We start from the raw sequence: 72,089 nt of genomic DNA on the forward strand, positions 1-72,089 counted from the left end.
GGTTGTTGTTTGTTGTTTGTTCTTGAAGAGGACCAAGGCATCAGGTAGGTGATGCCATGACTTGAAATTGAATTGGATTTGAGTGAGGGAGGGCTGTGAAAAGTCACCAGCCTCACTTTCTCCTCCTGAGGCGTGTGAGTCCAGTGGCAAGATATGCATCAAGACAACTGGAGATGGCTCCCACTTTTCATTGTAGTTGCCAGAGGAACGAGAAAGCAGAAATTAACCCAAATAACCCACATCTAATTTACATCTATTTGACTCAATGTGCACTCAATCTGTAATTTACTGCCAAATTTTTGTTTTGATCAGCATTCCTAAAATATGCACATAATTTGTGAATTAGTAAATGTCTCATGTTAAGTGAAAATATTACAAAGATTAACATTTATATTATGTACTTGTTTTTTAGAAAATCAGTAAGAGGAAAGATAATTTATAACACAAACCTTTTAGAAAGCTATATTCCTTATTTAACAAGACAGTAAACCTTCTGTTCTTCTCATCTTCTCAGAATATAAAATATATGGTTCTCTTTTGTATAATAGTCAGCTTCCTGAAAGCCAGGATTGAATTCATCAGTTACCTCATTACAAGTGAGGGACTGACTCAGAAATGTGTTTTCTATGTTTCTTCTTTTTGATTGGCTAGAAGAAATAAAATTCATCTCCTTAAAATTCTCAATACCAATGATTTCTCAGTTTTCAACTTTGATAACCTTTTCTCAGTCATTACCTTTCATGAGGATGCTAGCTGCTCTTAAAAAACTCTTTTAATATTTTATAGATGCCATCCTAGTTTATCCCCTGCTCCCCATTCTTATAGTTTTATTGAAATAAGTGGATCAAGTTCTGGGCTTAGAGTCTGGAAAACTCAGGCTCATATACTACCTTCGAAACATATATACATACATATATATATAATATATATGTGATAGTTCCTTCAGCTAATAAAATCACATTTCTTACAGCCTTCCTTTTTTGTTCTTTTTGCTGCTGCTTTATTCTCTAACCTGGAAGTCTAGAAATCTTATCTAGGAGAGCGTAAAGCAAGGGGTGGGTAACTTGTGGCCTTGAGACACATGTGGTCCTCTAGGTTCTCAAGTGCAGCCCTTTGGCTAAATGCAAACTTCACAAAACTAATCTTCTGGAGTTCAGTCAAAGGGCCACACTTGAGGATCTTGAAGGCTACATGTGGCCTTAAGGCTGCAGGTTCCCCAACCCTGGCTAAGCCATTAAGCTCTGAATTCTTTGGGACAACGTGTTCTCATTTCCATTTTAGCTACTTCTCCTCTACTACTGAAATTGAGCCTCCATAGCCAGACCTCCTCTTCAGCTGTTTTCCTTTGTATTTGTATCACATTTTGGAAGGGACTATATCTCTCCCTCCACCACCATCTTCCTCTACACAGGGATTCATTCCTGTAACAAAGATTTAGAGGGAAAGAAAAAGACACACAAAAAAAGACCAATCAACACATCAAATGTACCATATATATATATATATATATATATATATATATATATATATATATATATATATATATATATATATATATATATATATATATATATATAATTTTCCAAAGACCTAGTCCTCTACCTCTTTATCACATGAGTTTCTTTTTCTCTAATTCAACAAAATGCTATTTTAGGTTTTCATTATTTACTTTTTATCACTTAACAATGTCATTTACATCTCCACTTTGTAAAATGTTTAGGATAAGTTTTGCGCTTTCACTTAGCTCCTGGTATTACCATGTGGTTTGGAGCATTTTTGAAACTATTACTAATTATGCTATTTTTTCCTAACCATCTTTGTATGTCTAGCATAAATCCCTATATGAATCTAAGTTTATTATAATTTGTTAACATATTGTGGTCTTTTTTAATGTTTGAATCAATATTTATTATTGATATTATTCTCTAGTTTTATTTCTTCGCTTTTACCTTCCCTGGTTTATGTACTGACTATAATTGCTTCATAAAGAAAATTTAAAAGTGCAATTTATTTCTGAATTTTTGAGAATAATTTTTGTTGTACAAGTATTAATTGCTCTTAAAATGTTTGAAAGAATTCATAGGTAAATCAGTCTGGACCAGGCATCATTTTCATTGTTGATTCCTTTGTATCTTCTTCAATTTCATTGTCTGTGATTGGGTTGTTTAGTTCTTTATTTCATGTTCTGCTACTTAAAGTATTATATATTTTTGTAGAAAATTTTTTTTACATTCTAATTTCTGCTAGCAATACATTGTACTGATTTCCTAAAAATTCTTCTCTCTTGTGATTACACTTTATTTTTCATTTTGGTAATTTAATTTTCCAGTTTCTTTAAAAAAGTTTTATTACTTTTGTCTTTTCAAAGAACCATTTTTTAGTTTCATCATTTCTATAGTCTGTTTTTTACCTGAGCCATTTCTCTTCTAATTTTCATTATTTCCCTTTTTGTGTTTAATTTTTGTCCTTGTTGATTTTCTAGTGGTTAAATTGCATACCCAGTCCTTCACTTGCCTATTTTATTAACGTGGGTTTTCAGAGATTCAATTTTTTCCTCCGAAGACTGTTTCGTCCGCATCCCCAAATTTTTGGTATGCTATCATGACACTGTGCCTTCAAGATACTGTAGCATTCACAGTAGCCACACTGTGGTAAAACCATCTCTGAAGATAAGCTAAACCAGGTGGGTGCAGGGTAAATACTCAAAACCACTGGTAAGTTAGGAGGATATCTACCCTAAACATGTGAAGACATCCCCTAGCAAAACAATTTTTTCCAATGGCTATGCAAATGGCTAAAGTTGGTGATGTGGAGCATGTAGAGCTTGGTCAGACCTTGAAGATACAAAGGTCATGCACTGCATCCTGGACCATTGCCAGTTGTCTTGACTTGTCTTGCCACTGGACTTCAGTGACTTTGGAAGAAAGAACGAGGCTGACAATTCAGTGACTTTGTGCAGCTCTCCCTCACTTAAATCTACTTCATGTGCAAGTCAAGACATTTCCCTGTTATGTCACTGGTACTCCTCAACAGCAAAGGATGAACAATATTCTCTTTCACAGTTATTATTTCTCTAATTCATTCCTTAATCCACTCATTATTAAGGTTATGATTATTAATCCTCCATTTAGTTTTACATCTTTTGCTTGTATGCCTTGTTTTAATCATTTTTCTTTTTTCCAAACTATCCTGAGAAATAGGAATATTCTTTTATATTGTCATCCAGAAGATGCCCCAAGTCTTCGAGATCTTCTTTAACAGTTTGTTCAGGTTTATATTTTTCCTTCTGTTTGATTTCGGTTATCTTTGTCTAATTCTGGGAGTCTGAGAGAAGCAGAAAAAACATACAGTTCTTACAACTATCTAGGTCTTTTTGCAATTCTATGAACATTTTATTTATGAATTCAGATGCTAGCCCATTTGGTATGTGTCTAATATTATAGTAGTTTAAGCATAATGTAATTTCCCTTTTTATCTCTCTCAAAATTATGAATTTTAATTTTTGTTTTGTCTGGCAGGATGATTGTAACACCTGTTTTTGTTTTGGGGAAATCACCAGGTTTATAGCAAGATTTGTTCCAAACTCATTTTCTTTCCTTTACCCACTCTGCTTCTTATTCTTGAGACTTTACCATCATGCTTAAATGGGTTCCTTCTTTTCCCCACTCTCCACCCAGTTAGAGTGTAAGCTCCTTGAAGGCAGGAGCTATTTATTTTTGCTTATATTTGTAGGGGAAATTGTAAGTCCATAATAAATGCCTGTTGACAATTTGTTTTCATTTTGCAAATCTCATTTTTCAGATGTGAGTATGACATACAGCAGATTTTTGGGTTCTTATCTATTCTACTTCTCTTATTTCACTGGATTGTGATCCATTCATATTTAAAAGTATGGATTGTCAGTTTATATTTTCTTCCATTTATTTTTTGATATTTCTTTTTATCCCTTTCCTTTTTAAAGCCTTTTTAAAGTATCCTGTCTCTGTGATTCATTTTATTTGGACTCTTTGTTTATTGTCACAGGTATTCCCTTCCATTTTTCTATCATATGTGAAGTTCTCTCAATTTACTCAATTTATCTATTTTGCAGGTGGTTCATTTATGTCTACTTATATATATTTTTATTCATAAATTTCCTTTTGACTCTCCTTCCTTGCGCAGTTGAAGTTAACACTCTTTTACTGTGCATTTTTCCAAGTTTTTCACTGGTTTGTCCTTATTCTTACGTATAATTTGAAGTTTATTTTTGGATTCAGGGTCTGTTTATTTTAAATTGTGTCCCTCATGAGGGTAAAACTTCTTGGATATCAACTTTAAGCTCCCTTTTCTATCCATTTCTTAGTACCTTTGTGGGTCTTACCTCCATTCTCCCTATTTCTGTTGCTTCTTGCCCACAATACACCAATTCATCAAACTTGGTCATATGAAATTCTACAAGGTAGTCCAACTCTTGTCATGAATAATCTGTACTCTGTAGAACGGTCATATTCTTCTTTCTCTGCTGCTATTCAGTATACACTAGCTCTTGCTGGCCTTGGGTATTCACAGATCCCTTTTTCTGAAAGGAGGATGCACTCTTACGAAGTATAACCATTTTTGAGAATGTGGCTCCCTAATAAGTAAACAACTCCTAAATGAAATTCATGACTTCACACCGCCCAAGAAATTCTCATTTCTTACTAGATATATGCTTCTTTTCTACCTCATCTGAATGTTCAGTAGAATCCTTTTTTTTTTTCCAGTGGGGGCTGAGAACTCCCCTTCTACTTCTTTGATCTCAGTCCCTTGTTTTTATGTGATTCTCCCACAGCTCCAGTTCTGAAACTAATAATTACTATTTGTAGAGACTTAGTGAGGGTTCATCACCCACTCAGGTCTCTTACCTCTCATCTCCCCATCCTCAAAATTTTTGTTCCTTTTTCTCCCACTCCCCCCACCTTTTAAAAATTAACTTTATTTTTTCTGAACGTCTAGGACAATTTTTTTCTTTTTTTTGTGGCACCATAGAATTACTAAGGTTTTGCAGTATTCTAGGCCTTGTTGCTATCTCAACGCCATCTGCAAAGAGGCCCATGTGAACAACTTTTTGCCTTTAGGGAATAATGTTCATGTGTTTGGATTTTGTGCATACCATTCTTTAACACTGGAAAATATTTTTCTGGTAAGCATGTTTTCCTGTTCTATGCCTTGCTTCATGTATGGATAGTCAGTGTTTGATGTTTAAAATGAACATATTTTCATGATGTTATTGAATTCTACACCACAGTCTTCACAAATAGTTACAAAGATACCTAAAATAGTGTCTTTAAATGGGTTTTTTTCTATTGAACTATGTAGTTTTTTTTTTTCCTTTTTGACATATAAAGAGTACTCCCATCAGGATCATATATTATTCTTATCTTTCAGTCAATTATGTTGACTATAAAGATGTGGCCTACCATTGAAAATTACTTATAAAAGCCTGTTTCCACTCATATTTCATTAATACACTCAATGAATATAATAATGTTCATAAATATTTTACAACATGAGAAACTATTTCAGTTGGTAATTTCTAGTTTGTTTTCAGTCATCTGGTTATAATCCTATAATCCATGTTCTTTTTTAATCTTTCTCCCCCGACACATTTAATTATCTATAAAGAGAAGGAATTAGACTATTACATTCAGCAAACATTTATTATATGCCTACTAAGCATAAGGCACTATGTTAGGCAATGAAAATACAAAGAAAAAATATTTCCTACCCTCAAGAACCTTAAATTCTACTGGGGGATACGAAAGTCAAATAAGATAAGTTTACAGTATTTGATGATTTGAAAGGAGAGCACTGACAAACTAAAGAAACGATTAAATATCAAAAGTTCTTTGGAAAATAAAAGCTCTATTCAAATGTCCTGTTATAATAATAATTATAAACCCAAGAGACCCATAACTCTAATTTTACAAAGACTAGGTTCAGAGGTTACAAAGACTTGGATGCACTTTTTGGTTTTTATCTTCCACTCATAGTTTCTTGAAAATTAGAATCTGGTCCATGCGCACTTGTGCTCAAGTACCTCTGTGCCAGTCAGTATATAGCAGAAGAAAGATAAAATGCTAACAAAGAGCAAGGTTTGGGTTGGCTGGACCAGAAATTCAGTAGGGTCCACCAGGAGGTTCGGTCCAACAGATTGTTTTCGTCTCTCCAGGAGGTTTGATCCAAGAAGTCCCTTGCTAAGCAATTCTCAGACGATGTCCATCGTTCCTTCCATCTTCACAGTTTAGGATTCTTTACAGAAATATTTAAAAGTCACCCTAGAATGGCATGAACACCTTGTCACCTCCAGCTGGATAAGTCTGCATGGCCGACTCTCACACGTCACCGCTGTTGGGAGTGACGTCACTCTGTACACAGGTGGGGCCGCCACACCTGTGGTCTCCTCCCAGCACCCAGCCCCTTCTCTCCCCCCTCCCCCTCCCCGCAAAGTCAGGGCCGGCCGGCGGGCTCAGTCCTGCTGCTTGGCCCTCGAGGCCTCGGCGTTGGCCCGGAGAACCGCCCCGGGGGACGGGTAAGGCCGCTGCTGGAACAGGGGCCCGGCCGCCGTGGTGTCCGCGCCCGTCTTGGCCTCGTTCTTCTTGGGGAGGCCCGTGGACCACGTGCCCCGGGGGGCGTCCGAGTAGGTGCTGGGGTCCATGGGGTCCAGCTCCTCGTCCTTGCGGCCGGCCTTCCTGGCCTTGGGGTAGGGGGCCAGCTCCTCGCGGCGGTGGTGGCGCCGCTCCTTGGCCTCCTCGCGGTCGGGCTTGTCGTGGCGGTGCTCCGAGGCCTTGTCGTAGCCGCCGCGCTCCGAGGCCTTGTCGTGGCCGCCGCGCTCCGAGGCCTTGTCGTGGCCGCCGCGCTCCGAGGCCTTGTCGTAGCCGCCGCGCTCCGAGGCCTTGTCGTGGTAGCCGCACTCCATCCTCTCCTCCGCCTCCGGGCCGCCCTTGGGCCTCCTGGCCGCCTTGGTGATGACCGAGCCGGGGTCGTGCGGGCTGAGCCAGGACACGAGGTCCGTCTCCACGTTCCAGTAGTAGGGAAGGCCGCAGGTCGCGTCGAAGACTTTGTACCAGTTGGGGGGCAGGCCTTCCAGGCGGGTGGCCTCGTAGTCCACGGGGTCGTCGTCGTAGTCCTCGGCGATGATTTCCTCCTCCGGCTCGGGCTCCATAAGCTTGAGGAGGCCTCGCTTGGCCAGGCGGGACTGGAGGGCGGCGGGGAGCGGCATGGCAGCGAGTCTGGCGAGGGCCCCGGGGTGGTGGGGACGGGCGTGTGGGGGAGGCGGTGGTGGTGGTGCGGGTAATGGGAGAGGCGCGGCCCGGCAGCGGCAGGCCTCCTTCAGCCTCTTCTCCGCTCGGCTCGGGAATTAAATCAAGCCGCGCAGGTGGAGGGGCTGGCCTAGTGACGTCACTACTGTCCTTGTCCCCGCCTCCCGACTTAACGGCGCTGGACCGAAGGAGGGGCATGTGAGGCCCCGCCCCCTTTGGGGAGGGAGGGACTTCTAGGCATGCGCACTTGCTGAGAGGGGCGGGGATAATGACCTCATACGTTCTAAGCTCCAGTTACTCCCGGTTTCCTCCACGTGCTCGCACCCTATCCTAGCTATGTTAGTATTGATTTTTGACCTCATATGTTCTAAGCTCCCGTTACTCCTGGTTTCCTCCATGTGCTCACACCCCATCCTATCTATTGTATGGATTTTTGACCTTTGGGCCAACCAGAATATGATTTAACACACACAGCTGACTTCGACATAATTCCTAGATCAGTGATTGGTTTCTTTCTATGGAATATAGCCAGAGGCTGTCTGTCTCTCTTACCCCCTTTCTCTGCAGCACTAAATAAGATTTTGGTTGTTTCTGCAAAGTGCTGTATGAGGTTAATTAGCTAATCAAATGTAGTTCATTAAGCAGCAAGGCAGCACTTACTTATTCAGTGTTTCACCTTGTTGGAACAAACACTCCACTCACCTTACATGACTTGGGAGTAAAGCAGGAAATTGCAGCAGCTTTCTGAACTCGTGCAGTGACAAATTGTACAATGCTGAATAGTCGACAGCTTTTACAATTTCCACAAAACTTAAATCTACTTGAAAAGATTCATTCTCTCCTGTGCATGAGCGGGACAAGCAGCTACCAACATGGTTTAGGAACCAGAGGATCCCTGCCCAAAAGGTGCAGAAGTACTCAGCTTGACATTAATATAGTACTATGGATTATAATTAATAACATGAGTATAAATCTAAGGTTTTACCAGGCTCTTTCCCCACTCCTCTGGGTAAAGGCATTAAGAAAGGCTCGTTTAAAAATATAATGTAGGAGGTTATGCCATTAAGTCTTACTGTGTATTTTGTTTGCTGGATTATTGGGGTAACGAGAAAAAAGGAAAGTTTTGACTAGAGGTGGTGGGAATGGGACTTGGGATTGGTCAGTCAGTCAGCAAGCATATATTAAGCATTTGCTGAGTTGGAAGCTCCATGCTAGTTGGAAAGACAAGCTATAAATAGGTAGTTACCAGATATATGGTGGAAGCCAACCTAAGAGTAAATAGGACATAGGTCTGGAATGATAGGTTACTGAGTGAAATCCAACCTGATAGCTGAGATAGTATTTATGAAAGCCTTTGCCCAATGCCTGCCACATAGTAGGGCTTAATAAATGCTTTTTCCCTGCTTCTCTCTTCCCAAATGGGGAGGTAAACCATAATGGGAATCCCCGAGCAGTATAAAGGTTGAGTAACTTCAGGGCAAGGCACTCAAAACTATGAGAGAATCTCAGAGGCAAGAAAGAGTGTTATTTCTTAAAGGTAACTAAAGACTTCAAAATGCTTTGCTACAATTTCCATGATTATAAGGTTCAGGATCTTAAGGGTATATTTCTTAAGGTGTCTATGAAATATTCAGACCTTCAGTCTGTTATGAGCACACAGGATTTATAAGTCTGAAGGGACCTTGAGAGGGCTTCTAACCTCTGGATAGGTTCTAGACTAATTCATTTTAATAGATGTAAGTCAATGCTATGTTTAAAGACTTGTAGGAAGGACATTATGCAGTCTCTCCCAGCAGCCTATTTCAAAATTTAACTGTCCTTATTATGAAGAAGTGCTGTTATATTTAACCTTTTGCAGCCCTTTAGCCCATTCCTTTTTTATCTGAGAATTCTATAATAAATTTCAACACAGTGGATCCTTAGTATTTGAAGGAGATATGTTTTGAAAATTTCATGAGTAGACAGATCCATAGAATTGATAGATCAAACAACCAATAAACAAGCATTTATTAAATGCTCACTATGTGCCAGACATGAGCTAAGCTTGGGGGACATGACAAAAGTGAGAACTTCTAGTCCTTAAAAGATTATATTCTAATTGGGGAAATAAAACACACACACACATACATGCATGATATACATATATACGCATGTATATAGATACACACACATATATACATCTATATATATGTGTATATGCAAAACTAATCAATACCTTGATAGGTAATCTGGGAAAATAAGGTATTGGGGACAGAGTAGGGAGTGAATAGAAAAGGGAGAGGCTCTTTTGTGTAGGAGGCTCATGAACTTAATCTTGAAGCTAAAAGGATGAGACCTTTGAGATTTTGACTATGTTTGGAGAACTTTAAATTCCAGGATAAGGAAAAAGTTCTGAGTAGAGTAATTAAGTAAGTGGTGTGAACATTTTGATTTTGATTTCCTTTGGAAGGTGTGAACATATTCATTTATGCCTTGTTGAGATGACTGAGTAGATTTGTTAATTAATGTAAACCTGAGTAATTATAGATTCACACTTCACTGAGGAAGTCTCAACTTTGAAAATAATTGGATTGACTCAGTCTAGAACAGTGGACCTATTATCCCCTACAATGGCATCCTTCTTTTAAACTCACCAAAATGACCACCTTTGCTAATAAACCTTAAATATGTTAATAATGTAAACTGTTCTACTAGTTGACATTTATATAAACTTTAAGGTGAAGAAAGAACTTTACATAAGCCATCACTACCTTTCCCCCAAGACTCAATATCTTCCTGCTGCCTCCTGACTCTAAAGTCACTATGGTGACAATTCCTAGCCTAAAATAAGTCATTCAGAGTTGATTTGTACTTATGTAACTCATCTAGGTATTGATCTAATTATTAGATATAGTTATTTTACATTATGGTGTGAATGAGGTTTAACTTTCCCAGTGAGGCAATTGCATTTTAAAAGATAAAATTCCTGAACCAAGTGAATCTCGTTGGTGGAATCCGTGTATGTATATGGAATACGCTATTTTAGCAGGTAGACATCTGTTTCTTGCTTTTCAGAGCCATTAGTAAAGTCCTCTTTGGTGCTGCCCTACATTCACAAATCTATAGGACGGTCAATGGACACTTAGGAAATGCCTGCCACTAAACATTGTGGATACAAAGAAAGAGAAAAAGCCAGCTCCTGCCCTGTGGGAACTTACAATCTAATGAGGAAAGTCTACACACGAAAAGAATATGAAATGGATGGGAAAGGTAACTGGGGAGGGGGAAAGTCCCTTAAATGGAAGTTCTGGGAAGAGCTCTCAGCTTTCCACCTCCAGCCAAGGGGAGCCCTCCCTCCCTTACCCCCCTTCCAGCAGAAGGCTCTGAGGAGCTGTGAGTTCCAGGGATGATAGTGACAAGGTGTGAGTCTGGAGGCTGAAGGGATCTTCCTGGATGAGAAGGTGCCAGGGAACTATGAAGTCCAAAGGAGTGCAGGCACAGTCCATCCTCTTTACCTAAAACGAGGTTCAGGAAAAGCTGGATAGAATATGAGCAGCCACAGTTAGGCAGGAATGTTTGCAGCAATGAGTCATGAATGCAGAAATGGTCTTCTGTGTAATATAATTTCTTGTATTACAGAAGCAATGAGAAGCTGCTGCTAACCAGCCTGTAGCCATGAACTTTTTAAACCCAAATCTTCTGTGTATGTCTGTCAGGGGCAGAATTCAAGGTTGATTTCTTAAGTACTTTCATTTCCAAAGCTGATAATGGCTTTATACATCTTCCTTTATGTGTTATCTAACGTTCAACTCCTTTTAATTTAATGCAAATCGACACATATTTATCGACTGTCTGCTATAAGCAAGATACTCTACTAGCTAGGGAGCTTCATTTTTAAGGGAAATCTATAAATTAATGCTCCCCCTGCCAAAAAAAAAATGCAATCTGCCACTTAATGGGAATTTTATGTAAACACATAAGCTAATGAAGGATTGAAATCTAATCCCTCAGTAACCCTTGTGATTTTGGCCAAGTCATTTACCTCTATGGCCTCACTTTCCTTATTTGCAAAATGAAGGGGTTTGGCTTGATGATTACTAAGCTCCTTTACAACTCTAAATCTATGATCCTATGAAGAAGAATATGATCTTGAAGGATATGCTGTATATATTCACACCAGTTAGCCTATTCCAACTGTGTTTTAGACTAGCATGGTTCTGGAAGGGAAAATATGGGGAGTTGAGTAGAGTGCCTTTACCTATTTGTGGGCTCTAAAGTAATCACACAGAAAAGGGGACAAAGGGGCAGAAAGAGTTTACGGGCAGGTAGGTGGCTCAGTATAAAGTGCTAGAGTTGGAATCAGGAGGAACCGAGTTCACATTTTGCCTCAGATACCTACTAGTTGTGTGACACTGAGAAAGTCACTTAACTTTTCGGTGCCTCCATTTCTTAATATATAAAAATGGGACTTGCAGTAGCATCTACCTCATAGGGTATTTGTGTAATTCAAATGAGCCAACATATGTAAAGTGCTTTGAAAATCTTAAAGCTCTACATAAATGAAAGATATTATTCTCCCACTCATCGAATTGATAGAAATGCTGTAGTATACCAGATATGAACCTTAGTTTTTTGGAACACTTTTTTTTTCTACTAAGTTATCCATGTCCAAATGATGACATATTGCCTAAATGTGAAAAAATGCTTTTAAATTTACAGATTTAAGGGCTTAGATCAGAGAACTTTCATATTACCTCCCTATACCCTCAAGATACTTCTTAGTTTGGTGGGTATTTTTTTCCGGAGGAGATGATTGGAAGATTACCCTGTCATTCCTTTATCCTTTCACCATAGTCACCATTTTGAAATCAGCGATACTTTCTTTGGTATGTAAGCCATTCTGAATGTCAGAGTGATAGAGGAAATCATATTTATACTCTAACATATTTGTAACACAACTTCAATCAGGATAGTCTCAAAGGGTGAAATGCACTGGCCCAGGGACAATTCTCAATTACTTTTTACATCACAGCTGGATAATTTCAGCCTATCTCTAGCTCATCAAATGACACAGTAGGAGGCACAGTTTGAAAGGAACATAGAGAATTGTTATCCAACACCAGCTGGGTAGATTGGAAAGCATGAAAAGAAGGGAAACATTCATTGTACTTTGAATGTGTGCAAAGCATTCCAGATTGTCTGGAGAGAGGCCTTTAAAAGTCAGAGAGGTGAAAAATAGTCTATTAGAGAATGGGCCCTGTGCCACCCTTAGTAGTAACAGCACTTTAACTAGTATTGCCTCTTGTGGTCAAAGCAATAACTTTTTCTGTCCCACAATTGAACTGAATTGCTATTAAAAAACAAAACAAAACAAAACAAACTAGAGTTTTAAGTTTTTGATACATGGAATAGAAAAATCAATAGGAAGGAATTTTTTACTATCCCCATATGTATTTGAATGAAGCGTAGGAGTACCAAAAGGCCTCCATTTACTGAAATGTTTAGGGAAATGAGTGTTCTGATTAATTAAATGTCCTGATATATTCTAGTCAGCTAGATAACAATGCAGGGTTGAGTCAGGAAGATCTAAGTTCAGATTTGGCCTCAGACACTACCTAGGTGGGAGACCCTGGGTAAGACATTTAACCATGGGAAAAGGGAGATAAAAAGCACTTAACCCCCAAGTTTTGTTGTGAAGACCAAATGAGACAATTAAATAATATTTGTAAAGCATTTACCACTTAATAAATGCTTATTTCTTTCCTTTTTCTTTCTAAGGGTTAATCAAAAGATTAGGTTTGTTTTAACTTTTACTGTTGAAAAACTTTCTTTAATGTGTATGTCCACTTTCCTGCCTCAGTAAGTACCTTGCATTGGATCTAATTTATTATTTGCTGTTTCAGAGTCTTGAAAGTCCACAAAATCATCATTTCAAATGCTATTTTTCATGATACTGATATAGAAGGTATCAAAGATAGGGTTATATTGTTATTATCCCCCAAATATATTAAAGAATTCCCATTCCATACTTTCCATTCCTTTCTATTCCTTCTTATCCTTGCCTTATAGGATTTCTTGATGGCAACCTGTTGTGATTTCTCATTGTCCTAAAAGTTGAGCAAAGGAAAACAATTATAGTTGCTTGAACATGCTAATGAATCAAGATTTTACTGTAATAAAGCAAGTGTAATTACCTTAGTTAAAAATCTGATTTGCACATTTGTTCATATTTGGAAGTGGTTGAGAGAGGCAGCAAGGTGTTATGGATAGAGAACTAAGAATGAGGAAGACCTGGGTTCAAGTCTTTGGTGTAGGACACATACAGGTTGTTGGACTGAGCAAGTAAGCTAACGTCTCAGTAATCCATGTAACTCTTGAAGACTCTAGTTACACAACAAGGGCTGACCTGCATTAATAGAGTGGATGAACTTGTGAGAGATGGGGAAAAAGGAGAGGGTGGTTGAAAGAAATGGAATAATTTACATTACGATTTCCAGGGAACTATAATTATGTAAAATCATATACTTTGGCAGCAAGGAAGGAAGAAGTTAAAAAAATGGGATTTTAGGATGAAACTGAAAGAAGGAATCTTAGGAAAGCAAAACAGATAAAGGAAAACGCATAGATAAAAATATGAAGGCATTTAATGGTATGATTCTGATAAGACTTTGAATTTTCTAGGACAGTAAGGCCTATGAGGTATGAAATCATTCCTGTTCATCTCCCACTCACTGCCTTCTAGGACCCTTAAAATGATCCCTAGTCTTGACTCATGACTTAAGATTTATAGCTCTTCAGGAGCCTTCTTGTGAATCAGGGAACTATGGAATTGAGGAGGCTTGAGTTACCCCTCCCACACTCCTTTTACATCATTTGGCACTATCTGTGAGTGGGCCTGGGAGAGTCTGGATTAATTTTGTGCCCTGGTGAATTGATCTGGGTTTTAGCTGTGGTCTTTCAGTCAAGAAAGATATAAAGTAAACAGGCAAGTAAACAGGAAGACTCTAATGGTGGGATAGTGGGGAGATGGGATTCTCTGCGTTAGGGTATAAAAATTGTGCTTCAGTTTCTGTAAGTTGCCTCCCTCCCCCAGGTTCCCTGACCTGATGGAGGGACGTCCCTTTCTCGAGAATTGTAATATTGCCTATCACCCTCTGAATCGTCAAGTTCTTCATACTGGTTAAAGACCCAACCCCTCCAATGCTGGGACCCTGTGAGGTAGGGTCAGCTCTACGTCCAGTCTCAGCAGGAATTTTGCTACCAGGAGCCTGGTTTGCACGGCTGTGCTTTGAGATCAGGGCCGGGGAAGATCAATCCCGGTGGCCACCCCCTGAAGTCACAGCGCAATCTGGCTGTCCAGGGCAGATGGTTTGCCTGTGCACACAGAGCCAGAGGCCATCTCGGTGGAACCTCCAAGTGAAATGGACGGACCGAGACAAAGCACAAGCAAGAGTCAATTCAGAATTTGGGAGCGTCTTTATTAGCCAGCGGCTGTCCTCAGAGGAGGCAGCCCCGAACAAAGGTGTGTGTGCCTTTTAAGCATCTTAGCACTTTCCAGTACAGCCTTGCGGTTCCAATAGCACACATTTTTCACAGAACAGTTTTGACAGGGGTTCCTAGGTGCTGCTAGGCAAGGGGGCACAACAGAGAGGGGGCCCAAGCAGCTGCCAGGCAAAGGGGTACAACAGAGAGGGGGGCCCAAGCAGCTGCCAGGCAAAGGGGTACAACAGAGAGGGGGGCCCAAGCAGCTGCCAGGCAAAGGGGCACAACAGAAAGTGGCTACTAGGCCCAACCCTGCCTAGAAACTCAACAGACATTTCTCAACCCAGGGGCTCTGGGGTGGGGGGGGGGAATAACGCCCATTTCAGGAACTCTTGGAAATCCAGAAAACATTTTTTTAAAATTATTTTATTTGTTTTCAGTGTTCTACAATCACTTCCATGTATCTTAGAATTTTTTTCCCCTCTCTTCCCCTCCTGTCCTCCTCCCTCCCCACTCGCTCCCTGAGATAGCATCAATTTTACATAGGTTCTGTGTGCACTTTAGTCAAAACATTTTTGATAGTTACTTTTACTCTGTGTCTCTTAACTGCTTTTGTCTTTCTGTGAATTACTACTTTGAGGGCCTTGGAGAGTGCTTTTACCTGGAGATGTTTGAATTTACTATTGATTATTTGAACCCTTAAGATCTGAGTGACCCATTTCTCCAGATATCTAATCATAATGAGGATAATCATGTATGCCTGGATATGCATCAGGTAGACTTTCTCAGCTCAACTCAGACATTTATTAATTACCTACATGTGAAAGGTATTTGTCTCAGCAAAAGGGATTTAAAAAAAGGAACAGTCCCTAACCTTGAGGAGCTTACATTTTATTAGACTAATATGCAACGTACAGAAGCAGATAAATATAATTTTAAGAAGAACCTTAACATCTGTGATTGGCGTGGGGGTTGAGGGTCAAAATGTTTCCTGAAAGAGGTGATACCTGAGCTGAGCCTTGAAGGAAGCAAACGATTCTGAGGATGAGGTGAGGAGGGAAAGAATTCAAGGCATGGGAGAGAGTCTATGCAAAATTACAGTGGCAAGTGCTTGAATGCTGAGTTCCAGGATCAACTGATACCCCAGGTTGACTGTCCATCAGTTGGCTACTCAACATTTGTTAAGCACCCACCAAGCGCCAGGCACTGTGTTAAATGCTGCAAATACAATACCTACTCTCAAGGAACTTACAGTCTAATGGGAGAGACAATATACAATTTATATACAGAATAAATTGGAAATAAAAAATAGAGGTAAGGCAGTAGAATTGAGGGGGGCAAGAAGAGATATGAAATAATGTTGGGAAGAGACATTGAGGAGGGATTTAAATGTCAGCCTTAGGAATCTGGATTTCATCCAAGGAAGCATGGTCAGGCATGTGCCTCAGGAACATTATTTTGGCAGTTATGTTACGGAGGGTGCAGTGAGAGGAAAGACTAGGAGCAGGGGGACTAATTAGGAGGCCAATGCTATAGTCCACACTAAGAGTATGAACTAGAGTTGTGACCATATGAATTAAGAGAAAGGAACAGTGGTAAGAAATATTATGGAAGCAGAGTTGACAATACCTCAAAACTCCTTGAATATAGAGGTGGGGTTGGGAGGTGGGAGTGGGATGGGGAAGATGAGAGAGAAAGAACAGTCAAGGATAGCTTAAAGGTTGCAAATTTAAATAATGCCATCAACACAAATAATAAAGTTTATAGGAGCCCCTACTTTGGGGAAAGATGAACCAATTTAATTTTGGACACATTGAAATTAAGAGGTCTGTGAGACTCCTAGTTGGAGAGAGGTAGGAGATGAACCAGAAGCGATCTATATCCATTGAGTGTCCCCAGGAGGAGATAGTGTTCAGACATTTAGGAGACCTATAGAATCCTTGAAACACAGGGAGGAATGAATGACAATATTGAAAAGTTTAGAGAGGTCAAAAAGGAAGAAAAAAGAATACTACATGTAGAGTGTGGTACTCTTGGAGAAGACAGTTTTCTTGTGTGAGTGGATCAGAGGTCAGATTGCTCCTAGGTTGAGAAGCAAGAGGTAGAGTCATCGACTGTTATAGGATGTTTTCTTGGAGTTTGACTGTGAAGGCGGGGGAGAAGAAATGGTAGTGTAAGGATATGGTAGGGTCAAATGAAAGCTTATAGTATAGCACTCCTGGGATCACGTCCGTTGCAGGGCATTCACATTTATAGGTCTGGATCCTCAGAGATCAGCTGACTATTACTGATTCCCTTTAGCATTCTGTGGGTTTTCCTGAGGGACTGTGGTGTCTTGGTGCTCAGATCCTGAGCATCCAAGGGATTATTCCTTATTATCAATCAACCAGTTGACTTCTATAAGTATTTAAAAGAGGACATTTACAACAATGGCATGGTAAGAACAGTTGGTATAAAACGTATCCTCCAAACGTAGCGTGTGCTCTCCTCTTGCACACAAAAGGTCCCTAGAGAGAGGGCACTTAAGTGTATAGTACAGTTTGTCAAGCAACTTCCAAGCAAGACAGCCTGGGGCTGAGGGGGTACCTCCTGACTTCTGCCCGGAGAAGCTCTTTGTAAAGTACTTATGAAGTTCTCCCTTTGTATAAATCTCTTTTGGATTCTGATGATTAGTGTCCATAGCTGGAATTTCTTCTCGTTATGAGGAGGTCTTGATCTCTGAAGTAGCTGTCGTATTGCTACTTGTTACTAATTGCACTTTGATGGGACCTTAAGATTTCCTGAACTCACTAGGTTGCATGGGTGCTCCTACCTCAGAATTCTTGTTTATCTAAGATCAGGAAATAATAATGCAAAAGGAATAGACATTATGTGCTCACTAATATATGGTGGCCATGGTATCAGCCAGCCACCAGTCACTCAAAGCAATGGCTTTGCATTCAAAGCTGTCAAGGAAAGATACTGAGATTCCTGGGTCATGCATTTCATGTGCACACTTATTTCTACCTCAACTATTTCTGAGTCATTAGTTCTTCTGACTCGGTGATCAATCAGAAGACATCATCGTGTTGTATCCACCTTTAGTCATCCTTGGTGGAGACCATCTAACAATTGTTTTCTCATGGACCAGCTACATGTAGGCAGAGACTATCTGCTCATGCTTCAAGGACTGAATCCTCATAGGCCAGTGCTCCCCTTACATAAGATGAAAGGAAACCTGATTATGTTTGTAGGCAATAAAGTGCCAATAAATAGGGAGAGATTAAATCTAAGAGAGTTGGAGAGTAACTCAAGGGTCCAAGTTTTGGAGGAGGTGAAAAATGATGGAATATTATTAAAAGAAATGAAGGAATGACTTTGTAAATAAGGCCATTTCATCATCAGAGATGGAAGAATAGTATAGAGGTTTGAATTATGAAAAACAGAGAAAAAAGGGAATGGAGAACCTGAATTTTCTCATTTGTCCTCTTTGGACAGGTAGGGAACAAGAAGTGATACAGGAGGCTTAAGAAGGTAAGATCTGAAACACTGTCATCAGTCAACATACATTTTCTGAATATTTATTGCATGCCAGGGTCTGTGTTTGGAACTGAGAATATAGAGGCAAAAATGAAACAAGCTGTGGCCTTAAGGAACACGTATTCAATTGGGGGTGATGAAACATGTACACATATGTGTAAATGCAAAATTGTTCATCTTTTGTTCTTGAAGAGGAGCAATGGATCATGGGAGAACTTCATAAGTACTTTACAAAGAGCTTCTCAGGGCAGAAGTCATGAAGGTGATGTCTTGACTTGCTCATGAATTGGATTTAAGTGAGGCAGAGCCATGCAAAGTCGTCAGCCTCACTGTCTCCTGCAGAGTCATGGAGTCCAGTGTCAAGACAGAAGTCAAGACAACTGGTAATGATGACTCACAATGCAATGGTTGACTTTGACCTTTCTAAAGTAAGGTCTTTCCCAGAGTAAATCCCAGGTAATTTCAGGGAAGAGAAATAGCTAGAGAGAGTAGGGAAGGCCTCAGATGGGTAATTCTTGAGTAGAACTTTGAATGAAGCCAGGGTTTCTAAGAATGGAAGGTAAGGCAAGAGCGCATTCCAGATACAAGGGACTGGGAAATAATAGTCTGTACAGACACACATGATAGAAGATGAAAGAGTATGTGAGGAAAAGCAGGAAGGCAAGTTCAGCTTAACCCCACAGTCCATGAAGGAGAGTATTGTAAAATATGTTGTAAAGGTAGATTGTAGCTAGGTTGTTAAAAAGAGTAGTTTAGCTTAAGGGTAATAGAGAGCCACTGGAGCTTACTGAGGGGACTGATGTGGGCAGATTTCTGCTTTAAGAATATCATTTTGACAATTGTTTTGGGGAAAAGGAGGGACTTAAGACAGGAAGATCAGTACTAAATAAATGTTAGCTCATGAAGCTAACTGGGATGGACTAGAAAAATAGGGAAAGTTGGAGGGTGGTTTTGGCAAGAAAATAAGTTTGGAGGAACGAGGCAAAGGGAGAGATGGAAGAACTTTAAATTATGATTATAATAATAAATTTTAAAGTCTTTTATTAAAGTTTTTTTAAAATTTGTCCCTTATATAGTTTATTACATTTTCCATTGAGCAATTTAAAAAAAAAATAGGAAAAGCCTTCAATACATAGATTTTCCAACAAAACAAATTCCCCTATTGGTTATCATTGTCTTTTTCTGTACCTTGAGTTAAGTTTATGACCTCTTTGGCAGGCCGTGAGTGCTGTGATTCATCTTCTTAGTTTTGGATTCATGTTTTATTTTTGTGTTGATTCAGTTCCTAAAGTATTTCAAAGTTTTTTTCTCTATAATTGTATAAATTGTTCTCCTAGCTTTGCTTACTTCATTCTGCATCATTTCATAGAATTCTTCCCAGTTTTCTCTGAAGTTGTCCATTTCATAATTTTTGTGGCCCAATAGCATTCTATTACATCCATATAACATAATTTGTTTAGCTATTCTCATTGGGAGAACACTTCCTTAGCCTCCAATTTTTGACTACTACAAAAAGAACTACTATAAATATTTTTGTACATATAGATCCTTTTCCTCTTTTAAAAAAATTTCTTTAAGTATGTCTTATTGTAACATATCTGGGACATAGTTTTGAATTGCTTTCCAGAAAGGCTGAACGGATTCACAGCTCCCCCAAGAGTGCACTAGTGTACCTATTTTTTATAGCTCCTCCAAAATTGATTATTTCCCTTTTAAAGCAATCAGACATTAAGCAACGATTCAGAAAGAAATCCTACTTCAGTTAAGGCTGCAACAACAGATAAGTGTGCTCCTTATGGGAGGCAATGCTGCAGAGGTTCTTTCCTTTCCAACTTATCCAGTGACTGGGTATATTAGGGATTTGCCTATCTAAAAGAACTGTAACTTAAGCTCTACGCTTTAAGCCAAAAGAGAAGTAGCAGAATCAATCTTCCTTTTATGGGGAATAAGTAGATTCTCAATAGTGGGTTTTGAACAAAGCCAGAAACTAAAATAAGAACCTTGTACTCAGTGACAGTACACTTGGCAGCGACAGGCAACAGCCATGGGGCACTTGGAGCATTGTCAAGCAGCACACTAGACAAAAAGTATGAAACACCTAGGGATACCACCCATCATACTCATGTATCTGTCAGAGGCTAAACACCTAGCAGAGAATTCAAGCTACAGAAGACCATTAGGGAACAGGCCCACTGGCAATAGCACGATGGCACCGCCATGTGATGCCAGTGGTCCTGCCGTATTAGAGGGGTGCCTGTTTTTTCACAAGTGAGACTCATCCTGTTCATTGCATTGCTCCCTCTCTACAACAGCCAGCTACATGCTCTCCTTATGTGTCCTACTCTTCCCAATGAAAGTTTATTTATGTGTGTGAAAGTATGTCCCAAGGTAAGGTAGTCAATAATATTTTACTACCACTTTTCTTATTATACTATTTCATTACATGCTTTTCTTTTGAACTAATTGTGTCCTCAGGGTTAGCAGAAAAGGTAAATGCATTGGTAGGTGTTTTAAGATATAATTTACAGTGGATTCAGACCCATGGAGTATCTTAAACTTGGAGTATCTTTGTCTTAGGGACTCATACTTGGACTATGGATCCAGCCACCTTCAGAAGAGCCTCAGAACTTATTCCTGTCCTGTTCCCTTTCTCCTCTTTTCCCAGAAGATCTTGGAAATGGTTATAATTCTACTTTCTGCTTTTTCAGGAGCCATCCCTGGCAAAATCACTTTTTATTCTCTTCCTACCCTGGAAGCTTGGGGGTGGGGTGGGGCAAGTAAGGGCAGGAATCAGAGTTTCTGGGTTGTCAGCAGAGCTGATTTTTCCCCAAACCATTTATGCAACTGTTTGTACCTGTTGTTTGTACACATATTAACAGGCTTGTGCATGTTTGTGCATCTTCAGAGTCCATTCTCATGGAGCACAGCCTCATCTTCTCTTTTTTAGATAGATAAAACATTTGATGAGAGAGTTGTATAGTTTGAAGTTCTCCAGTGAGTTCTAATTCTAGATTAGTTCAGCTTCCCTCTTGAACTCCTCCTGTATAGTAGAACATTTAGGGGATCACTGTATCAACTCCACGCTCCCGTGGTTCACCCAATCCAAATCCCCCTTTAAAAGCCAGCTCCCCAGGGTAGCTGTAATAGTTTAAAAGCAGCCTTCCTTCCAAGGGGAGAGCAGATGTCTTCCCCTTTCTAAGTCTTAGTTTCCTCATCTGTCAGAGAGATAAAAAGACTTATACTTCATAAAATCATGATTTAGTGCTTTTAGGTATCTCAGTGGCCATTTGGTGCAGTTCCCTTCCCTCTTTGTTCTAATAAAGAAACTGGGGACCAGAAAGGTACTTCGTGACATGCCTGCCCATGGCTACACAAGTGGTAAGTAGCATAGTCAAGATGGGAACCTAAATCATTTAACTTACATTCAATACTCTTTCTATCCACATTCCCCTTGGTAATAACTGTGAACCTAGACACCTCTAAGGCCATCCTAGGTCCCAAGTATAGATTAGCGAGTTTGGGAATTAAAGTAAGGCTCCTTATTTAATAATATGCCCAATCTTGGATATACCCCATTTTCATGTGATATTTCTCTACAGCTGATATCATGATGGAAAATAATGCATTGAGAGAGTGCTAATGCCGTGGAGGGTGATTTTTTTTTTTGATACACTTTATTTTATTCTAAGACACAGTTAACACTTATTTTCTTAATTATAACTGTAACTATTTTGAACTATGCTAGTGACCTGAAAGGATTAATAATATTTCTAAAGGTGCCTCATTTGGAATCAGTGCACACCTGAAACTACTTAAAACTGGTTCATTATTTTTTTAAAAAAAAGGATTAGAATTGCTTCTGAAATTCAATCAGGGTCCATTGTCATTTTAATTTTTGCTGTATTTTGTAATTTGTGCTAAATATATCTTAGTGCGAAAGATTATTGGTCTCCCAATAGTGTGTGTGTAGATATCTGAACACACATAGACACAATTTGTAAAATTAATATCAGTTCAGAACAACTAAAGGTAAGGGAATAGAGCTGCAAAATTTAAATGGTGTTTTAATGAGATACAGCAATTCAATAGGTAAGAAGGGTCAGTTTTCATTCTGATTTGTGGTGGCTTGTGTAGATGACTTCTCCCTATAATTAATGTTTGATGTGAAGGAGTTAGGCACTCCCATTACAGTTAATGTGACATGTCTGATAAATACCTGGCACAATTTGTCATGTTAATTGTAAAAATAGAGAAAATCTCATTATCTCAGCTTAGAAAAGGAATGAAAATTGCTGACATAAAAACAATACTTTCAATCCCTTTCCTCCCGCTACCACCTCTTTCACCCTTTCTTAGACTGGTTTTATTATTATTTTTTTTGCCAAGTCTGTCTTCCACAATGGCTAGCATCAGACATCACCATCAAACTATCAACAGATATTTAACACCTACTATGTTCCAGATGATGTGCTGAGAAATGGGTATACAAAGACAAAAATAAATGATCGTTGGCTCTAAAGAAACTTACGTTCTATCAATGCAGACAAAATGTACACATAACAAACAAAATAAGTACAACGTAGTTTCAGTCAGGTCAGGTACTAGCAACCTAGAGAAACTTCATGGAGGAGGTAGTGTTTGAACTGACTTTTGCATGAAACTGGGGATTCTAAGAAGCAGAGGTGAGAAAGGAATACACTGAAGCTTTAGGATGGAGGAGCTGAGGGTGGATAGGCACAAGGATAGGAGACAGATTGCCATGCATGAGGAATGACCTGCACAGCCCTCCCTTGCTCAAAACAAAGTTAAGTGCAAGTCATGTCATCATTTCTCTGATGGCATGGTCTTCTTTGGCAACGAAGGACAAACATAGCACAACAGTCTGGCAGGAATGTAGAATGCACCAAGTGGAGTATTGTGTAATAAGCCTAAAATCACAGGTAGGTTGAAGTTAGGCTGTGAAGCAATTTAAATACTAGAAGAGTTTTATTCTAGTGATATTAGAGAACTGTTAACATTTATTGAATAGGAAAGTAACACGGTCAAACATTCTTTGCTTTAGGAGTATTGCTTTGGAAGCTATGTGAAGGATAGTTTTAAGAGGAAAGAGACTTGAAAAAGGGAGGAAAGTTAAGAGAGTAGATTTATATGTACATGCTTATATTTGTGCATGCAAATTAGCAATAAAGGTGATGTTAAAAGAGGCCATAGCAGCTAGGGGATCAGGATCTTTCATATAGAAGATGGTTCTTAAGATGATTCTAAGATATGGAAGGAGGGTGTACATCCTCCCATTGGGATATTCAAAGACATGGTGTGTGTATGTGTGTGTGTATAAGTACATATATATATACACACATATATACACATACCTATATATGCATATATGTCAAGTTTTTGATGATTTTTAATGAAAAAAAGGGATTTTATATTTCATCCTGGAGGTATTTGAAAAGCACTAAAGTTATATAAGCAGGAGAGCGATATGGTTAGATCTGTGCTTTAGGAAAATCACTTTGACAGCTGTGTGGAGAAAGAATTGGAGTGGGAAGAAACCAAAGGCAAGGATACTAATTAGGAGAATATTGTAGTAGTCTAGGTGAGAGGTGATGAGAGGCTAAAATATGATGCTTACTATGTGAGTGATGGGAAAGGTGATGAATGAGATTGATATAAACATAAAAATTACAAGATGTAGCAATTGATTGCATACATAAGGTGAATGACAGTGAGAACTCAAGGTTAATACTGAAATTAACTGTTGACTGACTTGACTGCCTTCAGCATCAATAGGGGAATTTGGAGGAAGGGTGGTTTTGGGGAAAAGAAAATGAATTCTGGTTTGGGGCACATTGAGTTTGAGATGGTTGCATGAAATCTAGTCTGAATTGTCCAACAGGCATTTGGTAATATGAAACTGGAGCTCAGGAGAGAGATTAGATTGGATGTATAGATTTTGGAGTAATTGACATAGAGGTGATAACAAAACCCAAGTAACCTGATGACGTCACCAAGAGAGAATTTAGAGATGCAAGAGAAGGTAATCTCCAATAAAATCCTTCCATACCTAAGTACATGGTTGGTTTTCATAAGTACTGAATCCAGTCAAAAGTGATAAACCTATCCATACATATGTAGACTCGTCTTTGGATGTGCAGCACAGAGCACTCGCTCTTCTCTCTCTCTCTTCTCTGTATCTTTCTCTCAGTTGAATTTAGGGTTAGAAATAGGGTGGGTTGGTCCTGATGTTGCAGTTACTCTCAGAAACCTAAGGGTAACCTTAGTGGGGGGGGGGCATTGCCACATATGGAAAATTATATGTCTGCCACTCACAAGTCAAGCTCCTAAATGCTGACTGAAGTGCTTCCCATTTAAACAAAACAGGATGAAACCATTAACCCTTTATCATCAGTTACTAAGCAAGGTGGCAAAAACAAGAATAATCATAACCAAATACTTCACTCATAAATACATAATGGCCATGCGGGTGTGGTGTTGTTTTACAGAAATCTAGCAGGAAGGCACTTGAATGGAAAGAATCAGTGTGCTTGGGGAAATTCCCAATTCTGGAATACAAGTCATAATGTCCTTGGTCTCTTTAAGAAATAGTCTGCACCAAGGTCACCTGCTGAGGGTGCCTTTTCAGAAGTTGTCTACTTCCCAGTTGGACCAGACAGCTGAAGCAGTATTAAGCTATTTTAGTAAAAACAAAGACCCTAAGCCTGAGTTGGTTATGGGAAGGGGGACAACAAACAAATAAAATTGTAAGAATTGGAGCCATTCAAAAATATAATGGCGTCATTTGAGAGGTGATGTGTTTCCCCTCCTTGGAGGTCTTCAAGTAGAAGCTGGATGACCACTTGCTGGATATGTTATAGTGGAATTCCATTACATTTGGGTGGACTATATGACCATTACAATCCTTTGTTATTCTCAAATTTTGTGAATCTACAGAGTTCTTCACGTCCTTGGCAGCATTACATCTCTTAACAAAATAGTTCTCCTAAGTTAGTAATCTAAAGAACAAATCCTCAGTTTTTCATTCAAAGGCTTTCATAGCCATCATCCCCACCACCCCACTGCCCCCAACCTTTCCAGTCTTACACTTTATACCCTCCATGTTCTCTTGATTGGTTACCCCTGCTCCTCATCTCCACTGGTTGGCTTCCTTAGCTTCCTTTAAGTCCTAGCTAAAATTCTACTTTCCCAGGAAGGAAGCCCTTCCTAATCTCTTTGAATTCTAGTGCCTCTCATTGTTGCTTATTTTCTATTTGTTGTTTTGTAGCTTATTTGTACATAAGTGTTTTGTATGGTGTTTCTTCCACTAGGTTGTGAGCTCCTTGAGAGCAGACTGTCTTTTGCCTCCTCTTTTTGCCTTTTTTTTGTATTCCCTGCACTTAGCACAGTGTCAAGCACATGTTCCTCTTACTGACTGTTCAGGTTGGCTTACTGGGCTCTGAAGGTTTTCCCTTACTCAAACCATACTCAAGGCAGTAAAGGGGGCAGGGGGATGAATAAAAACTATATAGCATCCACTGTGTGTCAGGCATTGTGCTAAGTAAGCTTTTTACAAATATCTTGTTAAAAAGCAGTGCAAAAAGATTTCTGAGGAGTTTCTACTTTTCAAACTGTAGGTGGCAGTAAAAGGCAAGGCCCCTTACATTTTCCATTTCCCTTCTCCCAGACAGTGCTTCTCTTCTCACATCAATTCTTCTGAACAGCAGTTCTTTCCTCCAATCATATCAGCTCCCACCAGCAGCTGGAAAGCCCACGGTCTTCTGCTCAGCTGGTCTCAGGTCAAAGCAGCTGCTCTACTCTTCTCTTTCTTCTGCCACTTCCCTACTCTGCTGCAAGGCATTCTGGTTTTCTGGTTCAGTTTCCCTTTTGCACTTGACTTCTGTTTCCTATTGTTGACTAACCTGCTTCAATTTCCTTATTTGAAATGAATCACCCCTACTTAAGCTGGAGAAAACAAAATTTCCATACATAATACACAATTGCACTATAGCTACCAAAAAATAATTTGTTTATTAAGGTTTTCTACTTAACCCCTCTAAACTCCACACAAAAATCATATGGAAGTGAGCTTCTCAGAATAGATGGTTTGGCTGTTTTTGCCTCCAGTAAACCCCTTTTCTTTGATCAGCTGCTTTCTCTCAGGTCCTCTCAGAACTGCCTGTGTTTTGACACGAGGACTTTGATGGGCTGTTTAAAAAAAAACACACATTGTTCTCACACAAATGTCATTTCTTCTTCCCCTTGTAACATTTTAATAATATAACTATTTTATAAATAAGTAAAAAGAAATACATAATTGATTATTCTAGCTTTGTGGAACCTGCCAATTCAATTTAGTTCAATTAACTTCAGCAAACAGTTATTAAATACCTACTGTTTGCAAGGTACTGTGCCAGGTTCTTGGGATATAAAAACAAAATAAAACAGATACTGCCCTCCAAGAGCTTACATTCTGTTATCAGGACATAGCAAATATGACACATAAATAAACAGTATGTGCAAGATAATGCACAGTGATTTCAAATGAAAGAAGGTAACAAGAACTGGGAGAATTTTGAAAAATCCGGGGGGGAGGGGGGAAGTTTGGGTTGACGTTTGAGCTACGTCTTTTTTTTTTTTTTTAACACAGTTTATAACAGATAAAGCAATTCAAACTTTTGGTCAGGTGATACATCTTTTTAAAGTATTTACAATATGGACCACAAAAAGAATTTTTTTAAAACATAAACCGAGACATAGATAATATTTATGTTGCTAACTTGACCTAATTGTCTCCTCAGCATTACTAAGAATAAAAGGACCCTAACTTAATGTTGTTGGTCTAAAGTCCTATGGCTAATAGCTTAATTTTAGACTTAACCTCGGATGTTCCCCTACCAATAATCTATAATTGAATAGATCTGGTATTAAGCTTACAAACCTTTTGACTATAATAAATTGCCACCAAGAGGGATATTGCAGGAAAACAATATCTCCCCAACTTCATGTCAATTCCAGGCAGGAGTAGATTGTCCACTTGCAATCAGTCAGGTTTAAAGTCTGCCAGGTGTCAGTTGGGAAACTGAGTCAGGAGAATCCCACCTCAACCCATGCTGAACAGCCGCTCTCCTACCCTTCCCTTGAGATCACCTATGCAGTTCATACCAGCATCTCATGAGCTTACTGGCATCATGTAATGGAGGCTCAGATTGCCTTTCTTGCTTCCTATACCTGGAGTTAGACTCAGAAGAACAGTCACTTAATAGTCCCATAGCATCTAAAAATGGCAAGTTCCTACAACCAGGTTTCAAATATGATTATAGTTTCACTTTGGATAAGGAACATCTTTTGAGGCAAGTCTTAAGTGACTTACATGTCTTTCTATACATGTTCTAGTTCCTGATTAAATGGCAATCATAAAATCTAATTTACCTTGAGCTATATCTTGAAGGAAATTAGAAATTACAGAGGTGAGGAGGATCAAAGGATCAGAGTGTAACACCAGCTTCAATAGCCTCTATTTCAGAGATTGTAGAAACTAACATTGTCTCCTCAAGAGGCTTCATAACCTTGAACAGTTACAATTTAACTGTCATCCTAGTAAGTATTTGTGCAGAACTGGAAATTTAGCTGTCATTCTAGAAGAAGGTTCTTAATTTGGGGTCCATAAAATTATGAAAAAATATTTTGATGACTCTTTTATTATAATTGGTTTCCTTTATAATCCTGTTTTATTTTATGCATTTAAAACATTATCTTGAGAAAGGGCCCATAGTTTTCTGCAGACTGTTACAAAGGTCCATGGCATACACAAAATGGTTAAAACCCTCTATTCTAAAGGAATTGTTAGAGTAGATGGGTAAAGAGAGGCAAAATGAGACAAAGAGAAAAAAGAAGATGAAGAGGACTTCTTTCCTGATAGAACTGAGGAGTCAAATGAGAATATTTGACACTTGGAACTGTTATTTTAGAAGTTTTCCAGTTATAGATAGACTGTGTGAGAAGACAGAAAGAATCTATTCTCTGAGGGAACTGTTTAATCTCTAGATTTTGAACAAATAAGAAGAGAATTTTTGAGAGATTTTGGTTACTATGCAGAGAAGCTGAATACCAAGACTATGTTTTAGAAGTAAGGCGTCAAGTGACTATGGCTGTGATCTGACAGCTAATATATTTTAAATACTCATTTGTCTTTGTGTTATTATTTGTTATCCAGTCAATAAATTGTGTAGCCAGAGCCTTTGATATTTATTTAGGCCTAAAAGATTGGGGTCTCTCTCTCTCTCTCTCAATGGTTAGAACTGCAGAAAGACTTTAGGAACTGTGTGTGTGTGTGTGTGTGTGTGTGTGTGTGTGTGTGTGTGTGTGTGTGCAAGACATGTGGGGGAGAGAGAGAAGTAAAGAGAGAGAGGGAGTAGGGAGAAAGATTCATAGACAGAAACATTGATTATGGAAAGTAAGGTTTCTATATTTAAATGTAGTAACTATTTAAATAGTCACTATTTAATAAAACAAGATAAAATTCCAAAACTAACTTAAAAATTAATGGGAAGTTGCAGTATTAATAATTAAGACATTCAAATGTTAAGAAACTATCAAGAATTACCTTAAAACTCGGGTGATGATATGAATATAGCAATAAACATCATATTGAGGGGTGATCATGCCATGTAGAATACGCGAAAGGTGGTTAACTCTAAAACCTAACACTATGATCATAGATTTAGACCTTAAATGCCATTCCCTACAACCCTTTCATTTTACGAATGAGGAGTCAGGCATGATTTTTTTTAGGCTTGACTCCAAATGCCGCGTTCATTCTATTTATTGTACCACATTGTCAGAATTTCTGCTCCATTGGAATAGCCTTTGAGAATCGGAGTCCCCAGTGTGTCTTTATAAAGAAACAGAGTAGAATGTTAAGGGAATTACACATTCTCACATTTGTCTATCACTTTAAGTTTAAAGTAAGAATGAATGTTTCAAATGTGCTATTAGGTAAAATAAGTAAAAGATTTCCTTCTTTGCTTAAAAAGCAACTAAGTCTAATGAAATCCAGTTGAAACCTGTGTGCTGATAAATAATAGCCACAAATGATGCTACTAATTAGTTTGACCATGAAGTCCTTTAATCCATTATTATCTCTCTCCCCACCACACACGCAAGATAAAGTAAGCACAAGGGATTATTTATTTGAATATGTCATCGCTGGAAATAGAATATTGGACTCCAAATGGCCAGAGGCCAAGAGGAATTAGTTTACGGAGACACGATTTCTTACTTTCTTCTCCATCACTTACGGATTGATTTAGTGTCAATTATCAATTGCTGTATCAAAAAAATCAGATGTTTGCTGTGTTCCAGGTGCTATATGAGGCATGGGGATACACGTACAACAAGCGAAACAACCCCTGCTCTTAAAGAGCTTGCTTTCTGTAGACACACATGCATGTATACAGCAGAAGCACCAAAAGAATAAATGCAAGTAGATAAACATAAGATAGTTGGAGGAGCGTACTAACATTTGAGGGAATCAGTAAAAACAAAACAGAAACAAGAATTGCATTAGACAATATAGAGGATATGAGGGTTTTGATGAATAAAAGGTTCAAGAAACTTAGTTTCTGGGTAATTGATCATTTTATTAATTATGGCTATCAAGTAATTAATAAATGAACAGTCATTTGGCTGTCTCCTCTAAACCAAAGACCATGGAAGCCTATTGATGCTTATATACACTTGGAAAAGTGGGTGTTCCCAACAGATGGCAATCAACTCTAGTTAACAATTAATAAGAAGAATGAATATTATAGTGACAGGTGGATGAGTTCTAGTGAAGGGCTGGGAGATATAACTTTGATTTTGTCACTCTTACCCCCCGACTACCCTAGGCTGAGGCAATTTTTAAAAAAAATTATTTATTTTTAGTTTACAACATTCAGTTCCACAGGCTTTTGAGTTCCAAATTTTCTCCCCCCTCCCCAAGATGGTATGCAATCGGATATAGGTTTTACATGTACATTCTGATATAGGCTCTACATATACATTCACATTAAACATAGTCATGTTGCAAAGAAAAATTATAACCAGTGGAATGAAGTACAAGAAAGAAAAAGCAAAATCAAACCAAAAGGAGAGAGAGCAAATAGTATACTTCAATCTGTGTTTAGTCTTCTTAATTTTTTCTTTGGATGTGGACAGCGTTTTCCATCACGAGCCTTTTGGAGTTGTCTTAAAACCTTGCATTGCTGAGAAGAGCCAAGTCTATCAAAGTCAGTCATTGTGACTGTAAATGTATACAGTGTTCTCCTGGTTCTGCTCCCCTCACTCAGCATCAGATCATATATGTCTTTCCAGGTTTTTCTGAAGTCTACCATCTTTTCTTATAGCACGACAGTATTCCATTACATTCATATGCCACAACTTGTTCAGCCATTCCCCAACTGATGGGCATCCTCTCAATTTCCAGTTCTTTGCCACCACAAAAAGAGCTGCTGTAAATATTTTTTGATTTTTTGGGATAAGTCCTAGAAGTGGTATTGCAGTGTCAAAGGGTACGCACATTTTAATAGCCCTTTGTAGCCTCAGGCGATGTTGACCAAAGCTCTACCCAAACCCAACTCCCCACAAGCCTGAGTAGAACACAGTGGGCTTCCCCTCTTGGGTGAGGTCTGAACAAGATTGAGGGAAAAATTAATCCAACGGAATTATCAGCAATGTCTTTCAGATGCTAGCTGAATAACCTACAAGGAACTGATTTCTGAATGAGGAAATAGAAAGGAGGAAAAATCCTTAGTTCTAATTCAGTAATTATTAAGAGAGAAATAATAATTTCTCTCAGGTTCATAAATAAGAAAATCTGTAACTTCAAGGAGTTTGTCTTGGAAGGGTCCTGCTAAGGTTTTTAAAAAGTAATCTGCTTTTACCTTTACATTCTGATTCTATTTGTTAACATGCATGCACACACATATGTGTGTATATATGCTAAATATATAATTCTAATTCAATATATAATAAAAAGAGATATGTATCTCTCTATGTTAAGTATGTAAAATACCAATTCTGTGTTATATGATACTATATTGTAAGGTGGGAGAGGTAATGACAGTAATGGCAGAAAGAAAAAAGGAAGTAAAGAGAGTCAGTGAAACATTCTTAATGATCAGAAGACACAATCAAGACATGTGTGAAACATTGAATATACACATATACACATACATGTATACATACACACATATAGAATATACTTTAGCTAAAAATATAGATGACCCATCATGGGAAGCTGAATAAGAAAAGCTGTCCTATTGTCTTCTTCAGACCCTGGCTGGGAAGAGAGGAGCAGCCATAGGTGTAGAATGAAATGGAACCTCACAGATCATCTAGGTCAAATTCCTCATTTTGCAGATGGAGCACCCGAGTCCCAGGTGTAGTGACTTGCACAAAGCCATATATGGTTGTTGTTGTTCAGTTGTTTTAATCATATTTGACCCTCGATGACCCTCTTTGGGATTTTCTTAGCAAAGATACTGGAGTGGTTTGACATTTCTTCTCCAGCTCATTTTACAGATGAGGAAACTGAGGCAAACGGGGTTAAGTGACTTGCCCTGCCAGTTTCTTAGGCTGGGTTTGGATTCAGGTATTCCTGACTGCAGTTCTAGTATTCTATTTGCTGAGCCACTTAGCTGCCCATGAAAGTCACATACGGAAGAAATAATAGAGCCAGAATTCAAATTCATATCCTCTGACTCAAAATCCAGTGTTCCTGCTGCAATTCTTCCTATTAGAGCCCATGCCTATCTACCCCATATCATGTCTGCTTCCCTTAGAGTATCTTGCTGGCTCAAATATGCTACATTATTCCGTAATATTAGTTTCCATTTAATAATTATAACTAGCATTTGAGTAGCACCTTACGGTTTGCAAAACGCTTTACGTATGTTTACTTATTTGATCCTCACAATAACTTGGTTAAATAGGTGCTATTATCACTCCCATTTTTAACAGATACAGTCAAGTGAGATACAGAGGTTAAGTCACTTTCCCAAGGTCCCTTAATCACTAAGTCCCTGAATCAAGATTTGAACTCAGATCTTCCTAAGTCAGGCTTTGTCACATAACCCTAAACAGTTTACAAAGCACTTAGCAAAAAAACAAAAACAAAAACAAAAAACAAAAAATACAAACCCAAAACACTGGAATATTATCCCATTTTATACATGAGAAAAGGGAGGCATAGTCTAAATGACTTCCCCAAGTGTTCCTGTTAGCTAGCATTTAGGTCCATGTCTTCTGATTCAAAGTCCAGTGTTCTTTCTATTACACCAAACTATCTTTTATATTTACTCATTTTCCCTATATTCAGCTAATTAAGGAACTTCCTTGATATTAACAATAACATAGCTCTGATCTATTTCTCTGTCTCCTATTTCCTTCATCTCTGTTGCTAAACCTGCTACCCTGGGTGCAATCTCTTTCTTAGCGATCCCCTGAGATATATAGACTTGGTACACAGCACTGCGAAATGAAGATTGGTTTGATGAAAATGATGAGGGTAATTTGGAAACTGCTAAACAAAAAATGAGAACTCCACAGGCTTGGCCAGTAGGATACTTTGTCTCTCAGAAGTTAGCATTTAATTCCATCAAAAATAAAGTGGAAGTGAAGCTTAGAGAGATGCAGGATGCTTGGCTTAGTAAGAAGGTAGATGACATTCAATTTTATGCCAGTGGAAATCCAAAGCACTTCTACAATGCCTTGAAGACTGTTTATGAGCCAAAGATCTCTGGTGCTTTACAACTACTCAGCGGTGATAGATCCACATTGATCAGTGATAAGATCATGAATCTAGAGAGTTGGGCATAGTGTTTGCAATGGACCGTCATCAACCAATGCTGAAGCCACTGACCATATACCTCAGGTGGAAGTCAATTCCTCGCTCTCTGAGCTTCCAACTGAAAAAGAGGTTTTGAAGGCCATTCAGGTCCTCCTATGTGGCAAAGTGTCTGGTGCTGATTCTGTCTCAACAGAGATCTATAAAGAAAGGGATCCACTACTCCTACAAAAGCTGACTGAAATCTTCGGGGTTATGTGGTAAGAGGAGGTTATCCCTTGGGAGATCAAGGATGCCTCCACTGTTGATCTCTATAAAGGAAAAGAAAACAAGTTTGTCCTCTTTTAATCACAGGGGAGCCTCTTATTTAGTTGTTGATGCTGGCAAGATTCTTGCCAGAGTGCTGCTTAATTGGCTGATCCTTCACCTAAAAGATGATCATGTACCCAAGAGCCAATGTAGCTTCAGAAAGGGCCAAGGAATGGCCAACTTGATGATTACTGCCTGACAACTTCAAGAGAAATACCAGGTACAGAACAGAGCTCTGTACGCACTTGTTGGCCTAACCAAGGTCTTTCATACTGTCAGTAGTGAGGGCTTATGGAAGATGGTGAAATTTGGTTTCCTGAAAAAGTTCATTAGTACGTTCCACCTGTTTCATGATGGCATGCTTTCGTGGGTTCTAGATAAGAGATGATGCTCTTATGCTCTCCCAGTCTGGTGAATAGAGTTACCAAGCCTTGGATTCAAATCCTACCAGAGAGACTTATTAGCTATGTGACCCTATGACAGTCATTTAAACTCTCTGACCCTTGGTTTTCTCATATATAAAATGGAGATCCTAATAGTTTTACATCACAGGGTTATTGAAAGGACTGAAGGAGATTATGTATATGGATGGATACATAGTCAATCAGAAAACAGTATTAAGTGACTACTATGTGCCAGGCACTCTACTATACTCTGGGGATGCAAAAGGTCTTATTTTCAAGGAGTTCACAGTTTAGTGAGCAAACAACTGTATACAAACTACACACACACACACACACAGTATACAAGTATATATGTACATATGCACACATATTTTTGCAAACCTTAAATTGCTATTTACACATGAGCTATTTTGCTAATGATGATAACTGACATTTACAAATGATTTTAAAGTTTGCAAAAGTGCTTTGTATATACACATATATATGAATGTGTATATGCATTATATATTACTTTATTTGATCCTAATAACAAACTCAATAATTATGTATAACAAGTATTATCATCCCATTCCCATAGATAATAAAACTGAGGCTCAGAGTGATTAAATGATCATTTAACTCATATATGTCAGAGGCAAGATCTGAAATTAGTTATCCTAATCTTCAAGTCCAGCAACCCTGCTGTGTGCCATCCCCCCACCCCAGTCTTCTTTGTTGGGACCTTTTCTATTTACCCCTTTGATCATCTGACCTATTGTGAGTGTAATGAGTAGCTTACTCAACTGTGTAATCATAAGGCTCCTAGGGTTCAATGGAGGGGTGATGCTTAGCTTGTGTCCTCATTTAGTGCTTTATTTATCAACAGAACAAGTAGGAACCATAAATCGAATAGCAAAGCCTTTAATAATTAAATCATTTTCTTCCTCTCCATTCATGAATGTGTACAGACTCCCCTACTTGTGGGGAAAGGGAGTTCCCAATCCAAAACAAGGAAGGATTTTTTTGGAGGATAGTTCTCTAGCATGTGTTCTCATGGCTCAGTATCCAGACAGACAGCTGATCCTTGCCTCTTTTTTTTCTCTTCCTCTCATAACTTCTTGGCATGGTCCCAGAGTTCAGTTTTGAGGTTCCTGAATCTGCATTTGCTGAAACTCCTACTCAAATTATGGCTAGGACTGACTCAGGCCAACCTGGTAGGTCATGACATTTGAACTTGGAATGAAATGATGCATTTGTAGACCATCTAACAATTATCAGAAAGTAGTTTACTTAGCCACAGCATGGAAAAGATAGTCAGCAAAGATATATTATTACAGTTTGGCACAGCTTCGCTACCTCTCCCTTTGCCAAGGTGATTCACTAGCTCCCAGCTTTTTGTATGTAGAGTACTCTCTCAAAGGTTCAGTCATTGGCCCCCAAGTTTCATGGAGTCATGAATACAGTTTCATCCACTTTTAAGGAAAAGATTGCTTAGCTTGCATGAGAATAGAGCCTTAGGATAAATAATTCTGGCCTGTGTGGCATGGACCCTATTTGTTCCCACCATAACCTTCTGCCCCTACTATCCACCTCTGAAGGTGCTGCTTACTGCTCCACTGCAAACCTGCTGTTGTCATCTGCTGAATCTATCATCTGCTGAGAGAGCATGATATCACACTCATATCCACATGCCTTAGGGACAAATCAAAATATTTTCAGCTTTATTTTTCCATTAGCTCTATCCAACTAACATAGAGAAGGATATCTCAGGTGGCTTTCAAGACTTTGCTTTTGCATTCACCATGAAAAGGGTACCTCCTCCTCAATGAAAGCTAATTTAGGCTTAATGGATCCCATTTACCTCTGCCCTGTCCCAGGATGCAGAATATTTCCCTCTTTCCACTGGCTCCAGTCTACATTGCTGAGTCTTCCTGAGGCTGGAGATGAGTACCCATATCCCTTTTCATTTACCCTTTAAACTCATGTCATGTTCCTTGCACCTAGCCTCTGAACCATGCTTTGTGGAACCTCAAGTTGGTTTTTCACAATGCTGCATTTCTATCACCCTGGCAGAGGTGCCTGTCCTCCTCATATGGAGAAGCTTCCCTCCATCCTCAACCATATCTATGAATTCTCTCTAAAATTTTCTTTCCACTTTTACATCCACTTGTTTGGATTTTCCCAGGTGCCCCAATTTCATTCCAACCTTTCTAGAGTGGAGGCTACTCTTTCCTTTTCCACTTCTCCCACTTTAACATTTTCTCCACCACTTTCTGAAGTCTGGACGATCAACAAAGCAATAAATCAATTCTGATTTATAACATTTGTCAATTTCCCAGGTAAAAACGTTTCCCCTGAAAATTCAATAATGGGTTTTGGGAGCTTATAAGAGCTGGTTCTAGTAGGTCCCTGACTTACCCCCTCTTACCCTTACCTCTGCTACTTAAGAATTATTACTTTAAGTACACTTGGGGTGTATGGGGTATTCTGGGAAGATTAGTACTTCTGGTGTGGGGGGCTTGCCAAGCTCTTTTCAGGGCTGCTCCACTTCTAGTGTTGACCTATCACCCAGTTCTCACCTGTGGCTACAAGAAGCTGTAAATGTGCAGCAGCCACACCCCAGTAAACCTTCTTGGTAGACCTTGACGGACCAGTTTGAGGGTAAAGGACAGGCCTCAAGTCCATCAGTGAGTTTGATGAATGTCTACCCCAAGCACATGAAGACTTCCCAATGGCAGAATGGGCAGATGGGAATAATTTGTTCCAACAGCCATGATGGCTGCTGAAGCAGGCTCTGTGGGGTACTTAGAGCTTGGTCAGACATTGAAGAAACCAAGGTCTATCTCCAGCCATTGTGGTCATCTTGACTATTGTCATGCCGCTGGACTTCAGTGATTCTGGAAGAGAGAGTAAGACAAATGACTTTGTGCAACTCTGCCTTACTTAAATCCAATTCATGTGCAAGTCAGGACATCACTCTGTGATGTCACTTATCCTCTTTGAAACCAAAGAATGAACAGTAACAACTACGTAGATATTTAATGGATGTTTTGTTGTGTATCTTTGTAATTATCACAGTGTCTATTTGGGAAAGTTTGTAGTGCTTAATAAGTGTTTGTTAAATAAATGGGCTAAGTGACAATTTTACCTAACTATTTATGTAATGCCATCCCGATTAAATTACTAAAAAATTATCTAACTGACTCAGAAGAAAATAATAACAGGGTTCATTTGGCAGAGCCGAGGGTCAGGAATTTCAAGGAAATCAGGGGATAAATATGTGAAGAAAATACATTCGGTATCTTTAAGATCAGATTTTAAGCCATGTAATAAAGCGAGAGGAGAGTTAAAGTGTAAAATAGATAATTAACATTTTTCTGTATAAATAAAATCAATGTAGCAAGAATAGAGGGAATGCAGAAAATCCAGGAAAAAACTCTCCTAAACAGTGTCTCAGATAGAAGATGTGATTGGGTTGGAATATTGTGCTGGTGTAGGAAATGATGAGCTGGTGGATTTAGAAAAATGTGGAAAGACTTGGAGTTATGAAGGAAGATGATATCCACCTTCAGAGAAACAGATGACAGGTAGAAATAAGCATAACATGTTCTTACATGTATGTGTTTCAATGTATTCGTGTAAATATGTGTATATTTATGGATATCTATATGTATATATGTATCTGTATATATTTATGTATATGTACATGTGCATGTGTATACATATGGATATATGTAATATACATGCATACATACATATGTATTTATCTGAGCTTAACTGTAGCTTCTTGGTGGGGAGGGGACAGATAAAGTAAAAAGTGCACAGCACAGAACAAAAGAAAACCTGCAAGGAAGCAAGCTGGACAGCTTTGAAAATAATGGATAGTATTTATTATATAGGTTTTCTTGAAATGGAAATGTCTCGCTTTATATTGAATTTTCTCATATTCTGCTGTATACATGGTATTGCTTTTTTCTTTTCTTATTTTGTATTTAAGTTTAAAATAAATTGAAAGATTTTAAATAAATAAATGCCCTGTGGTTGAAGCTCTGTCATCTTAGAATAAGTAGCTCTGAGAGAAATGTGGTCAGGGCTGTCACTGTGGGGTCCTGAGGCCTTTGTTTCCTTCTCATACAGAGCCAGGCATCCTCTCTCTTTTTTGTTCTCATTTTACCCCCAAATATCCAGAATTTGGACTGAATTTCTTGATGAGTCCATATTTCTGAAAATAAGTTTCAATTCTTCAATTCATCTTTTTCTGACTTACCAGTGACCAGACAAAGATATTTTAGATACCACTGTTTTAAAAGTATTATATTTTTAAGGAAAAGGATGTGATGAAGAAGATTAAAAAATTTACCTATTTCTTAGGTAGAGTGTATCCTCTGTATATTCTAACTGTATTTTTAGAGCATTATTAAGATGTTGCTAATGCTCTGTAAAATGAGGATAATAACACCTACCTCAAAAAGTTGTAAGGGTCAAATGAGATACTTTATGTCAAGTACTTGATAAACTTTAAAGTGCTGTAGGAACGTTAATTATTATTACTTTTTTCGTAATACTATTTTGCTAATTTATATGGTTTATTCAGGCTTCAAGCTACAATGTAAAAAGTATCCTCATATGCAAAATGGACTTAAAGAGATTCAGTGACCTCAGTGGTTCCTTCTAATTCAAAATCTTGGGATCTATGGGAACTAACATCTTTTTCAATTTGTAGTTGGTTTGCTTCTGAATTCCTATCTTTTACCCTAATTATTAACCATATCCTCTCTTGTTTGCTTTCAAGTCTGGCTCATAGATTGAATTCAGACATTTTTTTTTGTGGTCATACATTGTGCCCAAAGTAGGTATTCAAAAATTCTTAAAAGAATGAATGAACTCCAAATTTGGGAAGGAAAGAGCATTTCATCACACAATGTCTGGGAGGCTGTTTGTTGTATCCCAAGTATGATGGGAAAGTCATTTTTGTGTTAAGCAGTTCATATCCTAGAGAAGTATATACTCTATTGGGAAACAGAATACATAAACAGCCAGGTACACACAAGATATTCACAGAGTGAGGCATGTTAAGCAGTTCATATCCTAGAGAAGTATATACTCTATTGGGAAACAGAATACATAAACACCCAGGTACACACAAGATATTCACAGAGTGAGACAGAAAGTAATCTGAGAGAGGAAGGGACCAGAAGCTCAAGGGAAAAAGAAAGACCTCTTGTAGATAGTAGGATTTTAACTGAATTTTAAAGGAAGCTAGGGAGACCAAGAAAGAGGTGGAGGGGAGGGGAGAGAACATTACAGAAAGATAGTGGAGACAAGAATTGGAGGGACTCATGAAAGGAACTTCAAGTAAGTCAGTTTAGGAAGCACTAATATCTGGACTCCTAAGAGTGGCTAAATAGTTATATATGAGATATATAAAATTCCTTCTATTTGAAATTGATAATTTTCCTAGCTGGAAATATTACAAAATTCTTTTCAACTCTAGAAATGATTCAGAAGCTGAAAGCAGGAGTGACTCATTTTACTAGTAGAAGACTAGTCTAACCTTTCAAGGACTGAGAAAGTCAGAGACACATTGATGTTAGTGGGACGAAATAGGTAGATCACAATGACTAGCAGATTTCATATCCTTACATAAAGCAGGAGAGGAAGTCTCTCCAATGCCTTCCTAGAGGACTAGGTCAAACATAAGATAAGTACCAAGTATTGCTCTATTTAGGGCTTACTCTGGGTAAGCATATAAATTGAGAAAAATATGAAGTTTGTTTTTGCTTCCCCTCTATTTTATTCTTTGACCTATCCATTTACATTTTTTACATCCAGTTCTATCCTTTGCCAGCTACTCTGGGACTCAGTCTCTCTAGAATGCTGAACTCTCCTATGGAACCTGCATTTGTCTTTCCTGAAGAGGCAGTGGTTTTTATCAACATCAGAATTATCTCTCTGGTGACCCCAGTCCCACAGTGATTGAAAAGCCAATCTGATCAGCTAACTCAGGTTAAGGTAATAATGGGTGAAAATTCATTATAACATTTGCATATATCCAAGATAACATTTGCATTTTAATAGAGGCTTCAGAAGCATTAACCCAAAGAATGAATAATGGCCAACGTTTCCTTTCCTGTTTCAGTCTAATGAGAGATATGGGAGTACATAAGAACATAGACTCAGATCTGAAAGAGATGTTAGTTGTCAGTAAGTCGAATTTGTCCATCTTCCCAGTGGAGGAAACTGAGGGTCAACTAAGTGACGGCTACAGATTTGAATAGGATTTTTCTAGCCGATATTTTTCACCATCAAGGTCACTGGAGTCATTATATTTAGCCTCTGATATCACTGTTCTGGGTATCCTGCATGAGGAAGTGAAAATGGCACTGAAAAAAGGCAAAAGTGGGAATGGTAGCTGAGCTGGACCAATTAGATACCGAGAGAAGGTTCATTCACAGAGTGACACATGCTTTAGGGTTTTGAGGGATTTATTCTCAAGATATTTGGAACAGGAAAGTCGGTCAGTAAATATTGATTAAATCCCTATTTTGTGGCAAGTACTGGGACAGATGCTGGGAATATAAAGAAAGGTAAAAGAGGATCTCTGCCTTCAAGGACCTCACAGTCTAATGGAGGAGACAACCTGCAAAATACGTGCAAAGGACCTGTGCGTGTGTGTGCATGTGTTTGGGAGCTATAATATTCCATAACTTGAAGCAATATATCACCGAACGAAGACTGTTGTTAAAAAGATAGGCCTTTGTTTTATTTTTTGGAGGATGGGATGGGGTGGGGTGGGACTTGAGAACAATCAGTCTGGCCTGCTCTCTCTCCTGTTCGATTCTAGTTTCAGCTCATGGTCCATTGATAGTGTCTCTCTAAAATGTAAGTACTTGTGGATCAACCAATTCTATGGGTTCTTCCATCCAACTGCTTGTTATAGCTTTGATTTAAAAGAAAAAGCATTCTTACTCTACTTGATTTTTCTTATGTGAAGAGATAGGTTCCAGGGATGGGAAATCTGTGGCCTTGAGGCCACATATGGCCCTCTAGACCCTCAAGTATGGCCCTTTGATTAAATCCAAACTTCAAGAACAAATCTCCTTAATAAAAGGATTTGTTCAATAAAACATGGACTCAGTCAAAAGGACTCATCCAAGGATCTAGAAGGCCATATGTGGCCCCCAAACCACAGGTTCTCCACCCCTGGATACTTTTCAGAGTGATTATGAATCTTATTTAAAAGCCTCTGCCAATACACACATACATATATACATGTGTATATTATACATATACATATACATGTATATACATATGCATACACACACATCTATCTATCTATCTCTCTGTCATCTATCTCTCTCTATGTGGGAAGCAAAAGTCACTGGAAATCAAATGGATCAGGAAAGGTTTCTTGTACCATTTTAGTATTACAAGAGGTAGTATTTTAGTTGAGACTTGAAGGAAGTCAGGGAAACTGGGAGGTAGAGATAAGGAGGAAGAAAATTCTAGATATGGCAGAAAGTCAGTCAAAATGGCCAAAGTGGGAGATGGAGTGTATTACTTAGCAGCAGCAAGAAAAGGCATGGAAACCATTTTAGACCTTTTCCCCTAAAGGTGATTGAGAGAATGATGCTAGCTCCTGCTTTCCTATCTCATTAAGATTTACATGAGAAAAATCTAGACTTGCTTTGAAGACACTCTTGATGAAGGTAGAGAGGCAGGAAGCAAGCAGACTTGCACAAATATTTTAAACAGACTACCTATTTGCAGTCACACGATTGAAAAGTATAAAGGATGTTTGTTTATTGTTTCTTAAGGATCAAATGTAATTTGATTTGAGCAAAATGAGATCTTATGGACTCTCTAACAAGGGGCCACCTATGTGTATGTCAAAATCATCCAAGCTGCTTTGGAAGATGCAGCCGAAAGAATTTTGCTCATTGATCCCCTATTATCAATATTCAGTCAGACAAGAAACAGACAGCCGTGTGATAATGCATTGAGCCCTATAACGTTGTAGAGGATGCTAAATGAGGTTGATAATTACTCTAGAAAGCACAACCTATCTCTTTACCTGGGAAAAATCCAGTGGAATAAGTGGAATAAGAATGCTTTTTTGTTAAGGCTATCATATGCAGTTGGATGGAAAAATCCATAAAATGGTTGCCCCATCAGTGCACGTATTTCAGAGAGACTATGTAAATGGGAATTGAACAGGAAAAAAACCAGACCTGATTGTCTGGGGAGGATGCAAAGCTCTTTTAATGACGCAAAGTCCCAGTCCCTACAAGGAAACTAAACAAAGGCCTAGCTTCTCTTTTTTTAAATAGCAGTCTTATTTTGGTGATATATGGTTTCAAGCTATGGAATATTACAGCTTTCAAATAATTAATGGTTGAGGGTCACACAAAGGGCCACGGAGAAGTGCATGGTGGGCATGAACAAGCTGTTATATATATTAGAAATGAAGAATTGTGCAGGAGAGGTACTCAATCAATAAATACAAATTTATTAAGCACTTTAAATATGCTAGGCACTGTGCTAAGTGCTAGGAATGCAAAAAGGGGCAAAAGATAATAGCTTATGATCTTATGGGAAAGAAAACATGCAAACAAAAATATACAAAGCTATCTATACACAGGATAAATAGGAAATAAGAGAGAAATAGAATTGAGGGCTTGGGGAAGGCATCAGTAAAATATGGAATTTGAGTTGGGTCCTAAAAGAAGCAAGGGAAGTTGGTCTCTAGAACTGGGGATAGAGAGTATTCTAGGCATGGAGGACCATCAGTGAAAATGTCCAGAGCACAAAGAATAAGTGTCTTGTTTGTGGAACAGCCAAGAGGCCAGTGTTACTGGATCAAAGAGCATGTGGTAGGTAGTAAGGTGTATAAAGGTAGCAGGGGGGCTTTGAATGCCAGAAAGAGCATTATGTATTTGATCCTGGACATGGCAGGGAACCACTGGAGTTTACTGAGTAAGAGGAATGGCATGGTCACTTCTTGCTTTAGGAAAATAATTTTGGTAGTAGCTTACAGGATGCCGTCAGAGAAATGTGTATCCAGAAAGAAAAAAATGGGTTGGGCATGTAATAAGAGTGAAGGGTAACGATGGATTACCAGTCTTCTCCACTGATATCCATACAATTTCAAGACATAGAGAAAGACCTTCCCCTCCCCGCCCCAGAATTTTGAGTGAAGCCCCTTGACAGATTTACGGGAAGACAGGCACAAGTGTTGTTTTGGATAGACAGGTGTGGATCTTTACTCTTACAGGGAACTGACCTCTCTTCAATGATGAGACCATATCTCCATCTTAATATTGAAGAGGGATGCAAACAGTGAATAGTCCTGGGATTATTTCTCTTAAGTTTTAGCTTTTAAAGTCTTCCTCTCTTCTAGCACTAAACCCTTTTGCAAAAAAAGCACAAAAATAGAAAGGAAGATTACAAAAATCCTTCCCAGTCCTTTTCATATTTTAAAAGTCAGAATTAATTGGAGTATTGCACTTCTATCATTATTAATACTGCTTCGCAAAAAGGATGCAAGAAGAGGAGAATGTCAGCTTATCAGTGTGATTTTCCAGCTGCTGCCAAAGATGTCCTTTTCCCAAGTAAAAAAAATATTTTTATACTTCAAGTGAGTCCACAAGTAAAAGACAACAGTACAAAATGTTCACAACGAAAATCCCTTAACTAAGTTCAAAGTACTATCCAGGTATGAAGTTAACCTGGATTCACTAACCTTTCAGAGGATCTGGATCCCAATGATGTGCAAATAAGGGTGGAGTATTATCTTATTTTTTTAAAACTTGGATTAAGAGTTATGCCAAACCATTACATTTTAAATGATTTCTCTTGGAAAATATAAATAAAATGAAAATCCCTTACTTTTAGAGGGTTTACAGGAAGGGTTTGCTCTCCTGAGACACTCGGAATACGCTCATCTATTGTATTACTCATTGTAGGAAACTGAGTCAGAGGGTGATTAAGTGACGGATGTATTCAAGGTCACGTAGATAGTGGTGGAGCCTGATCTTCCAGATCCCAGCCCAGGGCTGTTATGCCCTGGTCACCTCTATTGATTTAATAAGAACCAGTAAAAGCATAGGAACTAAAAGTGGGAAAAATGAATGTGGAAATCCATGTTAACCCCATTGAATTCCCTTGCAATTTCACAGTATACCATACTAAACATCCTGGTTTTTTCCAGATGTGGGTATGTAATGCTAAGGCTAATATTATATTTCTTAAGGTGGAGAGTTTCGCTGTATGAAGAAAAATGGGGGTAGGGAAGGCAGTAGAACATCCAAATCAAAACTGGCAAAATGGAATCTATGTTGAAATAGCATCTGAAGTAAATAAAACAGAAAATAATGTGACCTTGATGGTCCTTCCCCCATTTTCTGAAATAAGTTCCTTACTGGTCGTCATCTGCACAAATGAATTCCATATCCTTTGCTCCTTTTGGCTCATGAAGGTTATGCCGTGCTCATCCCAGGGGAGGAAGGCTTCATGGCAGAGTTCTTGGGACACTGAACAGGCCATCTTGTGCTGCTTGATTGTAGAAGAAAATCAGAGGACCTTGTCCAGCCTTCTCCGTTTGTGTTCTTTTAGAAAAGACAACCTTGACCTTGTACATGTTGTTATGTTTCATGTCTTTATGCCTGGTTTTAATCTTAAATAAAAGGACAAGAAATGCTACTATTTTTCCACCGGGGGGAAAAAGTTGAAAGGCCATTTCAGCGAGTCCAAAATATTGTAATAGTTTTATTCCACTTCACTAAGCTCTCCTACTTGTCAGGAGCTCTGATTCAGGCTAACAAGGTTATCAGATTATATATCTCTTATCCTGTTATGCCTTCCTTGGCTGGGTTCCTGCAGTAAACAGCGCTGAGGTGACGTTTTGTTCAGGCAGTGGCAGAACATGAGGGAGCTGGAGGAGGGAGGATGCAGGGGGACAGGGGTCAGGGAACTGTCAAGGCTTTCATGGCAGTGTGCTGCAGCCAATGCTATATTACCTGGGGTTAATACCGATCAGTATTGCACCATGCTCATCTTGGGGAGTGGTACCTGTTTTGGACACTGGGAGTCAGAGAGCATCTCTATAGAACTGGCTACTTTAAAGATAACATAGGGAATGAACAGGAGAAATACAAAGGAATGAAAGAATGGGAAAAAAACCTTATGAGGAAAGTTAGCTCTATAAGCACGCACATGGTCAAGGTAAAGTTATGCTTCAGCCGCAGGTTAGCACTGGTCTGTCTATTCATGAATTCTCACTTTGTATTACCACTCGACAAGTCAGAGCAAAGAAATTCTCTGAAGGATGAAAGTAAGCTGCATCTAGCAAACCAATATCCAGGAAACAGTGTTATGGGAGACTGTCTCTAATCAGCTTCTGTAAAAGCACATTCATTCATATTTCCCCAAGGTCCCTTTGTACCAGAATTGTGTCTCTAGTGGCTTTATTAAGATAAGCAGTAGCTGCTATGTGAATGCAAGAGAAGGCTGAGTTGAAACTAAGAATTCTAGAAACTTCCTCATGCATTAACTTTGAGTATCATAGGTAATAAACCCGAGTGATTTTTATTATAGATAATACTACCTTTTGATTAAACTACATAAAAAAAGTCATGCTTGAAAAATGAGAATCATTTGTTTATTTATCCCATAGATTTCCCTAATTCACTTTTTTTTTGTAGGTGAGTAAAATTCCACTCTTCTTGATACACGACAGCCTTGGAACATGTTGCTTATTTTGTAGTAAATTTTAGGTGACATCCAAAACCTTCTTGAGGAAAAACTTAATTATGTCTTTTTTCAAAATAAGTAACTTCAAGATCAGTTTTCATATGACTGAGAGGCTATGTTTTACTCAGTCTATTTTTCTAATGAGGAAGGAAGGAAGGAAGGAAATAAGTATTCATTAAGTACCTACTATATGAGCCAGGGCACCATGCTAAAAGCTTTACAAATATTATCTCCTTTGGTTCTTACCTTATAAATACTGTAATTATTTTCATTTTATAGATGAGGAAACAGAGACATGGATAAGTGACTTACCCAGGATCACTCAGCTACTGAGACTGGAATTTGAACTCAACCTGTTCTTGACTCAAAGATCAAGTAGCTTTACCCACTGTGCCATCTGCCTGCCTCTCTTAACTACCCTAAATAAAATGCACTCTATCAGCTGTTGAAGCTCACAGTTCATTTCCTTCAGTGGTGTTAATAATCAACACCCAGGATAACTGAATTAAGGATCAATGCCTTATGTATTACCTTATTCCAGGTATAACACCTGGAATATAAATTTAATTCTGGGTTAGTCAAAGGCACAGCATTGAGTCCTTTTTGGGGGAACCAAGGACAAACTAGTACATCACTAGGCTGAGAAGACAGCAGCTGGCTGGTGACCTTTGTCAGTCTCCCCCCTTGGCTAGCTCTGGTGGCTGCCCCTGGTTACACTACTCTGGGGTCGTTTGTCTCCTTAGGGAACCTTGGCTCTTCAGTGCATTAGTTCCATCTCCATTTCAGATTCCCAAGAAACAAGTAGCCTAAGGAGTCTTGCCTCCAGAGGAGGAGGCAAGTACAAAAAGGATACTGAGAGTACAAACGTGAATTAGGTATGGAACAGGAAGTTTTATTCCTACACATAAGAAGGGAATGCTAAGCTACAAAGAATCATAGAATGAATTTAGGAACTTATTATCATTGGTACAGCAAGTTGGGAAGCTAAAATTCAAGCTTCAGTGGGACAGTTACAAACAGATTCTTTTTGAGTTACTAATTAGCCATTTTATATTTCACTTCACAGTACAGCCAGATCAGTGCCAAATGGACTGTTTCTCTCTTATGAGATCTCTCTCCCCTCCCCTCTCCTCCCCTCCCCTCCCCTCCCCTCCCCTCCCCTTCCCTCCCCTTCCCTCCCCTTCCCTTCCCTTCCCTTCCCTTCCCTTCCCTTCCCTTCCCTTCCCTTCCCTTCCCTTCCCTTCCCTTCCCTTCCCTTCCCTTCCCTTCCCTTCCCTTCCCTTCCCTTCCCTTCCCTTCCCTTCCCTTCCCTTCCCTTCCCTTCCCTTCCCTTCCCTTCCCCTCCCTTCCCTTCTCTCCCCTTCCCTTCCCTTCCCTCCCTTCCTTCTCCCTTCTCTTTCTGTCTCTCTGCCTCTCTTCTTTTTCTCTCTGTCCCCACCCTGAACTCTTTCCTTTTCAGCTCTACTGATGTTGATGACACTTCCTGTTGGCCATTATCCTGCCCTGTAAAGGTTAGATGCCTTTTGAGATCTCACAAGACTTTCTTCCTCAGGAAAGAAGACACAGACTTGTGTCTGGTCCTATTCAGGCACAGGCTTACCTAGGAAAACACTTGCTTGTGCTTGTGACTGAATAGACTGGTATATTCTCCTCCCCCAAGCCTCTGGAGAGCACCTAGAGTCTTCAAAGGTGGCATGGAGAGGCCTGTGGGGCATAGGTAACCCTTTTATTATGTCCATGGAGTTCAGTTCTAGCAGATAATTAAAAGACTTTTTTTGTCACCACACAGTACAAACCACTTAGTTATAATGACCAAAAGGAAGTAATAAGCAGATATGTGTCTGCTCCAAAGTGTGTTCAGGAAAGCAACCCTTTACTGTACATATCTGGAAGCAGGCCTACCCCAAGCTTCCATGCCCTTGTTTAGAATGCAGACTGAGAATGTTTTAGGGGAGAGAGGGGCACAGAAGTAGAACTGAGAGGTTTTTGTTGCATAGCTTAATTTCCCCCTACAATATCAAGGAAAGAGGCCCATGTGCACTGTTGAAGGGGGCCTCTAAATTCCTTTTCTAACATGAAATTTTACATCATATTCCATCTCAGGATTCATTTTCCAGAGTGAAGAATTCTAATCTTTTCAGTCTGATTTCCCAACAACCTACAATTTAGAAATTCTCCATTTCAAATTCTCCATATATGTGAAAATGGTTTCCAGTACTCCCAGCTCAGTTGGTCCATACTTTCCTGTCCTGTGCTAGTAGACAGAAAGAGAAGTCAAGAAAGTTAACTGTCTTAAAGAGATAGTGTGTACAAAGGGGTGTGTGTGTGTGTGTGTGTGTGTGTGTGTGTGTGTGTGTGTGTGTGTGTGTGTGTGTGTATAGGATGAAAACTATGGGCTACACAAGTTGTTGTGTAGCCTAAATCCGGTAATCTATTTTTTCCAAGCTTCTATGATGAGAGGAATGAAGGCTAGCTAGCAGAAGGCTTTTAGTGACTGGGAAACAGAAATCGTTTTAACTCAAATACATCTTACCATCTCTGCAATCATGTGAGGAATTTTGTAGTACACGCTGTACTCCTGAGTTATGAGGGCATTAAGTTCAAGACCAAGCTTTTAGTTAACAAAACCATTAAGCTTTGATGGACATTTGAATGGTACAGAAACTCTTTTTAGCCTTTGCAGTAAAACAGATGACCTGGAGATTGTTTGAAATTGGCACTGTGAACCTATTTCTAAAGTGATGCTTTTTTATTTAAAGTTAAGGTTCAAAATTCACTTGTAATGTTGAAAGAAAATAATTATATCCCTCCCAGAAATGAGTCATGGCACTAAAAAAAAGTGAAATTTGAAGACTAAGATCTAATAGCTTGGAAGAAAATTAAAGAATTTAAAATCCAAAAGGTCAGTTGGCCAAATTGTTCTTGGATGAATTGCTAACTGTAGAAGGAAATTAAATTAAAAAAAGAATACATGTTGAAAACTAGCTTATCCATCATTCTTTCAAGTGGAAGTATCTATTAATAGGTACATTTATGATTATAAGAACAATGATAATTGATATTCATAATAAACATCCCAAGGCACTGCAGGATCCTGAAGCATTTTCTGAACCATCAAAAAAATTAACTTTTGTGAAGAATAATTTGTTTCAGTTATGGGTAAAGGCCCTTAGACCCATGGTCCATAAGGTGCTGTCTCCCAATAAGGGAGTGAAAGAAATATGTATCTCTTTTTCCCTGATCAGAGTTCCATGAGAGAGGTTTAAAGAGTGTCTGACATGTTCACAAGACAGAAAGAGGAAAAATGAAGAGGGTGATCACTTCCTTTATAAGTCTACTGAGTGGTTCATTGTTTGGTAAGCAATCATCGTTGACAGTCCCTTCAGTATTTTTTGTGTGAGCACAGATAAAGGCCAACCAGACACTCTGTTTTCATGCGCTCTTTATGAAGGCATCCACTGAAAGTGCCCTGGTTGAACATTTATCTCCATTCATGTTCCACAAGATGGTCACTGCTAAGATCCTCCCATTCTTCTAGCTATCCAGGGTAGATTTGGGCATTCTTTCTCTAGGTCCTGGGGGAAGTTCAGGAGTTTTACTTTCAAGTGTCTATTTCCAGTGTTTTGTTTAAGGGGTCTAAATGAAGTCCATGTGATGTAATTCTTCATGGGTTCATGAGAGCCATATAAAAAGCCCTAGCAAAAGTTTATTCATTATAATTCCTGGAAAATCTCAGTATTAACAGCCATTGTGTGTGTGTGTGTGTGTGTGTGTGTGTGTGTGTGTGTGTTTGTGTGTGCGCCTAGATCTACTACAGCTGGTGAGCCTACCCACAAATACAAAGTTATACAAACCCAAAGGGAAAATATACTTTACAAACTTATCATAAGTTACCAGATGCCTAGTTCTTATAAGGACCTATTCCAAACCACTACAAAAAAATGAAATTGAAATAAATCAAATGACTAACAAAAAATGAAAGGAAAAATTGTACCAGGGAAAGATAAAGAAGACTTTTTTGGGGGGAAATTCTAGTCTTTATCAATTAATTGACAATAAATAATTAACTATCAATTAAAAATTCTAGTCTTAGCTTCCAGAGCCTGTGAATCTCTCTCAGGAGGGATCAGGGACCTGGGATCTGCTAGAAGTTCCCTTCTCCTGCTCTACCTTCAGGTGAAAACCAAAGACGTATTTTGAGTGAAAATTACTTCATTGGTGTCCTCAGTATATTTATCAGTCCAGTCAAGTTGGTGGAGAGGGAGCTGAGCAATTTAACTTTAGCTTCTAGTGTTAAACAAGTCCCCAGAGTGGAAGTAAAGTGTCTCGCTTGCTCATGGTCACGCAGGTAGTAGATGTTAGAAGCTGTATTTGAACCAAGGTCTTTCTACCTTCAAGGCCAGCTTCCTATCCACTATACTGCTTCTTCTTAATCATATTTCATTGTATTCTGATTCTTTGAAAATTAATAATTGGAGGAATATAGTCTCAATTAAGTAGAACATTTCATTTAACTCAGAACTTTATTCTCTGGGCAAATTAAATAGCAGAGAGTATATTAGAGTAATATTGATTAAATACATTTGTAAATTTCCTTTGTTATTTACATATGTGTGGTGATGCTACTATAAACAAATTCTATTTTTAGTTAGTGTAAAAAACTAATAGTCACAGAATATCCCCCAGACTTTTGATCTGGTTAATAATGATAACTTCATAGAATTCACTAGTTGGAAAATTGAAGACATATTTTTAGAAGCATCCTGTTCTGGAACTAGACATTTCTGATTACTAGAATATCATGTATTCTTTGACGTATCATCGGAGGAATATTTCAAAATGCTTGACTATAGGAAATATTAACAACTGAGTGAAAATACAGTTTCATTTTTATCCACTTGGTTATTGTGGCCAGAATGAGTAATTTCTTTTTTCAGTTAAAATTGATAACTGACTTAGTGATTCAGTGCCTGCCACATCCACAAAGAGAACTCTTCTGATTTATGGTCAGTGAGGCAAGGGCATCACTTACTTGATCTTTTTTTCTCTTCCTATGGTAAAGGGGAAAATAGAGTGGTATCAGAGTAGGGCTAGAGGGCCGGGTTTGAAGTCAGAAAGGCCTCAGTTCAAGACTGACTTCTGACACATACTAGTGTGACCCTGAGCAGGTCACTTAAATCTGTAATACACCAGGGAACTTTCTAAGGCTGGAAGTCTCAGAGGTGTGATCTGATCAGTGAAGGGAGTTTCTTTCCATACAGGGAGTTTTCGATACCAATAAAATTATAAATCTGCCTAAATGATGATGACAAGAGATGAATATTTTACTCCAAATTTTCTGCCCACATGTGTTGCATAAACAGATTAAAAAGAGTCCTCTTCTGAGAAAACATGATGCCAGCTGTTAGCACAATGCTGGAACATAGTAGGCACTTAAGAAATGTTTATCGGCTGACATGTCTTTTGAGTTCTAGGTTTTTGATGAAATCATTGTCAACTTTATTTTTTTCTAAGTAACTCTTCCTCATTTTTCTTGAACAATGATTATAATGGTCAAATACATGTTGTCCCCGTATTCTGGAAGGAAGATTAAGTTGGTGAGTGATGGAGGCAGTTTTGTAACCAATTGAAGAAAATATTGTGAGGCGTGGTCTGGAAAAAATACAATTCATCCTGTCCTTTAGTGAAAGAAGCTTGATTCCTTGAGTCAGCTACAGAGAGCTGCTATTTAAATTGGACGCTTTCCATTGCATTCTTTTTCTTTTTAATAACTTACCCATGCTTACTCTTTATGGGAAGTAGAAACCTTCTTAAGAAGAATCATTTACCCATAAAGGAACAATTTAATTAGGTTATGTCACACACACACATATATATTTAATAATATTAGATCAAAATATGGTTTGAAAGACAAAGAAAGGATAAAATGCACTCTCTTTGCTAGGACTGTGAATGCTAAAGGATGCATAACGTAGGAAGCTTCTTGGCTGTGAACCAGGTAATTTTAGCTAACTATAATCCCTCTGAATGTCACATGACCTGTTTGTATGTGTGCTCAAGAGGTTAAAAGGATAAGGCCTTGGGGTTAGTGACTTGTTATTACTTCACTTGCCTTATTTACTTATCAAGTTCCATCTCTACTTTTTCTGAGTTATTCCAGGTTGGGGAAACAGTCACTAATTACTTTATGAAGCATTCCCTTGTCCTTAGAACTTTACTTCAGACAAAAGCAATTAAAAAAAAAAAAGTCTTGAAGATAAATAATTTAAGGGAATAACTTTTCAATGTACAAAATACGCTCTTTGAATCAAGGAACTATGGGACACAGACAGGGGTGAAGTATTAAATTACAGGAAGAAAAAAATAACAATACACAATTGCTAAATAGGCGACCAAGTGTGGATTGTAAACTCAAGTACGGTGAACAGAACACTGTACGTGGAGCTGGGAATAACTGAGTTCAAATCCTGCCTCAGATTTTTAGTATCTACATCACTATAGGCAAATAATTTAAGCTCTCTGGGCCTCAGTTTCCTCATCTGTAAAATGAGGAGGTTGGACTTGATGAAGATCCATTCCAGGTCTAGATCGATGATGCTCTGTTCTTATATGTGAGTTGCCCTATTATTCCTTCTCTTCATAAGAGTGGAAGATTGGTATAAATATTTTGTGGGGTAGATGGTTACCATGCCCTCATTTATGGGATGGAAGGAATCTGTTCAGATTCTTAGGATGTCAGGGGGAAGGCAGGGGTAAATTAAGTAAATTAATGAAATCATTCTCTCTCCTTTAAAATCAGGGATAAAATGCTATGCTCTGGGTCTTTTATCAGGTGATAACAATCAGTCCATCTCAATTATAGGCTTTATTCTCCAACAACCAAGCAATCTTAGACTAATAAAAAAGTCCTTAGAGTGATGTTGCACAAGAGGAGCACTTGGATTGGCTGAGGAAGCCGGGAAGTGAGTAGGTGCTGGTTCATACTCTAAGCGATCTGAGCAAAAACGTCCCAGCTGAATCCACAGAGCAGGATTGGATTGGATTTGATTTTAGGGGGAGCAGAGCCCATAGACTCAGTCTCCTCCCCTACTCCCCTGACAAGAGAAGGACCTTGTCAACCTGGGAGGTCCAGAGGACTTCTCCTCTTCCTATTGTCATCCTAGTACTACACTTGGATGAGCTGATTGTAATATTGGCATTGGGCACTAAGGTCATACTGTACAGAAATCAGGCCTTTACAAAGAGCCTGAAGAGCCACACCCACACCTAATCTAAGGAGAACATCTTGAAGATTCCAGCAAAAAGAGCTCAGGAGTTCTGAATGACTACTCTGCCGTATTTTTTCTAAGCTTCAGCCCTCTTTACCCTGGACTTTGTGTGTACCAGTGGGAGAGCGTGTCATAGACTTTCTTGGGGATGTTGAGTAACAGTTGTTCTCATTGTACCAACTTGGTACATAATCCTTTCTAAAAGGTAAATAAGTCTGACTGACTAAATGGGTTACCATGCTAGGAAGCACACTAGTAGGGGCTTCTGTAGACTAAGGACTCCTTCCCACCTCCACCCCACAGCTCTGGGGGGCTATAGTAGCCAGGCTCTTGGGATCTGACTCATTATTTCAAGTCATTTAAGTGGGAGTTGGGATAATCTCAGAGTCACAGAGAGTAACAGAAGTCAGAGTTGTGTGTGTTCATCCTTCCTTGATGAGGAAGACCGTGCCATCAGAGAAATAACGACATGACTTGCACTTGACTTTGTTTTGAGTGAGGGAGGGCTGTGCAGGTCACCAGCCTCACTTCTCCTCCAGAGCCATCTGAACGCAGTGACCAGATATTCATCAGGATGACTGGAGATGACCCAGGATGAGGCAATTGGGGTTAAGTGACTTGCCCGAGGTTATTGAGTGTCAAGGGTTTGAGGTGAGATTTGAACTCAGGTCCTCCTGACTCCTGCACTGGTGCTCTATCCACTGCACCACCTGGCTGCCTCAATTAATTCACTCTATTCCAAAGAAAAAGGGAGCACCCTTCTTTGCTGACAGGGATCAAGAACATCTAAGGAAATTAGGAACAAATGGAGGAAGGGTGATGGTTTTTACCAGATGGAAGGGAGATGTCACATAAGGAAATTACAAGAGAAATTCTGGGAATCCTGCCCTGAGGAAACCACTGGGGAGCCCAGGCTATGTGTGATATCTTTTTGAGAAAGTTTGGATACTGGAACTGTATATGGTGGCTAAACAAATAACTGAAGGGTGTGTGACTTGCCAAAAGCTGAGTAAGAAAGTATTGAGGAAGCAGCCCCAGGGGTGTAGAAAGCCAAGGCTAAGACCCTTCCAGAGTACACAGGTAGACTTTACTGAAGTGACACCAGTGGGAAAAGTAAAACATCTACTGGTATTAGTAGACCACTTGACTGGTTGGGTTGAGGCTTATCCACTGAGTTCTGCTACCTCATTTGGAGTCAGCAAAATAATACTGGAACAGATTATACCAAGGTATGGATTGGTGGAAAGAACAGACTCAGACAGTAGAACTCATTTTACCTCCAAGGTATACAAAAAATTATGACAGAATTACAAATAGATTCGCAATTTCACACTCCCTGGCACTCTCCTCCTCTGGCAAAGTACAGCATATGAACCAGATATTTAAAAGGCATTTAACTAAACCAATAATTGAAACTAGATTGCCCTGGACTAAATGCCTACCCATTGCCCGCCTGAGAATCAGAACTGCCCCCCAAAAGGATTTAGTAGTCTCCCCCTAGGAAATGTTGTTTGGGTTACTATATGTGGGAGGATCTTTGGAACTCCCCACCTTTGAGATTAAAGATGAGTGTGTGTTCATCCTTCATTGCCGAAGAAGACTATGCCATCAGAGAAATGATGACATGACTTGCACTTGACTTTGTTTTGAGTGAGGGAGGGCTGTGCAAGTCACCAGCCTCACTTCTCCTCCAGAGCCATCTGAATCTAGTGATCAGATATTCATCAGGATGACTGGAGATGACCCAAGGTCACACAGCTAGTGAGTGTCAAGTGTCTGAGGTGAGATTTGAACTCAGGTCCTCCTGATTCATGCACTGGTGCTCTATCAACTGCACCACCAAATTTTTGAGGGATTATATACTGGCAGTGTCATTATCCCTTTCTGATCTGAGAAAAATGGGACTCCTTGCCCAGAACCTGCCTTTAGACTACAGTATATATCCATTCCAGCCAAGAGAATGGGAGCTGATTAAAACTTGGAAGGAAATCAAACTCCAGCCCAACTGGGAAGGGTGGGTTCCAGATACTCTTGACCACAGAGACTGCTGTAAAAACTGCTAAGAAAGAATGGTCTCATTATATTAAGGTGAAGGGACATAGAGACGGCTGAGAAGTAGATGGCTGAGCAGGGAAAGGATCCTCTTAAGCTAACCCTGAGGAAAACTCCTGAATGAGAAGAGAAATTGGGGAAATTGATGGGACTGGGAGGGGTGCTGTGGATACATTGGGTCCTCTAGGCCATGTGGTATTTCTGTATGAGTAACTACTTGCTGCCACCAAGGTTAAATCACTTCCTCTGTAAAGGAAAATAATAAAAGGATCTAGATTAGTAACCTTGATAGTAGGAAAGACAGGGATGGGGTCCAAATCCATTGCAATTGTCCTGGTTGCCACTATCACTCTGACATGCAGCCCCTATATTTCTCATCCATGTTTCCCCTTCAGCGGAGGGGAATACCTTCCTAAAGTTCATTCAAAATATTGCCTGAGCATTTAATTTAACTAATTGTTGGATCTGTGGAGGCCCTGAGGCATTGAGTTCACAGCCTTGGTTGATGATACCTCTGAGTCAGAGTTAGAAGATATCAGATCCAAGACCCTTCTTTCACAGATAAGAAAACAAAAGCTGAGAAGTTCAGTGATTTGCCAAAGGTAGTCCAGCTAGTGGTTAGGTGTTCTACACATATACACAGTTGCTGGGTCTATAAGAACCCCAGAAACACTGCCTCAGACTAGAATTATGAAGGAAATGACCATATGTCCTGTTTTGGGGATTGAGGAATTCTCTACCTTGGTTTCTTGATTCCTCTGATTCTGGATAAAACTTCCTCACATCTGTGGGTAAGGCAACATCATATTAAGAACTTTTTGCATGAAGTACGTGATGGCGAAGAAGGCTAACCAAGTACGGAGCAAATTTTATCTCTCTGTTTCCCTTAGACTCAGACAGGAAGTATCCTGTTTTTCTTGAGATGCATAGTTTGGGCAAGGTGTCAAAGGCTTATGCTGAATTTAGAGACATTTTCTAGTTTTAGTGCTGGAACAGATCCTAGAGTTCCTCTAATCCAACAGATAAGGAAACTGATGCTCAGAGAAGTTAAATAGCCTCATCCAGAATCATAAAGCTAGTAGCAGATGAAAGGCATGAACCCAAGTCTTCCTGGCTCAAAGTCCTATGTCTGGTCCACTATACCAATCCCACTGAGATACTGAGGACTTGTAGTCCTTCTGCAATATAGTCTAGCACCTACTTAATAGAAATTGTTAAAGTAGAAAGCTATCAGATACCTGTTCCTCCCCCATCTTGCTCTACTACGTATCCTCCTCCATAATCCCTGCCTTGTGCTGGTGTCTTAACATTTTTGTCTCATCCTCTCCAGGTGGTATTTTCCCAACTACAGGTACTCTTCTTGCCACTGGGTCCCATCACGGTTTTTGTCGCTTGCCCAAGTGCAAAAATTCATGGTCAAAAGAACCCTGGAATAGTAGCAGCACCCAGTCCTCAACAACTTTATTACAATGAGTTAAGAAGGAAAGGTTTTCACCATTTCTTGGACACGTATCTGAATGTACTAATTAAAGAGCATTTCTACTATCCTACAGCCCAGGAGCAGTTACCAAGTGGGGCTACTTTTGTGGAGAATGGACCAACTATTCTTATTTTTTTTTTATTTTTTTTTTGTTTTTTTGTTTTTTTTTTTATTTAGCTTTTAACATTCATTTTCACAAAATTTTGGGTTACAAATTTTTCCCCTTTTCTCCCCTCCCCCCCCAAACGCCAAGCATTCTAATTGCCCCTATGACCAATCTGCTCTCTCTTCTATCATCCCTCTCTGCCCTTGTCTCTGTCTTCTCTTTTGTCCTGTAGGGCCAGATAGCTTTCTATACCCCTTTACCTGTATTTCTTATTTCCTAGTGGTAAGAACATTACAGTTGATCCTAACACTTTGAGTTCCAACTTCTTTAGCTCCCTCCCTCTCCACCCCTTCCCTTTGGAAGGCAAGCAATTCAATATAGGCCAAATTTGTGTAGTTTTGCAAATGACTTCCATAATAGTTGTGTTGTATAGGACTAACTATATTTCCCTCCATCCTATCCTGTCCCCCATAACTTCTATTCTCTTTTGATCCTATCCCTCCCCATGAGTGTTGACCTCAAATTGCACTCTCCTCCCCATGCCCTCCCTTCTATCATCCCCCCCCACTCTGCTTATCCCCTTATCCTCCACTTTCCTGTATTGTAAGATAGGTTTTCATACCAAAATGAGTAGGCATTTTATTCTTTCCTTTAGTGGAATGTGATGAGAGTAGACTTCATGTTTTTCTCTCACCTCCCCTCTTTATCCCTCCACTAATGAGTCTTTTGCTTGCCTCTTTTATGAGAGATAATTTGCCCCATTCAATTCTCCCTTTCTCCTCCCAATATCTTTCTCTCTCACTGCTTGATTTCATTTTTTTTTAAGATATGATCCCATCCTCTTCAATTCACTCTGTGCACTCTGTCTCTATGTGTGTGTGCGTGTGTGCATGTGTGTGTGTGTAATCCCACCCAGTACCCAGATACTGAAATGTTTCAAGAGTTACAAATATTGTCTTTCCATGTAGGAATGTAAACAGTTCAACTTTAGTAAGTCCCTTATGACTTCTCTTTGCTGTTCACCTTTTCATGGTTCTCTTCATTCTTGTGTTTGGAAGTCAAATTTTCTTTTCAGCTCTGGTCTTTTCATCAAGAATGCTTGAAAATCCTTGATTTCATTGAATGACCAATTTTTCCCCTGAAGTATTATACTCAGTTTTGCTGGGTAGGTGATTCTTGGTTTTAGTCCTAGTTCCTTTGACTTCTGGAATATCCTATTCCATGCCCTTCGATCCCTTAATGTAGAAGCTGCTAGATCTTGTGTTATCCTGATTGTATTTCCACAATACTTGAATTGTTTCTTTCTAGCTGCTTGCAATATTTTCTCCTTGACCTGGGAACTCTGGAATTTGGCCACAATGTTCCTAGGAGTTTCTCTTTTTGGATCTCTTTCAGGCGGTGTTCTGTGGATTCCTTGAATATTTATTTTGCCCTCTGGTTCTAGAATCTCAGGGCAGTTTTCCTTGATAATTTCATGAAAGATGATGTCTAGGCTCTTTTTCTGATCATGGCTTTCAGGTAGTCCCATAATTTTTAAATTGTCTCTCCTGGCTCTATTTTCCAGGTCAGTTGTTTTTCCAATGAGATATTTCACATTATCTTTCATTTTTTCATTCTTTTGGTTTTGTTTTGTGATTTCTTGGTTTCTCATAAAGTCATTAGCCTCCATCTGTTCCATTCTAATTTTGAAAGAACTATTTTCTTCAGTGAGCTTTTGAACCTCCTTTTCCATTTGGCTAATTCTGCTTTTGAAAGCATTCTTCTCCTCATTGGCTTTTTGAACCTCTTTTGCCAATTGAGTTAGGCTAGTTTTCAAGGTGTTATTTTCTTCAACATTTTTTGGGGTCTCCTTTAGCAGGGAGCTGATTTGCTGTTCATGCTTTGACTTCATGTCTCTCATTTCTCTTCCCAGCTTTTCCTCCACCTCTCTAACTTGATTTTCAAAATTCTTTTTGAGCTCTTCCATGGCCTGTGCCCATTGAGTGGGCTGGGACACAGAAGCCTTGATTTCTGTGTCTTTGCCTGATGGTAAGCATTGTTCTTCCTCATCAGAAAGGAAGGGAGGAAATGCCTGTTCACCAAGAAAGTAACCTTCTATAGTCTTATTTCTTTTCCCTTTTCTGGGCATTTTCCCAGCCAGTGACTTGACCTCTGAATATTTTCCTCACACCCACCTCACCTCCTGATCCTCCCAGCCAGTGTTTGGGGTCTGAGATTCAAATGCTGCTTCCAGCCTCAGGGCTTTGGGCGGGGGCAGGGCTGCTATTCAGTGTGAGATTAAATTCAGATGCTCAGGTGAGGGCAGGGCTGCCTCTCAGGCTCAGTTCCCTCAGGGAGTTTATGCACAGACCTTCAACAATGGATCCAGGCTCCTGCCTGCTTGGAGAGCCCTGGTCTGCCGCTGCCCCTCAGCTTCTGTCTCCCGAGGGGGCCCGAGCCATGGGGGCACCCCACTCCCCCCTCGACCCGCCAAAGGGACTCTCTCACAGACCCCCGTCACCTGTGGGTGGAGGTACTTGTGCGGCCGCTGGAGATCCCGTCCCTGAAGCCCGCTCGGATCTGTTCCTCTCGGTGCCGCGGCCACGGCAGGGCTGTACTCAGCTCCCAGTCCCGGCGCCCAGTCCGCAGCACGAGGGACCTTTTACGAGAGGTTTGCAGGTCTCTCCGGAACAGAAATCTCCCTCGCTCCAATGTTCTGTGGCCTCTGGGTGCAGAATTCGCCGTGAGTTACTTCTTTGTAGTTGTTCTATGGGTTGTGGGTTCGGAGCTATGTGTATGTGCGTCTTTCTACTACGCCATCTTGGCTCCGCCCCCTGGACCAACTATTCTTAACACCATCATCAACTGCTAACTAATGGCCACTGGTGAGCACAGAAACCCAAAAGTTTGGCAACAGTGCCCCATGACCCCAGACCACTTGTTCTGTTGGAAGCCCAGATCTGTAGCCATCATCCAGGGCATCAGCTCTCACTGATATTTCATTTGCCAAACTTCTTCTGCAGCCCCTACATCCCAGTAGCCCCAGCTACCAAAATCCCCCAAAGAAGTTCTTACAACCAAAGATCTTGGCACCATAAAATAGTTCAATATCAGAAAAATATATGGTGTTATCAGTGAAAATAACATTAAAGAAGATTCATTACCATCTGCTTTCTTGCTATACCACAAAGACCATAAATTCCATTCCATCTGACTTCCTCCACTTAGTGTTGGTTCCTCATATTGAACGTGAGCTTCTTGAGATCAAGAACACTTTACTTGGTGATCCAAGAAAAAGGAAGGAGATAAAATAACAGAATTTAGAACTTTGTCAAAGGGAGTTTTGAACTCTCTCTCTGTTAGCCCTTGTTGCCAGGCAAATTGGTTGGCCAGTGAGAGGCTGGTTTGTTTTGTACTATCACATGTTGCTAATAATAAGAAGAAAAGGGTAGAGAAACTATAATTTGCTTTCTTTTATGATTTACTGCTAAAAAGAATGAGGAATGGAGAGAATATACTTTACTCTCTTTTATGATTTCCTGCTAAGCATAGAAGATGAGAAGGCCAAAGATACTTCTCGGTATCGCCATTATTGTCCCTAAAAAAAAGAGAATCCTACCCAAAAAGCCGACTTGGAGAAGGTCTTGCCAACTTTAGTAAAAAACAAAAAAGTTGCTGCCTTTGCCTAAAAGAACATAACATTACTTCAAGTGCATCCTCTAAACTGCAGCTAGAGGTGAGATATACTACAGTACCTGTAGAGGACTACATCTAGCTGGACAGAGGACGCATCCAGAGTACAGACTCTTCCAGCTGGAACATTGTGTCCAGTGACCTATTATTCAAACACAGTGTGGATCAACTCAGCTTAGAAGAGGGAGTATCTGTTTAACATGGAAGCATCTCTCAACAAGGAACTTTTATGGACAGTTTCTAAGATAATGAGAACACTGAGATCTAGATTTCCAGGTATGATTTGCCCTGACCACATGTGTTTCCTACACATGTGATTCACTCTCCTAATATATTAACCTTTGAACACTCTTCCCACAGACTGTGTACATGGCTGAGAGTGTAACTGAGGTTTATTGGTGAAATGCTATGAAACAAAATTTTTTGATTTGCATTTTCAGTAAACATTTTAGATAAGATAAGATTAACGTGTAGATAAGATTAGTGGCTGATTTGTTACTTCTCCATTTATGGTGTCTCTTTATCCACAGTGTTCCTGGGGACAGTCACCCATGGTTACTCTTAAGATCCTCAGAGTAGTAGTTGTATAACTGCTTCTCTGGGGAAATACCTCTATATATTCAAGTAGGTGTAGGTGGAATAATCAAGTCAGCTGCATGGGAGGATGAAGACAGAGCAAGAGAGGGAGAGGGGGATTAGAGAGAGAGAGACAGAGAGAGACACAGAGACACAGACACAGACAGGGAGACACAGAGAGACCCACAGAAGAGACAAAAACAGAGCAACAGAGAGATTGGAGGAAAGTTGAGGATTGAATTCTAACCCTGGGCTATAATAGCATTTTCTAAAAAAACAATAAAACAGAAACTTATAAAAATTTAAATCAGTGGTCCCTAACATTTTCAACTATGATAACCCCTTTTTAATGTTAAAAAATTTCAGAAACCCCCCCATATGATAGTAGGTGATTTTTTGATATGATAATGACAAAAAAACTATGACTTCAATAACACTTAAAAAAATCCTACCTACAAAAATTTGAAAAATTCATTATTCACACTGCATATTTTGTGCTGTAGGAAGTGTTTAATATATGTTAAGACTGAATTGAATTGCCATAAAGTCTCTGAATATTGAAGCTAGAAGGAGCTCTAGAGATCAACTAGTCTAACTCTTCATTTTATAGGTGAGGAAACAGTCTTAGAGGCAGAAATGTATTGGTAAATGTTTAATTTACCTGTCCCTCTAAAAAAGGTACACAAACACATTTTAAAGTTTAATCTGCATTATTAACGTTTTCTCCATGACTTTCTTAAGCCTAAGCAATCAACAAAACAATAAACCAACCCTGATTTGTAGTATTTGCCAATTTCCAAAGTGTATGGAAAATTTGGCAACATACTCTCAAACCTTTGGAGCTAGCTCAGGCACACACCTGGGATTGATGTCACTTGCTGTGAAAATCCTACGTAGCCTTCAAGTTCAGGTTCTCCAGGAAGCCTTCTGTGATCCACCATATTGGAAATAATCTTTTCTCCTGTTGAACTCTCACATTACTGTTCTCCCTCATGTTCATTATTATTTTTGTTCTACATTGTGGTTACTTGGACACATGCCTGACCTCCCTTCTTATACCTATCAGAATCACAGAGTGTTAGAACCAGAAAGAAAGAACCTTATAGATGTTATAGCTCAACAAAGAAACCAAGGCCCTTGAATAAGGGAATATGGTATAGTGTAAAGAACCCTGGATATGGAGTCAAAAACCTAACAATTCTGCTCCTACTAATTACCTATGTGATCTTGGGAAAATCATTTAACTTCTTTCCCTCTCAGTATCATCATCTCCAAAATAAAAAATCTAAGTGTCTTATGATCCTTTGAAACAATTTCCTAGAACCATATACTAGGGAGTGATGGGAACTAGATTACAACTTGATCTCATGTCTCTTTAGTCCAGCTCTCCTTTCATGGCAATGTCTTTCCTTTTTATTTGTTGTAAGTTCCTTGAGCGCAGGAGTTGTATCTTATTTGTGTGTGTGTGTGTGTGTGTGTGTGTGTGTGTGTGTGTGTATCTCTTTTTGGTGCCTAGCACAGTACTTTGTACCAATCAGTTGCATGAACATAAAATGCCTAATTGACCCAATGGTTGCTAAACTAAGTGGCAAATTATGGATCTGGATCTCAAAAATTAGGCAAGGTTATAGAGTAAGGATGACCTGGATCCGCTATGATCAATGTTGAGGACATCTAGGTCCTCATTAGTAAAATGATCAGTAATACTAATTAGTAAAATAATTTCCTTTTTAAAGAGTCTTAGAATGATACTTGGAATGATCACACTTGAATTTTTCCCCAATATTCTTGATTGAGTAGGAAAATTAATTCAATTTTAAAATTTTCTCTTTTTTCTCCTATTTTTTGATAGATTCACTGGTAAAAATTGGAAAGAGCTTTTAATTAATGTCTTTGGTGTCTAGGAATTGAAATGACTATCCTTATTGGGCAAATGACTTGATTAAAGAATAAAGGACTAATCCTTTACATATTATAAATTTCATAGAGTGAAGTATATTAATGGATCCATAACCTTATCGATGTGGTTACTACCTCCATCTCTGTAGATTATAACTCAAACTATGATTTCTCATCTTTTGTACTCCTTGTTCATGTTTTGCTGTATATACTTAACATGTCTTTGCTTGTTTGTTTGTTGTTTCTTTAGATAGTGTCTCCGTATCTTACCCAGGGAGGAAGTTCAGGGACCATATAATAGTCATAAGAGCTCCTTGGAATGAAAGCTTTGACCTGCTGTTTCCCACCTATACTGGTTTACCCTTCCTTTAGTATCCCAGTGGTTCCCTCCTCCTGGGGGCACATCCATCACTGCTCATCTTTAGGCCAGCTCTTGACTTCATCAAGCTCAGAATCTTCTTTCACCCTCTCCATCCCCCAAGAGCAGGTACTGTAGGTGTTTGCTACCATGAACAACCTCCTATAAATTCCCCATAGAGAATTTCGATAATAGAAAGGAATGGAAGCCTTCTTGTGGAGTTTGTTTAAAAAACAAAACAGAACACAAAACAAAACTTTGTGTAGCTTTTTGGCTATGACTGTTTTCTTCCAAATGAGGAAAATGCCTCCATAAATCAGTACCAGTTCTGCAACTTATGCTGTCAGAGCAAGGCTTTGTAATCTGGGGTCCGTGAACTTGGTTTAAACAAATTAATAATTTCATTTCAATATTATATTTTTGTAATCCTATAAGATACTAGATAACCATTTTGGACAATTAGCTTGCATATATCTCATATTTAAGCTTTATTTTAAAGAAATTCTCAGAATAAATATGGGTTATATTGAAGGACATGCTATGTTGCAACTTATAATTCTAGAGAGTTCTAAGACACTGAGAGGAAAAGTGATTTATCCAGTTCTTTATAAGAGACTGGACTTGAATCTAAGTATTCCTTACTCTGAGCCTAGCTCCTTATTCACCATAATGCACATAATAAGCATACAAAGTCCACAAAACTCTCTCAATCCCTGACATCACCCCTCCCAAATGAACCGAAGTTAGTGTGGGATGACATGTTTTTTTGATGAACCCATGATGCCTCTACTTCTACTTCTAAGCACTCACAAAACACCCTATTGATAATATATTCAAGTATTTTACAAGAAATTTAAGCCAAAGTCACCAGTTTGTTGAATCTAACCTTTCATTTTTTTAAAATAAAAATTGTAACTTTTAAAAATCTTCAGTCTTATAGCACTTCCCCCATTACCCATTTTGTGCTACAAAATTATTTAATTGTTTCATTTGTTTTCAGTTTTCTATAATCACTTCCATATATCTTAGATTTTTTTTCCCTTTCCTCTCTCTCTTTCCCCCCTCCCTCCTCACTCTCCCCCAGAGAATGTGTGCAATCTTATATAGGTTCTACACATACATTCCTATTAAATACATTTTCACCTTAGTCATGCTGCACAGAAGAATTAAAATAAATGGGAGAAACTCTAAAACAAAACAAACATAACACAGGAGAGAATGGTCTGCTTCATTCTGTGATCCAACTCCATAGTTCTTTGTCTGAATGTGGAAGACATTTTCCTTCAAGTCCATTGGGAATTTTTTAGATCTTTGCATTTCTGTGAAGGACTAAGTTCACCAGAAAAATTCCTTGCACACTGTGGTCGTTGCTGTGCACAAAGTTCTTCTGGTTCTGCTCCTTTCGCTCAGCATCAGTTCATATAAGTCCTTCCAGGCCTCTCTGAAGTCTTCCTGTTCATCCTCTCTTATAGCACATTAGTATTCCATCACATTCATATACCACAACTTGTTCAACCATTCCCCAATTGATGGACATCCCCTTGATTTCCAGTTCTTGGCCACCACAAAGAGTGCTGCTATAAATATTTTTGTACATGTGGGACCCTTTCCCATTTTGATGATATCTTTGGGATACAGTCTTAGGAGTGATATTGCTGGGTCAAAGGGTACATTTTTGTAGCCCTTTGGTCATAGTTCCAAATTAATCTCCAGAATGCTTGGATCAGCTCACAGCTCCATCAAAAACGAATTAGTGTTCCAACTCTGCCATATCTTCTCCAACATTTATAATCATCCTGTTCTGTCATGTTAGCCAATCTGATAGGTGTGATGTGGTACCTCAGAGTTGTTTTGATTTGCATCTCTCTAATCAACAGTGATTTAGAGCATTATTTCATATGATTGTAGATAGCTTTAATTTCTTCCTCTGAAAACTGCCTGATCATATCCTTTGACCATTTATTAACTGGGGAATGACTATATTCTTGAACATTTGACTCAGTTCTCTATATATTTTAGAAATGAGGCCTTTATCACAGACACTAGTTGCAAAAATTCTTTCCCAGTTTTCTTATTCCCTCCTAATCTCAGTTGCATTAGGTTTGCTTGTACAAAAACTTTTCTATATAATGTAATCAAAATTATCCATTTTGTACTTCATAATGTTCTCTATCTCTTGTTTGGTCAAAAATTTCTCCATTCTCCATAAATCTAAGAAATACACTATTCCTTGCTCTCCTAATTTGTTTATAGTATTAGTCTTTGTACCTAGATAATGTATCCATTTGGACTTTATTCTTGTGTGCGGTAACAAAATTATTATTTTTTAAATCCTTGAACACAGCATCTAAGATAATTTAAAATAAATTATTTTAAAGTTTTCAACACTTTGATATTTTGTTTTTCATTAGAGTAGCAACAAAAAAGCTGACTTAAAAGTGCTGATAATAATCTACTATCTTTTCAAAGGCCAATATGCTCAGGAGGTGTCCTGGGAGATTTCTGTTTGAAGAGTCAGCCTCAGCAGGACTGGAGCATGGATTTACCTGGTCGAGCTGCTTTAGACAGCTTCATTTGCTTTAGTACTACTCCTTTTTCCTCTGTGACATATAAGAAACTCTGGTGTTGGAGTTAAATATGATGATTCCATTAGCATTCCCAGGGATGCCAGGGATTTTCTTGCTGGAGGTTCAAGGGAGAAAAAGTATGTGCATTGACAGAAAGGTCCCAAAGGACATTGAAGACTGTAGGTACACTCTTATTGGCTACTGAGGAGGGACATTATTGGAAAAGAATGTCTGTTCCACCATTCTCTGTGAGTCAGCTCCTCCTCCACCTGAAACCATGAGGGCTGATCAGAAGTTCCTTTGTGATCCCAGTAAGGCGCATGAATTTCAGAGAGGAGCCAAAGCATATCCAGTTGCATGGAAAAGGTTCCCCAGTTATATTTGCCACACATATTTGCCCTGAAGCCAACTTCATGGACATCATTTTTTGGTGAACAGCTCACATTTACCTTCCAGTGCATGTTCCATGCAGATATAACAAAATTCAACTCTGTCACTGATTTTGCACTGAAAGTTGTGTTCTAACATTAAGCTATTGCTATTTCTGTTATCATAATCCTTTGTCATTCCACAAAGATTGGTATTGATCAATGTTCCATTTCTGAATCTTCTCATAAGGTCTAGACTTCTAGTTTAGGTAATGTTTCCTGCCTGGCCTCATAGCCATTTTTCATTTTCATATATGAGAAAATTATCTGCAAGGCTTATCTTTCTGTGGCAATCCCATTTCTCTGTATGGTTCTTTCCCATGAAAAGCTATGCAATGAGGAAGTTTGGACTTTTTCATTGAACTAATCTTTCTTGCCTCAGTTGTCCTGTGTATTCGGTAAGGCAGTATCCATGTGATGAAGAACTAAAGGAAATGATTTAATCTAAGAAGCAAAGCCTTCATTCTATTCTGTATTTTATTTTTTATATTTTATTTTATATATTTTATTCTATACTATTGACAGCCCCCATGTACCTTTACATGTACACCCTATGGGAGGACTATCTTTGTATAGTGGCCATGTAAGTAGCATATACATTTATCCCAAGTATTCACGTAAATATGGAGGCAGCCATTTGGAATAGATTTGGATAGAGTCCTAAGCTTTGAGTCAGGGAAGCCCTGAGTTTAAATACTATATCCAACATTTACTACCTGTTAAATGCAAGTCATTTAACCTCTCTGGGCCTGTTTCCTCATCTGTAACATGAAGGGGTTTAGTCTGATGAGCTTTATGGTTGCTTCTAAAATTATGATCCCATGACCTAATGCATTTGACTAAGGCACCTCCTTTGAGAAGCTTGACATCTGGCATTTTGTTAGACCTGCTTTCTGCCAGCAGTTGCTCTTGACCAATCCCTGTAAGACAATTTTCATTCTTGAGATCTTAGTTCTGTGGCTAGAAGGGATCTTAGAGTCCATCTAGGCCAAGCCACTAATTTTACAAATGAGGAAAGTGAGGCCCAGATAAGCTAAGTGACATTCTAAAGGTTATCCAGGCAGTAAGCATCAAAGGCAAAATTTGAACCCAAGTTCTCTTCCCCACTGTATTATCTCAGCTGTTTTTCATTGTATATCATGTGCCATGTTTTCTAAGATATTTTCTGCTCTAGTTGGTCTTTGGTTATTTAGCTCTCTGAGCTCACTTAATACCCCATCCAACACTAACTAAAGATACTGTAGTTAGTAACAACAATATGTATTGTATATTTATATCAAAACTCATTTCACAAAATGCTCAACTTAGCATATGCATGGCAGTAATATATCCATTATCCATACATGTATACTGTACTATATAACAGCATAGAATATACATATAGCTCACGCTCTAGAGCTACTCTCCCAGATCACACTTGTATTGGCAGATTGGTTTCCCAGAGATTGCTACTTTTCCCATTCAAATTTCTAAGGGTAGCCTTGAGAAATTAAGAGTGTCTTTCTAATACTATAGTTCATGAGCCTTGACTTGGATACTTTCCACCCACTGGTTACCAATTATGATCAGGGGGAGAGGGGAAGGGTCTAAGATTGAGATTAAATCTGGGTCCAGGGCCCTTTTCCTCTCAAGAAATTTTTTCCCAGGGGCTTGACTGGGAAGGCTTCCACTTTCAGCCACCATATGCTCAAATCCTCAATCACGTTAGCTCACCAGTTTTATAAAATCCTCATAGGGTATGACTGAGCCCTTCAACCAGCTTGAGCATACTTCCTGTATGGTTCCACTCCAATTCATCTAGTGGATCTCAAGGACTTCTAAATTTGTCAAGAAATTTCTGTACTTGGTCTAAAGCCTATGACTGATTCTTCTATTCAACCAAGGCATGAGACATGCTGTCTTGTCATCTACCTTAAGTGGGTTGGGACAATGGATTGATTCACTCAGTATGTGAGGCATCATATGATCACAGTAGCATATTGTTGAATAAAACACATTATATGCAACACATAATACATATGTTATGGTGCATTGCATTGTGTACAACAGTTGGCATCATTTGCCATAATGGGCAACCATTTTTCCCATTCTCCCTGAAACATTATGAATGAGTTTCATCATGGGCCAAATAGACATGTCACTTCTATCTTAATTATCCTGAAATTGTAAGGGCCCGGGTTGATTTGTAACTAGCCAGAGACCTACTGTTATTAAAAATTTTCCCCATGAGTTTTCTAAATGTAGACAATCAGCAAAACAACACAACAGTCTCCAATTTATAGCATTTGTCAACTTCCAAGGCATAATTGCTCATGTGAAAAATTTAACAATTGGCTCTTCGTGGTGGTATGACTTGGCACCTACACATTCCTGTTCAGGTGACTCCTAAGAGTAAGTTACAATATTATGCTTAATTAGGTTTGTCATCAAGCTTTCCATATGCTTACTTTTTCTTCCATGACTTCTGTTTTGTGTGGCGAAAGTGCATAAAATATTCCAAGATCATTCTTTGTAAGATTTGACAAATGAATTTACATTCAAAACTGGTATTGCCCTTAGTGGCTTTGTCCCTGGCAAAGGAACAAATATTTGCTGATTGAGGTGGTTTGTAGGATCTTTTGATATCTTCCTTTTATTGATTAATTTGCATAGATAAACTCCCTTAGGAAATGGTAAGAGTCTATAGCATTGACTGTTCTTTTAACCCTTTCCATTTTTTCCTTCTATCAGTAAATCATGTTGAACTTGCTACAGTGGAATTCACATCCTCTTGTTTTTGTTCTTTAATATTCATTGACTGAGGGAGAGTTGATATTTTACTTTGTTGTTATGGCAAAAAATCATGACTTAGTAACTAGCTTATTTTCAATATTTAGTCAGGCTGGCCATTAAAAATATGCATATGTTATGTTCAGAATTATAATTGAAATCATCACAGAATGTTAGAGGGGAGAAAGATAATAGAAAAAAAGATGGCAACTCACCTGAGCTCTCCCCAAAATCTCTCTGTATACCTTTAAATAATGCCATAAGAGAATTCTTGGAGTGGCAGAACTCACAAAAGGATAGAGTGAAATGATTTTCCAACCAAAGACAACTTAAAAGGTTGATAGGAAAGGTCTGTTGCTCTTGGGTGAGAGTGGAACACAATCTAGTGCAGGTCATACCAGCCCAGGCCAGGTCACAGCAAACCAGAAGCAGGCCTTGGCAGTGACTGATTCTGTGACTCTCAGCTCACAGATGATAAGGTAATTGAATAGCTTATAAAAAGGAGATTACAGAGGTCTCTTTTCTGGCACTGGGACAGGACTCTGTTGCTTTGCCCATACTCAGATACAGGTTGTAGTCCTGGATGGCAGTGCCAGGGCAAGGAGGAGCACTAGCATACCAGACTTGTGGCCACAGTGGAACAGGAACCCTTCTCACACTTCTAGACAGAAAAGAGTGCCTGTGGTTGCTCACAGACCAGAGCATAGGCCAGGAGAGTAGTAAACACACCATTTCTTAGATCATATTACTTTGGAAGACCTGAAAATTTACAGGTCCCTAGAAGTATCTCTGAAAATAGCTGCACAAAACCCCTGAAGCATAGAACAGTGCACTCTCCACGCTGGAAGCAGTCCTACTTTGACAGAGCTAAAATTCAAGAAATAGGCAGAAAAAAATGAGCAAACAACAGCAAAAAGTTCTGATCATAGAAAGTTACTATGGTGATAGAGAAGATCAAAACACAGACTCAGAAGAAGATAGCAAAGTCAAAGCTCCTACAGTCAAAGCCTCCTGGAAAATATGAATTGATTCTGAAGTCATGGAAGAGCTCAAAAAGGATTTTGAAAATCAACTAAGAGATGTAGAGAAAAAATTGGGAAGAGAAATGAGACTGAGGCAAAAACAATCATGAAGAAAGAGTCAATCAGTTGGTAAAGGAGACACACAAAAATACTGAGGAAAATGGCACCTTTAAAAAAATAGACTAATTCAAATGGTAGAAAAGGTACAAAAAGCCCATGAGAAAAAGAATGCCTTGAAAAGCAAAATTGACCAAATGGAAAAAGAGGCACAAAAATTCACAGAAGAACAAAACTCCTTAAAAAGTAGAATTGGCCAAATGGAAAAGGATATAAAAAGGCCCATTAGAATTGAATAAGCATAAGCCAATGACTTTATGAGAAATCAAGAAACAATAAAACAAAACCAAAAGAATAAAAAAAATTAGAAGACAATGTGAAATATCTCACTGGAAAAACAACTGACCTGGAAAATAGATACAGGAGACATGATGTGAAACTTATTGGACTACCCAAAAGCCATCATCAAAAAAAGAGCCTGGACAGCATCTTTCAAGAAATTGTCAAGGAAAACTGCTGTGATATTCTAGGACCAGAGAGTAAACTAGACATTAAGAGAATTCACTGATCTCCTCCTGCAAGATCCCAAAATGAAAACTCCAAGGAATATTCCAGCTAAATTCCAGAGCTCACAGATCAAGGAAAAAATATTGTAAGCACTCAGAAAGAAACAATGAAAATATCATGGAACCATAGTCAGGATAACTCAGGATTCGGCAGTTTTTACATGAAAGTATCTGAGGGTTTAGAATATGATATTCCAGAGAGCAAAGGAGCTAAGATTACAACCAAGAATCACCTGCCTAGCAAAACTGAGCATAATCCTTCAGGAGAAAAATTGATATTCAATGAAATAGAAGACATTCAAACATTCTTGATGGAAAGACCTGAGATGAATAGAAAATTTGGCTTTCAAGTTCAAGATTCAAGAGAAGCCTAAAAAGTAAATGGGGGTGCAGGGCCAAGATGGTGGAATAGAAGCAGGGACCTGCTAGAACTCTCCCCTCCCCCCAAATCACTCAAGAAAACCTGTAGAAATGAGTGAACAAATTCTGGTGCAGCAGAAACCAAAGAATGGTGGACTGAAACAGATTTCCCACCCAAGACAATCTGGAAGGTCAATGGGAAGGGTCTGTCAAATTGGGTTGGGAGCAGAATGCAGTTTGAGGTGACCAGCATGGACAGAGCTGGAGCAGACCTTAGGGGACTGAATTCCTGGTAGCAGCTATGGTTTCCAGACTTCTCAACCTACAAATACTAAAGACAGTTTCAAAGGTCAGTGGGAAGGGTTTCTCCTTTGGCTGAGAGGGGAGGCTGGTCCCACCACAACCCCAGTCCCAGCCCTAGCAGCAAGGTAGCAGCAGCCACTGCTGAAAGAGAGGCTGTCTCTGCAACCCTCCACTTAACAAAGAGCTCAAAAGTCAAGTTATTGGCTGGAAGGTGAGCAAAAGGGGGACAAAGACACAGACTATAGATTTTTACTTTCTCAGTGAAGAGGTAGTTTCTTACAACATTGGTGATGAGGAAGATAAAATATACAAACAGAAAAAGACAACAAAACCAACGCTCCTGTATCCCAAGCCTTCAAGAAAAATATGAATTGATTGCAGGCCATGGAAGACCTTAAAATGGATTTTGAAAATCAAGTAAGAGAAGTAGAGGAAAAACTGGGAAGAGAAATGAGAGTCATGCAAGAAAATTATGAAAAATAAGTCAACAGCTTGCTAAAGGAAACTCAAAAAAATGCTGAAGAAAATAACACCTTGAAAATTGGACTAACCCAAATGGCAAAAGAGGTCCAAAAGCTCACTGAAGAAAATAATTCCTTAAAAATTAGAATGGAGCAAGTGAAAGCTAATGACTTTATGAGAAATCAAGAAATTATAAAACAAAACCAAAAGAATGAAAAAATAGAACACAATGGGAAGTATATCATTGGAAAAACAACTGACCTAAAAAATGGATCCAGGAGAGATAATTTAAAAATTATTGGACTACCTGAAAGTCATGATCAAAAAAAAAACCTAGACATTATCTTTCAAGAAACTATCAAGAAAAACTGCCCTAATATTCCAGAATCAGAAGGTAAAATAGAAATGGAAAGAATCCACTTATCACCTCCTAAAAGTAATCCCCAAAGGAAAGCTCTTAAGAATATTGTAGCCAAATTCCAAAGTTCCTAGATCAAGGAGAAAATATTAGAAGCATCCAGAAAGAAACAGTTCAAGTATTGTGGAAAGATGATCAGGATAACACAAGATTTAGCAGTTTCTACTAAGGTATCAGAAGGCTTAGAATGTGATAT

At 39.0% G+C, this 72,089-nt stretch overlaps 1 protein-coding gene and 1 long non-coding RNA gene across 2 annotated transcripts; both read right to left on the minus strand.

Annotated features, from left to right (window-relative positions):
* Positions 1-6,416: 6,416 nt before the first annotated feature.
* LOC140507211 (polyglutamine-binding protein 1-like) lies at positions 6,417-7,329 on the minus strand. Its single transcript, XM_072615228.1, has one exon. The coding sequence runs from the start codon at positions 7,238-7,240 to the stop codon at positions 6,488-6,490; it is 753 nt and encodes a 250-aa protein (XP_072471329.1). The 5' UTR covers positions 7,241-7,329; the 3' UTR covers positions 6,417-6,487.
* An 18,985-nt stretch (positions 7,330-26,314) lies between these two features.
* On the minus strand, positions 26,315-59,698 carry LOC140503123 (uncharacterized). Its single transcript, XR_011966709.1, has 3 exons — positions 59,580-59,698; positions 47,131-47,234; positions 26,315-26,465 (listed from the first exon to the last, which is right to left on the minus strand). It is a non-coding gene; the product is annotated as an uncharacterized lncRNA (long non-coding RNA).
* Between the last annotated feature and the right edge of the window lie 12,391 nt (positions 59,699-72,089).

The sequence above is a fragment of the Notamacropus eugenii genome, chromosome 5, assembly GCF_028372415.1.
Source record: "Notamacropus eugenii isolate mMacEug1 chromosome 5, mMacEug1.pri_v2, whole genome shotgun sequence".
NCBI classification, from domain to species: Eukaryota; Metazoa; Chordata; class Mammalia; order Diprotodontia; family Macropodidae; genus Notamacropus; species Notamacropus eugenii.

What these genes read in the sequence shown, in the direction of transcription:
- LOC140507211 (XM_072615228.1), bottom strand. Translation starts at nt 7,240, where the DNA reads ATGCCGCTCCCCGCCGCCCTCCAGTCCCGCCTGGCCAAGCGAGGCCTC.